Here is a 65,104-nt window from a genome sequence, read left to right as displayed (position 1 = left end):
TTCTCTAGAGAGACAAACCAGAGTGCTAGTAATTATATATAAATATATTTATAAAGATAGATATATAATTCAAGAAAGAAATCGTTAAATTATATACAGATAGATAATACAAGAAATTAACTGTTAAATTATAAAGCAGTGAGACACTAGCAGTCCTTTAAGGCTTGAGAGCCGCCAGGTGCCAGTCCCCTTCTGTAGAGAGAGCTGGGCTATATATACCCAGGCAGCAAACAGCAAGGCAGGTCCCCAACTGTCATTCCCCAGCTCCAGAGATGAACATTCCAATCGTGTGGGCTTAAAGGGACCTCAACTTACAGCGACACAGTCCACAGGCTAGGCATCCCACAGGTAGTGTACCCCTTTAAACTGAGGCACAGAACAACCAAGGTGAGGCTCATCGAGCCATTTATCCCTCTGCCCTTCAGTTAATCCTACTTGTGTTTATCGGCCAGGCTGGCACAATAAACTACAGCAAATAACAAATGCGGAAGGGAGACAATTACAGCGTCAGCTAGGAAAGAGCAATCTGTAATTGGTGGGGAAGCACAGGGGTGTGAAGGGGAGGGAGAAGGGAAAGAAGAGGGGCTGCTACCAAGATGGAAATGAGGAGGCAGCACGTCTGCAGATCTACCTGATAGGATGGATGTGGGGAGTGTCATGAGAACTGTAAGAGCCCCCAGCGGAATGATTTTTTAAAACTCAGGGAAAAATAATAAATTTGATTTCTTAAAAGTTAAAAAAATTACTGGTACAGATAGGAACTGGAAACACAGGGAATGCAGGACAGATGATCCCTTCAGGGGTAGTAGTGAGAGTGGCAATACCAGAGGGTGGAGGGAAGGTGGGGTAGAAAGGGGGAACCAATTACAAGGATCCACATATAACCTCCTCCCTGGGGGACAGACAACAGAAAAGTGGGTGAAGGGAGGCGTCAGACAGTGACAAAATAATTCATGAATTATCAAGGGTTCATGATGGAAGGGACAGAGAGGGAGGGGGAAATGAGCTGATACCAAGGGTTCAAGTAGAAAGCAAATGTTTTGAGAATGATGATGGCAACAAATGTGCAAATGTGCTTGACGCAATGGATGGATGTATGGATTGTGATGAGTTGTATGAGCCCCAATAAAATGATTTTTAAAAAGAATAAGAAAAAAATTTTTTTAAGTTTATCTAGTAGCTACAGTACAAGTAAAAATAAAAAAACCTGGTGAAAGTCATTTGGCAAATTCATTTATTTAACCCAAGATATCTAAAATGTCCCTTCAACTCAAAATCAAAATCATTAGTGATACGCATACTTCTTTTTCCAATAATAGGTCTTTGCATTACTTGTGCCTGTGACATGCACGTTCATTTCTGTTCCGACTGGCCACTTCTCAAGTGTTCAGGAGCCACATGTGGTCAGTGGCCACTACAGGCCACGGCAACTCCCCAGTACGACTCTGGGCGTGAGTGGCTGGGCCGAATGGAAGAGGAGCTTGCGGGAGAAGAGGGTTCCAAAGAAACGAGGTTCAGCAGTCGGGTCACTGACACGCACTTGGTAAAATCTAAGACGCTTAAGACAAGGGTAGGTTGACTCTATTGGTCTCTCCTGCTCTGGAACGAGAGAGTAAGAAGGAAACCCAAGACCAAGAAGAAACTGAAGACCAAGAAGAAACTGAAGACCAAGAAGAAACTGAAGACCAAGAAGAAACTGAAGACCAAGAAGCAGCTGGTCTAGTTTGCAGGACTAGCCGGCAACGTGAGCCGTGGTCTCCTCTTCCTGAGACAGAAGAACTAGATGGGGCCCAGCTACCGCTCCTGGCTGTGCTGGTCAGGGCCCCAGAGATGGATCCTTCTAGAACAGGAGAGAAATGTGAAGCAAGTCGAGGACTCCTCAAGACGATCACAGGACTCAAACTCCCAAGCTCACTGCCATCAACTTGAAGCTGGGACCTGATAGGACCAGGTGAATCCTGTGGATTTCCAAGACTACACATCTCGCAGGGACCAGAAAACCTCCTCCTCCTTCCATGGCGTGGTTGGTGACCATGGGTGAGCCTGGGGAGGAGGGTGGATGGGGCCAGAACCGATCTGACTTTGTGCAGGCTGGAAATACATCAACATAAAAAGTTGGGGGATAGGGGTGGATGCTTTTTTTTTTTTAATGGCAAAATCTATCAAGAAAACTACTGGCAAGAAACCAGAGTTGACCGATGGTGACCACAGGTGAAGGAAGAAGTGCTGTTGGTTAGGGGGCACGGGGTGCCTGCTAATGGTGGTGGCATGTTCGTCTGGGCCGACTAGAGAAATACCCAGAGACACTCGTGTGTGGGCTGTGCGTCACAGAGCAATTGTCTTGACGGAAACAGCCCAGCCCAGGTCACGTCCACAAGTTCAATATTAGCCCATATGTCCAACACCAGTCCATAAATTCCACTTTAGACTCATGGGGCCGCTGGGAACAATGCCGGGTGCAGGAAGATCACAGGGCCGTGGGTGAAGAGTCGTGTGGATCCAGTGGTGGTAGGGGTCTCCACGTGGCTCCTTCAGCTCTCCCAGCGTGGCTTAACAGCAGGAAAGGGAAGCAGAGAGTGGAAGGCTCTTGCGGCAAGTCTACAGGAAGACCAAGGGGGAGGGAGAGAGAGAGGAGTCCCAGAAGCCCCGTGAGAAGGCCATGCTCACAAGGAGGCATCATCTGGCTGTGACCTCATTGACAGGCTGGCCTCCACCCCTTCACACCCGATCCCCTCAGCTTGATAGGAGACGCGGTAACTCCACATAGACTACTTTGAAAAAGAACATCGATGACAGTACAACAGGAGCATAATCAATGGCACGGAATGAGACATGGAGACGTTGTGGAACCGGAGAACGTTTTACTGCGGCCATTGCTGCCACAATTGTTAAAAACAATCCATGAACAACACCAAGCACAGGGCAAAGAACATGTTCCAGAATTGCAGGTGGTGCCGACTGCACACCTCTCCTCAATAGGAGTCGTGGACTTGTATGTCATGAGGATGAAGTGCCAATAAAACTTTTTTTTAAATAAAGGCAAATTCTCTCTTGTGGCAAATGATGCAGAGACATTGCAGCCGTCTCAAACCAAAGGATAGACGAGCCCACCGGGCGACCACAACCTGAGAGGACCCTTCTCCTGGGACCAACCAGCCAAAGTACGGTGGGTGCTCTGAACCCAAACTCAGAGGGCAGGACGGGGCAGGGGGAAGGCAGGTGGGACGGGGCCTCAGGAGGGCGTGGTAGAGGTGCCAGCAATGTTACAAGATGCCTCAGCGGTCGAACCGGAAGTGGATTTGCTTTGTAGCACTTCATCCAGGGGGAACCGAGCCCAGATGGGCATCTACTCCTCCCACGGCAGGGGGTGGGGTGGGGGCACAAACAGCAGAAAAGTGGATGAAGGGAGACAGCGGATGATGTAAGATATGAAAATAACAATTTGTGAGGGCGGGAGAGAAAAAAATGAGCTGATACCAAGGGCTCAAGTAGAAAGAAAATGTTTTGAAAATGGTGATGGCAACAAATGTACAAATGTGCTCAACACCATGGATGGGTGGAGATAAGAGCTGTAAGATTCCCCAATAAAATGTTTTTTTAAAAACCCCAAAACTTCAAAACACAATGAAACGCTATTATTTTTTTAAATTGCTGGGCTCCAAGGGGGCTTCCAGTGATCTGTTTTGGCGAAAGGTGGATGGAGACCCGAGGGCCTCGCAGCTTAACCAGACCCTGGAACCTGGAGGAGTCTTCCAGCCTCCCTAGACAGTGGCTCCCGGGATCCTCCTGGGCCCAGCCTCAGGGACAGGCAGGGAAGCTGCTGGACATAGCATGGGCCTCTGAAGCCCTATACTCCCTTCTCACCCAGCTCACTCACGACCTGGGTCATGCCAGGCAAGGACAGGCAAGGACTTTTCCCTATCAGATCTTTCTTCCCAGGCCCGCCTGGGTGAAGCAGTGCTGGGCACCTGAGTACGTCCCCGGGCTGCCCTCTTAAGATCACGGCCAAGCTCGAAGGCCTTGTGGCAGCTGATGTCTTTGGACAAAGGGAGGCAAGCTCACTGCCCTCAAGTGAATCCTGGCTCACAGTGACCCTATAGGACAGGGCAGAACTGCCCCTGTGGGTGTCCAAGACTGTACCTCTTCACGGGAATAGAGAGCCCCGTCCTCGAGGACTTGTTTTCTGGGCTGCCTTCCAGCTCAGCATGGCCACAATCTGCTACCTAAAGCCACAGCCTGCGTCTGGCTGCACGCCTGCTTCCACCTGCCTGGCTGTCCTGGGAGAACAGCTCCCCACCCCTGTAGGGATTCTGGGGCACCCCACCCCTCACCCACAATTCTGTCACACTCTTCCTGGTTAAACTCTCCCCCACAATTTTATTAGGTTTGTTTTCTGATCCATGAAAAGGGAGGGAGGGAGAGGTGGGTGTTTATCATCCCGGCTACCCCCTGCTCCACCCTCCAACCCCAACCCTATCCTCCCGCTCCCTGACCACTGCCTGCGGAGCACAGGAGGACAAAGAGGCCAGCTGCTTACAAAGCTGTCTTTATTGGTTCCTGGAGCACGGGGTCTCCCCGCCAAGGAACATGGCATCCGAAGAGATAAATACACATGTTGGTCCGCGCCCCCCCCCTCCACTTCAGTAGCCGGGGGAGGTGTAATAAAAATAGCAATATAATTAGCAATAATGACTGTGACCAACAGTAAAATGACCTCTATGATCCCCTAATACAGAGTCGGTAAAGCTTCTAGAAAAAGGTCGCCCCTTTCTGGGAAGGCCAGAATGTAACCTCCTCCCCACTAAGGAGCCTTATAAATACCCCCATCTCCACCCGCCTACCCCGCCCCCCAATCTAGGAGTATCGTCCCCTGGGCTGTTTAGATGACAATGCACTCTTCCCTGGTCCCCACCGCACCTGGGCTCTTCCCAGAACCCCTCCCTCCACCCCTTGCTCATCTCCTCCTTGTCCTCACCTCAACTCCTCCTCTCTTCTCCTCTCTACTCCTCTCTCCCCACACTTGCCCCCCCCCCTTCTCTCTCACCTTCTTCACCTACATCCCTCCACCTCCTCCTGCACCTCCACTCCCAGGAGCAGCTCCTGTCTCTCCCCCACCAACGCCAAGCAGAGCCCAGACCAGCCTCCCTCCAGCCCCCTCGAGAGCCCTGATGACAGCAGACAGGGCCTGAATCCTGCACCACAGCCCAGGGATCCGCTCCCTCCCGCCCGCCCTCTCCCTGACTCTAGGGCTTGGCACTGGACAGGAGAGCTTTGGCACAGTCACCCCCAGAGACCAGGGCCCCCAGGGAAGTGGGGGCTGTGCTATTCCCAGTGACCCACCCTGGCTGGGACAGGACAGGAGAGTCGGCTGAGAGGCTTGGAGACAGGACACACACACCCCACCCCCAGTCGTGGGAACTCAGGCAAACCCCTGCACTACCAGGTCCCGGCCTTCCTGAGTTTGCGCCTCCATGTCCGGACCAGCCGGTACGGCACTTCCCGGGCTCCTGGCTCCCACGCGTCTCTAGTTCTGGAATGGACGGAGTGGGCCCTGCCGGAGGGCATCACTGGTAGCTCTCTGAATCCGGGGCTGGAGGGAGGCTCCTGGGCCGCTCTGAGACCTGGCGATGGGGAACAAGGCAGAGGCATTAGAAATTAGGGCAGGGAGAGATACGGGGGTGGTGTTGGGGGGGTGGCACGTGCTGTCTTCCAGAAGCCCCTAGCAGGGCCTTTGAAGGAAGCCTGAAGTGCGGGGCAACACAGGAAGAAATCGGGGGACTCGCCAACCCTGGAACCCAGCTCGAGGTCCCCTGCAAACACGCTTCACTCTGGGCACCCCCAAGGAGCTCTGGGCCAGGGCACCTACAGTACAGTCCACATCACCAGTAGGACACCCATGGCAGTGCCAGGGGGGCTTTAACCAGGGGGACAGGGAAGGTATTCGGGGCGGAGGGAAGAGTCTGAGAGCACGAGGAATGTGGACGCCCCGAGGGCTCCGAGTGGGTGGTGTGGCTGGCGGGTGTGCATGGGGTGGGGGCCAGGTGGCTCCCCTTGGGCTCTCTGGAGGCCCCTCTGCTCTCGGCCTGGGCCTCTGTGCTTGCTGGCTGCCGCTGCCACCAGTGATTCTGAATCACGGCAGCCTTCCCTTTCAGAAGCAGACGTATTCCCAGGTGCCTTTGGGTGGGTTTGAACTGCCAGCCTTTTGACTTAACCATCTGCACCCCAGGGCCTCCTGCTAGAGGTCCCAGGAGCTCCCCACGGAGCCCAGGGATCATCACCTCAGCACAAAAGGATCATTTTACATTAGAGAAAAGCTCAGGCAGCTGGGTGCCCTTCCCCGGAGACCACACAGTGGACATTGAGACGGAGAGCCACCGGGTGGGGCTCCTGCAGACAGCTGCTCCCTTCTGGCTAGGGCAGGGAGGAGCCCCCCAGCTCACCTGCGTCAGGGAGCCACTAGGGCTCAATGACCCCTGGGGGCAGGACACGGACTCGCTGGACAGGGACGTCCGAGGTTTCCTCTTCACTGTTGCAGGTGTGCGCGCGGGAGGGGACAAAATGCCAACGTCAGAATTTGAGGCACCTGAGAGGGTAGGAGGTGGGGCTGGGTGCGGAGGTAGTGGAGCCCTGGGGCTACCCTTACTGGGGTCCGTGTCTCCAGCGAGGGCATCGCTGCCCATGGAGGCGGGGCGCCGCAAGGCCTCTGAGAAACTGTGGGGCCGCTGCGGGCCGGAGCCGCGGGCACCTCGGCCCTTCTCTTCCGTAGCCTGTTGGGGAAGAGAGTGTGGGTGGAACGGAAGGACAGTCAACACCAAGAGGATGCCCAAGGGGACAAACATGTCCCACTAGGCCAGATGGGGCGGGGCAGGGTGCTCAGAGATCAGCCAGGAGCCACCTGCCAGCCCCAGGTAATTGCAGAGGCCCGTGATTGGCTCAAACTGAGAAGACAGGCCTGCGATTGGTTGGAGCTCACCAGCGAGGCTTGTGATTGGCTCCAGGGCACTCACCCGGGGCAGGTCCTTGGCTCCGGGCTTCCCCTCGGTAGGGCCGACGTGCACCAGGTGGTTAAAGTTGGTGGGCGGCGAGATGAGCTTGGAACGCGCGAAGGGGTCCTTCAGCATCTCCCTGCGGCCGGCAGGAGGGTGGCATGGAGGTGGCGAAGGGCGTGCGGCTGCCCACCTCCGGAGTGGGAGACCCCACCCCGCCAGGTCCCCTCCTCCCGCACGCGCACCTGCGCTGCTGCTGTTGCAGCTGCGCCTCCGACACGCGGAAGAAGAAGCGGCGCTTGCTCTTGGTGCGGAACAGCTGGCGCCGGCTGTTGTCCGTGAGGTCCGGGATGTCGAACTCGTCCTTCACTGTGGAAGGGGCGGAGCTGGGTGGCGCACCAGGGCCCCAAAGCAGACAGACAGACGGACACACACACACACACAACCTGTCCGTCCCCGCCCCCCTCCTGCCCACACACCCTCCTCTCCTTCCCTCCCTCACCTGCCAGCCGGTTCCTGAGGTAGGTCAGGCGGACCTTCTCGGTGCCAAAGAGGAACAGGGAGCCCTCGGGGTTCAGGAGTCGCACCTGGGACAGCGGACACACGGGTCACAGCAGGCCAGCCTTTTGCAAGCAGACCCCAGCCCAGCCCAAGGTCCGGGAGGCCCTCACCTTCTTGAATGGTACTGTCTGGACCCACTCTGCTCTCCTCACGTCAAACACGTCCAGGGAGTTCTCGCTGAACACTGTCAGGTAGGGGGCCGCGTAACCTGGGGGTGGGGGCGGGGGCGGGGCTGTGCTGTGAAGTCTTGGCTAGCCAGGCACCTCTCTGAGCCTGAGTCCTTCTCTGTAACTGCCATACCCTGTGCCGTGGCCGCAGCAGCGACCCCCTCGCGCTCTGGGAGACCATCCCTGGCCGCCCCAGCCGGGGTCCATTCCTGCTCACCCCTCAGCAGGGCTCTGTTTTCTGCACCACTCTGTGTGATGCTCAGCCCCACCCCAGGAAGAACCACAGCTAGGAACTGGCATGCCATCTTCCAGGTCTTGCACCACCGGCTCTGAGTGAATACCAGACCCCTCCTCCGCCCCATTGATTCATTCATTCACTCCCCACACGTCCAGAGCTCCCAGGTGTGCCTGCTCTGCTGAGTCCTGGATGAGAGTGAGGCAAACAGCCTAGCACATGCTGCCGGTCTCAGTGTCCGAAGCCTGTCACAACACTAACGCCACCATCGAGCCAATTCAAACTCATCGTGTCCTCTACCGAGCAGCAGGACACAACCATTCCCGCGTTTCCGGAACAAAATTGCTACAGGAGCACACAGCCTCATATTTCTTCCCAAGTAGCAGCTGGTGGGTTTGAACTGCGACCTTGAGTTTCACAGCCCAACTCCTATTAACCTACAGTGGCCCCAGCAGCCTCCCGCACTGCAGCTGAAAGTGATGAAGTCCAGAGCAGGGGTCCAAACAAAGGGGTGAGGGAACAAAGAAGGGGCACGGCCCAAGAGAGGGGGCAATGACAGTTGGCCTGGACCTCGGGTGTGTGGATGCCGGCCAGCTCAAGGCTGAGCGGACCCTGGAGCTGGACAGGATTCAGTTTTCCAGGCACGGAGAGGAAGGGAGCTCTGGGGGGGCGTGAGCAGCTTCCCGGGGACAATTGGAATCAGGCCGTGGAGGAGCACCGAATCAAGCCCAGGAGTTTGGGAGGCACGCTGCCTCATTCCCCACGGTCGTGGTGTACATAGTCAGTGTCCACAGCCCAGCCCCTCCCGGCCCTCCCCTCCCCAGGCCTTACCCCAGCCCGTCAGGGCGGCAGGCCACAGCAACTCGTGGGCCCGGGACTTCCGGCCGGTACCATCCACGTAGACACCGGCAGTGGTAAAGAGCAGCAGGAACTCGCTGAGACTCAGCTCCACGGCACCCAGGGCTTCACCCAGGCCCCCGCGGGATGGCGGCTCCTCCAACACCAGCCTGGCCCCCAGCACCAAGGGCGTGGCCTCGTTGAGCAGCGGGTAGAGGGTGAAGGTCCCAGCTGCGCCCACGCACAGCCGGTCACCCAGCAGCCCCAGGCTCTGCACGGGCGCTGGCGCCTGCAGCTCCCGGATGCGGTGCTGCCAGGGCCCCGGGCCGGGCCCCAGCTGGTAACAGAGCACCTGGCGCTTGACGGCCACACACAGCACAGGGGTGCGGGCCTGCAGGATGCGCCCTGCGGCCAGCGCCTGGCAGCCCCGAGACTCGGGGATCTTGGTGCCCGAGGCCTCCGAGTTCTCCAGCTCCTCGAGGGCGAAGAGGCGCACGCTGGGGCCGCGGCCACACAGCGCGACCAGCAAGCCGGCGGAGGGGCTCACAGCCAGCTGCTGCACCCGCCGGCACTCGCCCACCTGGAAGATGTCTGCGGGTGGGGTAGGCGGAGAGGGCATCACCAGCTGGTGGGTGAGGGCATGAGTCCCCACCTGCCCACAGGGCCAACCTCACTCGGTCCACCCCGGCCCCCGGGGTGGGGGTGGGGAGGCAGGTACCATTGCTGTGCAGATGGATCACAAACAGCCCCTCCTCAGTTCCCAGGGCAAGCCGGTCCTGGTCTGGGAGAGGGTCAGAGGTCAAAGGTCAGTCTCCCTGCTCATCGGCCTGCCCTTGCCGGGGCTCTGGTTCCCTGAAGGAAACGGGGATGGGGACCCCGACGCCCCTCCCCAACGGCATCTTTCTCTCGCAGCACCTGAGCCAGCTTTGGTGGGGAGAGGGCTGCAGGGGTGGGGGTGGGGGCAGGGTCAGAGGCTTGTCACCTTGAACTCTGGAATTTGGAGTAAGCCAGCCACCCTCCCTGAGCCTCAGTTTCCCCTTGTGTAACAGGACCGTAAAGGTGGTTTAGGCACAGAACTCCTAGGAGGGAGAGGTCGGAAGGGGTGCCAGTTCTGGTCAGCAGAGTCCCCATCTGCAGCTGTCCCTACTCAGCAAGCGCCCTCACCCCTCCAGCTTGACTGGCCAGGGACCAGCAATCTCTCCTGTGGCTGCACCCTGAGTGACCACAGGGAGAGGCTGAGGGCCTTGGTGGGCACTCCTCCCTGTCAGGGAGGCCTGGAAGGGCCACCCGGCTGCCCAGGATCACCAGCACCATCATCGATCGCCCTGTTTGTCTGTGTCCAGAGCCTCTGACCCGTCCTCGGCGTGAGGGTCTCTTTCAGGACACGGAGACACAAGGCCTCCGCCCCTCCTCCCAGGGTTGCTCCCGCAGGAGGAGGGCGTCTCAGTGGACACTCAGAGGGTCTGTCTGCTGTGGCTGCAGGGACCGGGCAGTGATGGCAGGTCCCCGGGGGCTCACCGATGATGGCAGCGCAGAGCGTGTGGGGCAGCAGCGGCAGCCCGTTGTCGTAGGCCTCCTTGAGGGTGTACACGGGCCAGGGCCGGGGCCGCATCTCCTGCAGCAGCCGCTGCAGCTCACCCAGCACCTGCAGCCAGCGCTCGCGCTCTGCCTCGCTCTCGGCCAGCAGCAGCACGGTGCACGTGGTGGGTGGCACTGCGAGCTGGGAGGCCGTCACCTGTGAGCAGCGACCAGGGCTGGGCGCACGGCACTGGGCCCAGGGCCAGCCTCCCCTCCTCACCCCCCCCTCATCCTCCCCCATCTGCACCAGCTGCTTGTGGTGCCCGCCAGGTGCAGGGCTAGGCCAGGTGTGACCGTTTCAGCCTCGTGTGGGCAGGACCACACTAGGAGAGGCTGGGGCATTGTGGGAACACGGGAAGGGCCCCCCACTCAGTTCAAGAGGTGCAGGAAGAGTTGTAGGGACAGGTGGCGTGACTGGGCTGAGTCCAGGTGGGTGAAGGGCTGGGGGTCTCGAGGGGCTGGGGTCCCCAGGGGGTAGGGGGTTATGGGCAGAGGAGACAGAATGTGCCAAGCCAAGCAGTGAGGCCCACAGGGCTCTCTTGGAAGTGAGGAAGCAGGCCACAGTACCAGCAGGGGCAGACTGTGGGCCTAGGGCAGCGGAGAGTCACAGAGGATCTGGGCAGGGCACGGCCAGTCCCGTAGGGAAGGTGGGGCAGCACAGGGAGGCCGCGTTCCCACGGAGGCGAGGGGGAGGATGTCCGAGATCTGGCTCACGCAGGGACTCACCATAAAGATTCGTGGCAGGTCCCTGGTATGGGCGTGGATGACGTCAGAGGCCAGGACGGGGGTGGCTGAGAACTGGGAGTCCCTGGGATGACCATGGAGGGGCAGGTCAGAGGACATGCCTCTGTGGCCGCCCCTGTCCCCCCTACTGGCCTCACCCCACACCCCTGCCCTGCACCCACCTCAAGTCCAGCGCCTGGAGGAGGGCCCCGCTGGCTGGGCTGAGCCGGGGGTCGGGGGCATCGAACAGCAGCAGGCGGGAGTCACTGAGTGCTGCAAAGACGCGCTGCCAGCCGCGGCGAACGCCCGAGGGCCGGGGCACCTGGAGGAAGTCGGGCGTGGTGGTGGGACCCGACAGGCCCTCTTGCCTTTCCCGCCTCCCGCCTCCCTGCCCAGCTCACCGACAAGAAGCCCTCGTAGGCGGTGCCCGTGCCCGTCTCGGGGTGCACTCCCAGGGTCGTGCAGAGCTGCTCTGGGGGCACAGGGCACAGAGGGGCCTGCAGGGCACAGGCGGAGTGGCAGAAGTAGCCACAGGCTGTGGGGAAAGGGGAGCGGGGCTTGTAATCACAGAGGCCCCGGACAACTGGAAACACTTCCCCACCCAGGGAGGGGAGAAACTTAGTAGGGACTTGGAGGCAGCAGCCCCCTGCCCCATCACACTCCCCACTCCACCCCCATGAAGGGAGGGGTGCAGGGTCCTTACCGTCACAGCGGAGGCCCTGGCGGGCCAGGCCCAGCATCAGCGAGGTGCAGCGGAGACACTTAGTGGGAGAGGGGAAGGTCCGGGGACGCAGCACGTGTGAGCCGGGCTAGAGAGAAAGGGCCATCACTCTGAGCCTGGCCATGGCTTCTGGGGCCTCACACCCATCCCTGAGGCTCCTGGGGGCCAGGCTGGGCTGGCTGAGGCCACAGTACTCTGACTCAGTGCCATGGGGACACCCCGACCGACACCCATGTTCTGGCCCTAAGGGAGAAGGGCGGCCACTGACCTTAGCAGGAGGACTTTCCGCAGGGGCTGTGGTGGAAGAAGGTGCCCTGGGGAAGACCGCCTGCGAGGAGTAGGGTGAGCAGAGAGGTGAAGGGTGGGCAGCAGGCGGGTGCCAGGCTCTCCCCGTCCTAGGAACCCCGCTGGCTTACCCCCATGCGCAGGCTGCGACGGCCCTCCGGCCTCAGCTCTGGCTCCGGACATCCCAGCCTCGGGCTTTCTACGGCAATGCCTGAGTCCTTGGCGGACTCCTTCTGGGGATGGTGGGCGGGGTGGGGGGCAAGGTCAGGGCCTTGTGTGGCTCCTGCTATCCCCCACCTCCCCACAGCAGCCACTTCCCAGGACTCACCTCTGAACTCCAGAAGGACAGGAAGGGAAGCAGGGAGCTGGTCGGCTTGGCGTCTGGACAGAGAGGGCAGGGTCACTGGGGGTGGGCTCCCTGGCCCAGTCCTAAGCCCTGCTCCGGAGGAACCAGGGACCCCCAGGGCCTCGGATTACACAGGGGCTACTGGCATGGCCTGCACAGAGCAGGTGCTTAGTGTGGGCTGAGGGCAGGTGGTGGCAGGTTCTAGGCACAAACTCGGGGCCCACCGGCAGCCTCTCCGGTGGCTGAACCCTCCCGGCACCATCCTGGGAAGGTGTGGCTGGCCACTCACCGCCCGGGCCTCGGGCCTGCAGCGCCTCACGCAGTGTGGCCAGCTCCTGCTGCAGGCCCTGCCTCTGCCTCTCGGCCTCCTGCAGGCGCCTGGGGAAGGACCCGAAAGGCTCACCATGGGCTGCTCCACAGGGCCCCGCAGGCCCCCGGACCCCTGCCAGCCTCGTTCACCTCTCAGACCGCAGCTGGGCCTCCTGCACCTGCGTCAGCCGCTCCTGCAGGCTCTGCTTGGCTCGGATCTCGGCTTCCAGGGCCGACTGCAGCTCCAGCCGCGCCGAAGCCTCCATCTTCTGCAGCCGCCGGGCCTTCCACTGGTGGTCCTGGCCGGCCGCGGGGTGCCCAGGTGAGATGCCCACCGGGCGCTCCATGTCCACCCCCTCTGCTATTCCTCCCCCGCCGGGCATTTGCTTACCAGCGGCCGGGCAGGGAGCGTCTGAGTACCCACGTTCCGCAGGGACTCCAGCTCCTCGGCCATCTTAGTGGCTAGGGCCTGCAGGTAGCCCCTGGAGACCTTCTCATCGTTCACCCTGGCGGGAAAGGGCTCAGGGTCAGCGGTCAGGCCCTCAGCTCCAGCCCGAGTTCCACCCAGCACCCCCCACCCCCTCCAGTCCAGGGCATCCACCAGCCCAGGATGTCAGCGATCTGGGCCTCCCAGTTGCTCTCTGTCTCCCGTCGCTGCCCCTCCAGCCGCTGCATGCTCCGCTGCTCCTGCTCCAGCTCAGCCGCTAGCTGTGGGCAGCAGAGAGGTGGGTCACCCACTACAGCTGGCCCACCAGCAAGGGGGTCAGAGCAGGGAGCCAGCCTGCCCCACACCCCTGGCAGCAGCTCCGTCCACCCACCTACCCAGCTGTCTGTCTGTCCATGCTGCCCTCAGCCCCCTGCTCACCCGCTTCTGCGCCTGAATCAGCTGCTGGTTCTCCTCCTGCAGCTTGGCCAAGGCTTCCTCCTTCCCGCTCTGCAGCCTGTAGAGGGTCCGGCAGGTGGAGGGGAGTATGTGAGCCCAGCCCCCAGCTACCCCACCCAAGAGGCCCAGCTACCTGCCCATGCCACCTGGCTCACCCCTGACTGCTGGTCTGGTCTAGCTGCCCCTGCTGGGTGGCCACCTCCTCCTGCAGCTGGACCTCCTGCGGCCAGCCCCTGGGAGGCCCTGTGCCGTTGGTCTCAGGGGCTGTGTGCACGGGCTGGAGGGGCCGAGGCTGCTGCCCTCCCTGAGCTCGTTCCTTCTCCAGGCTCAGCTCCCGCCGCCTCTGTAGCCGGGTCACCTCCTGGCGCAGGGTGGCTGCCTGGGCCTCCAGCTGGGATGGGGTGCGACAGGGGCAGGCAATGCTGACCATGCCCACCCTGGCTCCTCCCCCCACAGGCCTTGCAGCTGACCTTGCAGTCCCACCGCCCTGGCCCCTCCTCAGTCCTCGGTCGACTGCAGGGGAGTGGTGCAGAGAAACATGGAGTCCCTAGCTCCCCAAACTTCCAGCTGCTCCACCCCAACCCCGCCCCACAGCACCCACCTCACTCTGGGCACCCTGCACTTCCTCCAGCTGGGCGCTCAGGGCCTGTTTCTGGCTGGCCGCGGCCGCCTCTCTCTCCTGGGTCTCCTGAAGCAGCTGGAGCAGCTCCTCCTGATGCCCCTGGGCCTGGCACAACTCCTGGGCCAAGACACCGAGCCCGGCCCGTGCCTCAGCCAGCTCCTGTGCTCAGAAGGGGAGGCCAGGCCTGGGTCAGCAACAGACTGGCCAGCACGGACCCATCCACTGCCTTCCGGCTCTCACCTGGCGGAGCTGGTCTCTCTCCCGGCGTAGGTCCTGGCTGAGGCTGCCTTCAGGGGGCCCATCTGTCTGGGACAGGCGGGCTGTGCTGTCCCTCAGCGCCTCTGCGGGGAGCAGTCATGGAAATGACACGTGTGGAACACCCAGCCTAGGCTGGCACCCCACAGACAGTTCCAGGCGCTTCCCTGAGACCACGTGGCTCGCCAGCCTCCAGCCCAGGTTGGACTGGGTGCTCTGGGGGAGGGTGGGGGTGGGGTGGGGGTACCTGACAGTCTCTCCCGTAAGGTCAGCACTTCCTTGCGTAGCGTCTCCAGCTCCTGGGAGTCTGAGGGCAGCTGCTGGGCCTCTGTGAGGGGAGGGGTCACAGTGAGCATCCAGTCTGGCTCCAGGCACCCCCCACCCACAGTGGGTCTGGAACCCCCACGTACCACGGAGCTTCTGAACCAGCTCTGCCTTCTCCTCCTCCCAACACACGAGCTTCCTCTCCAGGGCAGCCAGCCGCTCCAAACTGCCCTCGGGAGCAGGACTAGGGCGGGGAGAGCAGGACCAGGAGGGTTGGCACACACCCACTCCCCAAAGCCCCCTCCTGCGTCTGCTCGTCTGCTCACTCATTCAGCCAAGAACGACCCAGGGTGCACCTATCCCAATACCAGCCCCAAGCCAGCCGGGGAAGGCAAGAGAACCAGAGACTGTGACGGTGCCGTGCCGCCGAGGAGGGGTAGGGTGACGAGGCCCCTTGGGAGGTGGCCAGGCAGCCCCCCATGTTGCAGCCTAAGGCTGTGGCTACAGGGCTCCCAGGGCCCAAGTTCAAGGGCCAGCCTTGGTCCTACGTGACCTTGAACCTGAGGCACATGGGTCTCTGTTTCCTAAGAGGACAAAAGCTGCAACACCAGGGCCTCAAGGACTCTATGATTTGGGCTCACAGCTCCCCGGGCCTCAGAGGCACCAGTGAGGCCCGGGAGCAGGGAGGGCCTTTCAAGCTCCAAGCCCCTGGCTCAGAGACGGGGCGTTCTCAGCTGAGATGGGGTTGTTCTCCTCAGGGCTCAGAGGGCACTTCCTGCGCACCTGGTGCATGCAGGCACAGGCAGTGCCATCCAGCCCCCTTCAGGCCAGGCAGCTGAGCTCCCCACCAGGAGGAGCTCCGCAGAGAGGGAGGGGTAGACTCACCTGGGCGAAGTATAGGTGAAGCCCACGAAGGGCAGGTGGTGACCCGAGAGGGCCCCATGGGAGGGTGGCGGCGGCGGGGTGGCCTGAAAGAGGAAGAGGAGTCCAGGCTGAAGCTGCCCTTGGAAAGGGCAAGCCCACCCCACTCGGCTCACCCCGCTCCGCTCAGGTACAACCTGGGGGAGGGGCTGGGGTAAAACGACTCAAGGCAGGGCTGCAGGGAGCTTTAGCTGTTAGCACCCCATTTGGGGTCAAAGGAAGGTCCTTCACTTGGTAGGACCCCCACCTCATTACAGCCACCCCCCAGGGAGCACAGAACACCCCCGAGTCCCTGGGATCCACAGGCCTCCTCCCCAGTCCGGGCTACTCTGAGGCACACGCGGGGGTCCCTGGGGAATGTCGGTCAGGGTTCAAGCAGCTCTCTCGTGACCGACCACCTACTGAGTGGTTGAGGGTGTCGTCATCCACGTCGAAATTGGAGGTGTCCACGGGCCCTCGTAGCTCGGGGATGTAGGGGGCAGTGCTGGTGGCCAGCCGTTCCCAGTCCACTCCCTCGAAGAAGGGGTGCTTCTGGAAGTCGCCCAGTCCACCGCGGCCCAGGCGCTCTTCCTGACCGCACAGCAGCTGGCGGATTAGGTCGCACGCGCTGGCCGGCACATCGGGCGCATCCTCGGGGAACTGCAGATGGTCCTGCCGGCCGAAAGGGGAGGTGTGTGTGGGGCTGGGGTGCCAGCTGCCTGGGCAGGCGCCTCGGGTCCACCCCTCCCCCGGGGGCCTCCAGAGCCTGACAGCCCACCTCGTGGTTCATGATCTTGCCGTAAGTCTCCACCAGGGACTCAGCATAGAAAGGTGTCTCCCCAAAGAGGAGCTCGTAGGCGCAGACCCCCAGAGACCACCAGTCGCACTGGGGGCCATAGTGGCCCTTGCCCTCTTCCATGGCCTGCAGGATCTCAGGGGAGATGTAGTCCGGCGTCCCCACTGCCACTGAGGAGTCCACCTGCGGGGGGTGGGGGGGCGGGCTGTGAAAGCGCAATGCCGACAGCCTGGGGCGTGGCTGCCCTGCTAGCCCCGCCTCCTGAAACAACGCCTCGCTGGCCCTCTTGATGCCCCCGGACCCCGCCCCCCTGCATGTTGAGGGAACCCTCATTCCAGGGCAGGGGCCTCACCATGCCACTGTTGTTGAGACGCAGGCAGGAGCCGAAGTCGGCCAGGCGGACGTGCCCGTTCATGTCCAGCAGGATGTTGTCCGGCTTGATGTCCCTGAGAAGGGCAGGGGACAGGGGCGGGGCTGACAGGCAGCGTGGGGATGTGCGGGTAGCCACTTGGGTGTGCTCCCACGCGCTCCCGCGTGCACACGTGGGTGAGGAGTGGGCGGAAAGACAGGAGGGGTGGGGCTCATGGACTCAGGGGCAGTGGGAGGGCGCAGGGTTCACAGACCCCAGGTGTAGACCCCACCACAGTCACAGGGCCAGGAGCCAAGCTGATGTTCTCAGCAGGGATGTGGGGGCAATGGTACCCCCATCATCCACACATTTTGGAAAAAGGACTGGTGCAGCAAGGCAGGGTGTGCTTATCTAACTGGGGCCAGGCAGCAGGGGCTGGGGGTGGGGTGGCACCCACCTGTGGACATAGCCAAGCTGGTGCAATGAGTGAATGGCCAACACCATCTCCGCCAGGTAGAACTGGGCCAGCTCTGGTGGGAGGCGGTCCTCGAAGCGGCTCAGCAGGGTGAGGAGGTCCCCCCCGGCATAGTAGTCCATCACCAGGTACTGGGGGGTGGGGGTACGGACAGAGATCAGCTGGGGGCAGGGGGCGCGGGTACCTCAGTGCCCCTGGCCTCTGGGGTCATTTGCCCCACCCTGCCAAGTGGCCTCACCAGGCACTCCTCGTCCTGGAAAGCGTAGTGCAGAGCGGTCACCCAACGGCTGTCCCCCTTCACCAGGACATCACGCTCCTCTCGGAAGCAGGCAGTCTGTAGCAGGTGAGGGGAGAGGTGGGCGGGATCAGGGCCCCAAAGAAAAAGAACACCCCCCCCCCACCCCGTGAGTCCAGGAGGCTGATGGCAGGTCCAGCCGTGCTCTACCCTAGGCAATGGGCCTCCATGTTGTCCTAAAGGGCATGGACCAACCTTACTGGTTTTTAAGAAAGGCTTGTGGCTAAGATTGACCGGGGGGCGGGGAGATGTTGGGGATAGCACCCTCGGCTTGTTTGGCTGCAATGCCCGGTCTCTGTCTGGATGCCCATGGGTGCCCCTGACCATTGGTGGGTCCCAAAACTGACCTCGGCCCGCTTCAGCATGTCCCACTTATGCAGTATTTTCATGGCAAAGATCTGTCCACTGTCCCTCTGCCTCACCACGGCAACCTGTGGCCACGGGGAGGTGGGGTCAGCGAGCTGTTGGGGTGCAAGCAGCATCCTCCCCAGCCCCCCACTCCCTGCCGGCTACTCTGCTCACCTCCCCAAAGGCTCCTCGGCCAATCACCTTCAAGATTTCAAAGTCTTCTCTCTGCAGACGCAGCTCTTTCACCTTCGCGATGAAGGGGCTGGCTGAGGGGGTACAAAGAGGGGTTCAGGGCACTGGGGGGTGGACAGGGATGTCCTCCCAGGGAGGATGGCAAGGAGGAGGCAGCAGCGCAGAGGGGCAGAAGGTGGAGGCGCTGCCTCTGCCCACCACCTAGCCCTCTGACTTCCCTGAATTCAGGGCTCTGGGACCCAGCCCCAGACTTCAGGCTGCCTCTACCCCAGGGTGCTGATGGGACTTGTAGTTCTTTCCTGCCTGGGGTGGGGGCTGACACTGGCTGACCAGGGCATTCTAGGGCTGCTGGTGGCACCACTTTCACACCAACCGCAGTGCTTGGCTCCCAGCAGTGCCAGGCGGAGCCTGTCAGGGGGGACCGGATGGGTGACATTCCTTGTCCCCAGAGAAGCTGGGACTCCTCCAATAGGAGCTGTGGGCCTGGGTCCAGAGACCCTGCAGACACAGCGACATGGGCAGCCCCAGAGGACAGGTAAGACGAGCTGGTCCTGCAGGGCTGGGGGGGAAGGCTGCCTCAGTGGGCCCAGGTTCTCGAGACTCCAAATCCAGGCTGAGGGAAGCTCTCCTGGCTGGTGCGTCCAGTCCACTGGCATCCGAGGGCGTAAGCACGCAAGACCCCTCCCAGCCGGACCAGCCCTGCAACTCTGGGCCTACCTCCTCCAACTGGGGCCCGGTAGGGCCTCCACCTTCCCTTCGACTTGGCTCCCCAGGAGGGGCCCTCCTAGTCCCCCACCCAACCCAGGAGTAGCCCCAGGCCTGGAGGAAGCTCAGGGAAGCCAGGAGTGCCCAGTGGGGATGGGGATAGCTAAGGGCTGGCCCCCTGCCTCAGTTTCTCCCGCCAGGAGGTGAACTCCCTGCTAGCTAGCTGGGCGGGCCTGAGGGGGGGAGTCAGAGAGCAGTTCCACAGGTTCATCTGGAAGAAGCCCCGCAGCGGGGGTGGGGTGGGAGTGCCCAGGTTTTTATTCCCAAGTCTCCGTGGAGAGGCCACAAGTGGCCACAGGCATCCAAGAGGTGGCTACTCACCAGCCAGCTAGGGACCATGTCTAGGACCCTCGCTGAAAGGGTCCTAGTCCAGCTGCTCAGCCCCCTCACCTTCTGGGAGGGGAGGGGGGCACTCTGGGGCAGGAGCAGGGACAAGTTGGGGCAGGAGAGGAGTGAGTCATGGCCCAATGAGTTACCTGGGGAGATGTCAACAGGCCCCCAACACGCTGGGGTCCCAGGCAACAGTGCCAGAGGCAGGTAGGGAGGAGTGCATGAGAGCGAGACAGAGCCAGAGAGAGAGAGAGAGAGAGAGAGAGAGACAGGCTCACAGGGCCTGGTGAGAGCAGAGTCAGACACAGGCATATAGAGAGGAGGCCCAGGACATGGGCAGGCTGGGTCCAAGATCTCCCCGGGGAGGAATGGGCTGAAGCTGTGCCCGGCTTGCCAGCACACTTGGGCAGGAGGCCCCCAACCATGCCAGGCCGGGGCTCTGTGCCTGGCCAGCACTCAGGAGAGCCAGGAACGCTAATCACTTACTGGACAAACACCCGCTCACCCCGCCCGCCAGGCCAGGTGTGACTAGGGAGTCTCTGGGTTGGGCCAGTGCCCCAAGATCCTGGGCTCAGGGTCAGCCGGGGTCAGCCACTCCTGAAGACAGATTCACCAATAAGGAAAAAGCACAGATCCACCTCCAGGTAGGCCCCCATCTCTGCCCAGTGGCAGCTCTCTCGGGTAGCCTGCCAGCAGCTGGCATGGACAAAGGGGCCAAGGCAGGTTGCTGTGTCCAGATGGGGACAGCCTTGTGTAGAGAGGACAGATGTGTGGGGATGTACACAGGTGTCCCCTACCTGTGGTCTGAGAGTGGAAGTGGAGGCGCAGGTGAGCATGTTAGGGTGGTGTGGCTGGGGTGCTCTGTAGGATGAAGCTCCCTGTGTCTCCCCATGAACTCCAGGGTCCAAAGCATGTGTGTTTTGGGTGGGCTTATGCAGAGTAAGCGAATGTGTGTGTGTATGAGGGTTGGTGGGGGGCCAACCAGCAAGGCCACCTCTGCATCCGGTACCTGGATGGGGGCGGGAGGGGGGCTAGGTCTGCGCTAGGGAACATCTTTCTGTGTGTGCTTGTGTGGCCCTGAGTGCTGGGAACGTGTGTGCAGGTGTCACGGACAGGTGGGGAGGTCGGCGACACCCTGTGCGCGGTGGCAGGTGATGGGGAGCACCAGTGCAGGCGGGCCTGCGAGGAGCGCCTGGAGGGTGTGGGCCCCGGTGGGAATGGCGCGTGCGGTGGCCAAGGGTCTAGACGCGCGGTGTCCCTCGGGCCGCCCTCCGCCCCGCCCCCGCCCCCGCCACTCACCCCAGCTCAGGAACTGCGCGACGTGGCGCTCCCGCCGCAGCGGGGCGCTGCTGAGCTCCTGGTGCAGCCCCAGCAGCAGGTCCAGGAGGCCGTCGAGCCCCGGGCCGCCGCCGGCCTCGTCCCGCGCCAGCCGCTCCAGCGCGCGCCGCCGCCGCTCCATGGCTGCGGCCGGAGCCCCGCGCAGGGCTAGAACCGGGCCGCCCGCATGCCGGCACGCCCGTCGGTGCTCCCGGCCGGCCGCGCGCCCTCCCCCCACCCCCCGCCCGCGCGCCCTCCCCGCTGTCACCCTCCTCCGCCGCGGCCGCCGCACCCTCACCTGGCCGCCGCGCCCCGCCCCGGCCACGCCCCCCGACGGACGGGCAGGTGCGCGCCGGCCAATGGGAGCCGCGGCTGGACGGGAAGGTGGGCGGGCGGAGGCGCGCGGGGGCAGGGCCAACTCCCGGCCCAGAAGTGAGGGGGCGGACCCCTAAAGTAACTCCTGCGGGGCGGGACCGGGCCGGGATCCCAGAGGGCCGGGCCGACCAATCGGACACCCCAACCCCCGGGCGGCCCCAGTCTCAACCCTGCCGGTGACCTGGCCGGCCCCCAACCTAGGTGGGGGGTTCCTGGGCTACTGCAGCGCCCCTTGCCCCCTGGACAGTGGCGACTTCTTCTTGGCTCAAGAAGGGCTGAGGGGGTGAGGGGGGGGGCCTCCCGCGGGCCCGGAGCCCGATGGGAATTGTAGTCCGCTCCCTCCCTGGTCAGTTCTGGGCACACCTTTCTGTCTCCCCACTTCCATGCTCTAAACTCGCATGAGCTCGTTTTGACCTCTGTTAATTTGTATACGTCCAGCAGACGTGGGAGACGAATAGGTGGGGCAAAGATGGTTACACCCTTTCAGCAGACGGGTAAACTGAGGCCTGGGAAAGGACGAAGGAAAAATCGAAGGGCTGGGGCGTGGAGACTCAGAAATAGACGGACTCGTACCTCCAACATGGGCTGGAGAAGTCGGGGACGCGGTGGGACTAGCTGTGTCGGGGGGGATACTGATTTCTGTCTACCAGAGCACTATGCCCTCGAGGCGTATTGGTTTCCCGTTGGGCTAGGATCCCCAAGTTCGGCAGTTCAAATTCAGTAGCTGCTCCGCGGGAGAAAGGCTTTGTGACAGTCTAGGACAAAAGGTGTGACAGTCTAGGAGACTCACAGGGGCATTTTCACCCTGTCCGTTAGGGTCACTGTGAATGGGCAGCGAGTTGGGGTTTCTTTGGGCTGTTGTTTTCTGATGTCACTATAGGGCCTTCTGAGCGGGAATCGCCTCCGTGGGGTGATTAGGTTTGGTTTCGGCGTCCCCCCGCCCCCGAACCGTGGGTGTGTCCACAGTGAGAGGTCAGCGGGGTGGTGCATTTCGTGGCTTCCATAACAAAGTCCTTCATTAAAAAAGCATGTTTGAGGGCTGCTTCTCAGGCCGGGCTCAGGTTCCCCACTTGGAAGGAGGGGGCGCCGCGGTGACTTGGTTGAGCTTCAATGCTTCTTCCGGGCGGGGAGTGGGGTTGTCCCTGGATCCACCAAACCTGGGGATCCCGTCACCGCCTCGATTCCCTGGGGGTTTGCACGGCTGGATCCAGCTTGCCAGGTTCTCACCTGAGGCATTCTGGGCCCTGGTCATGGGGGCGGGGCGGGGCCTACGGGAGGGGCGTGGCGAGGTCCTGCCCTCCAGGCCACAGGAGGGCGCCAGAGACCAGAGGAGGGGCTGGGAGTCTGTATAGGAAACTGGGGGTGCAGAGAGGCCCTGGGTGGGGCAGTGTGCTCCCTTCTAGGATGCCCTTCATAGGCAGCCAGGCCTCAGAGGTCAGGCGTCAAGGGCTAGGTCGGCAGGATCACCGCGTGACCTTAGGTAAGTCCCTGCTGAATTCTCAGAAAAGCACATGGCTTGGGCCCATCAGGGGCCCTGGTGCTTCGCTGGTTTAAGCGTTTTGCCATGTGAACCAAGAAGTTGACATCTGAATCCATCTTCAGGCAAAAGGTGAGGCGGCAATGACGCGGGCTCTGTGGCAGTGGGTTTGCTTTTTTTTTAATTGTTGGGGGGCCTCGAGGATCCATCCTACAAAGCACCCAAAAAGCCAACCGCCATCAAGTCGATGCCACCTCATAGTCACCCTGTAGGGCAGGGTAGAGCTGGCCCTGGGCGTTTTCGAGACTGTAACTCTTTACTGGAGCAGAAAGGCCCGCCTTTCTCCCCCCTTATAGTGCAAGATGGGGAAGCTGAGTCCCAGCCAATAAAAACCAGTGCTGGGCCGAGCCTGCCTGGGATTGGCATGTGGGATTTTCTTTTCTTTTTTTTAATAAATTGTTTTATTAGGAGCTCATATAACTTTCATCACAATCCATACATACATCAATTGTGTAAAGCACATTTGTACATTCATTGCCCTCATCATTCTCAAAACATTTGCTCTCCACTTAAGCCCCTGGCATCAGATCCTCATTTTCCCCCTCCCTCAAGAACCCTTGATAATTTATAAATTATTTTGTCATATCTTGCCCTGTCTGACGACTCCCTTCACCCACTTTTCTGTTGTCCGTCCCCCAGGGAGGAGGTCACATGTAGATCCTTGTAATCGGTTCCCCCTTTCCAACCCACCCTCCCTCTACGCTCCCAGTATCCCCACTCACACCACTGATCCTGAAGGTATCATCCACTCTGTATTCCCTGTGTTTCCAGTTGCTATCTGTACCAATGTACATCCTCTGGTCTAGCCAGATTTGCAAGGTAGAACTGGGATCATCATGGCAGGGGGGTTGGGGGAGAGGTGGAGGGAAGAAGCATTTAGGAACTAGAGGAAAGTTGAATGTGCCAGGGGATTTCCAGTGGCCTACAAACGGGCTTTGGGTCTCCACTCTGCACTCCCCCACTCATTTGCTATGGTAAATTTTTTTGTTCTGATGATGCCTGATACCTGATCCCTTTGACACCTCGTGATCACATAAGCTGGTGTGCTTCTTCCATATGGGCTTTGTTGCTTCTGAGCTAGATGGCCACTTGTTTACCTTCAAGCCTTTAAGACCCCAGATGCTATATCTTTTGATAGCCAGGCACCATCAGCTTTCTTCACCACATTTGCTTATTTACCGGCTTTGTCTTCGGTGGTTGTGTCAGGAAGGTGAGCATCATAGAATTCCAATTTAATAGAAGAAAGTATTCTTGCATTGAGGGAGTACTTGAGTGGAGGCCCAATGTCCTTCTGCTACCTTAATACTAAACCTATAAATATAGGCACATAGATCTATTTCCCCATCCTCATACATAAATATATTTGCATATGTACATGTCTTTATCTAGACCTCTATAAATTCCCTTTGCCTCTCAGCTCTTTCCTCTATTTCCCTTGACCTTCCTCCTATCCCACTATCATGCTCGGTCCCCACCTGGGTTTCAGCAATACCTCTTGGTTACATTACCCTTGATCATGCCCTACCAGGCCTTCCACACTCACCTCACCACCAATTTGGATCACTTATTGTTCCCTTGTCCTTGGGTTTGTTAACACCACTTCCTTTTCCCCCTCCCCCTCTCCCATGTCCCCCAGCAAGTGTCAGTCCCATTGTTTTTCCTCCAGATTGTTCATCCAACCTATCTTATTTAGACAGACCTGCAGAGATAATAACATGCACAAAACCAAGACAGAGCAAAACAAAATAACAATATACAACAAAACAACAAACCAATGACAAAAACAAAACACAACAAGAAAAGCTTGTAATTAGTTCAAGGATCGTTTGTTGGCCTTTAGGCGTGTTTTCCAGTCCAGTCTGTTGGGGCACCATGCCTTGGCCCCAAAGTCCACCTTCAGCATTCCCTGGGGACCTCGCCACTCCATGACCTTGCTGTTCTGTTGCACCCCCTTAGTGTTTTGCCTCGGTGTGGCGGGATCAGATCAAGCACCATTCCCACACTATGTCTCCAGTGCTGTCCCCTGCAGGGCCATGGGTCAGTGAGGGGTGTCATGTCTCATAGTGGGGCTGGCCATGTGGTCCTCTCTGTCGACTGGCTGCTCTAATTGGGATCATCGTCCTCAAGGCTAGTGGGCCAGGATGTGGTCCACTCTCTCCTCCTCCCCCTTCACCTGCTCCCGTGTGCTCCGATCAGATATGTTGGCACGTGGGATTTTCAATGTTTCAGTCACACCCCTCACCCCAAGCCTGAGAAGCCCTGGTGGTATGGTGGCTACTCACTGGGTTCCGGTCTGCAAGGTCAGCTGTTCAAAACCACCAGCTGCTCTGTGGTAGAAAGATGGGGCTTTCCACACCCACAAAGAGTTACCATCTCGGTAAACAAGCAGCCATCTGGCTGAGAAGCAACAAAGCCAACATGGAAGAAGCACAGCAGCCTGTGTGATCACGAGGTGTCAAAGGGGTCAGGTATCAGGCATCAAAGAACAAAAAATCCTATCATTGTGAATGAGGGGGAGTGCGGAGTGGGGACCCAAAGTCATTTGTAGGCCACTGGACATCTCCTTACTGAAGGGTCGCGGCAAAGAGACGAGCCAGTCAGGGTGCAACGTAACAACGATGAAACATACAACTTTCCTCTAGATCTTAAATGCTTCCTCCCTGCCACTATCATGATCTCAATTCTACCTTACAAATCTGGCTAGACCAGAGGATGTACACTGGTGCATTTAGGAACTGGAAACACGGGGTTCTGGGACCGATGATCCCATCAGGACCATTGGTGAGAGTGGTGATACTGGGAGGGTGGAGGGAAGGTGGGGTGGAAAGGGAGAACAGATTACAAGGATCTATATATAACCTCCTCCCTGGGGGACAGACAACAGAAAAGTGGGTGAAGGGAAATGTCAGACAGTGTAAGACATGACAAAATAATAATACTTTATAAATTATCAAGGGTTTGTGAGGGGGGCGGCTGGAGAGGGAGGGAAAAAATGAGGAGCTGATACCAAGGGCTCATGTAGAAAGTGAATGTTTTGAGAATGATGATGGCAACAAATGTACAAATGTGCTTGACACAATGGATGGATGGATGGATTATGGTAAGAGTTGTACGAGCCCCCCATAAATTATTTTTTAAAATGATAAATAAAAAATAAACTTTTTTTTTTTTTAAAAAGCGTTACCATCTCAGAAACCTACAGGGGCAGTTTGACCCTGTCCAACAGGGTTGCTGAGTTGGAATCAAATTGTTGGAAGTGAGGTTTTGTTTTTTTCCCCCTGAGCCTCAGTTTCACTTCTGCAAATCTAGGGTCAGAAAGTTCAGTAAGGTCACCTCAGGGGCTAGGATCCCTGTGCCAGTCCCCCCAAAATGCCATCCTCTGCGCTGTTGGGCAGACAGTCCTGGGTGGCCCAGGGCACTCCAGCAGGGCAGGCTCACACTGGCCTGGGGAGATCTGGGCTCCAGGCGGTGTAAGCCAGACCCCCAGGACCACCAGCGGCCTGGCCTGAGCCCTGTGAGGCCTCCCGGGGGCCTGGTCAAGGCTGGACTCAGTGGCACCCAGTAGATGGACAATGACTGAGCATCTGAGCAAGTCTAGGGGAGAGAAAGTATTCCCTCTGAGCTTGGGCCCCCAGCCAGCCGCTTTCCACCGCCAACCCTGGGGACCCATCCTTTGCCGTCCTGACTTCTCGGGCCCACCCAGCCTCTCACTACCACATCCAGCCTGTTACCTCCCTGGTTTATCACCCCTCTCAGCTCGCCACCCCCAGCCTCAGTTTCCCCGTCACCTACAACCCCACCTGCGCTCCCCTCCCGCATCCTCTCACCACCCTTCACCTCCCCTGTAGCCACCTCTCACCGACTCTCACTGTCCACCCGCTCTCTCACCTCCCTCCTTCCCCTTACCGTCCCCTCCTCATCTCCTTTCAGCCCCCAGCACCCAGCAGAGGCAGACCGGTCACCACCCAGCCTGAGGCTGTCACCCTGCATTCCCTTGGTGCTCTCTCACCTGTCCGAGGAGGGAGCTCTGATTACAGAGTCTTGGTGGTACAGTGGTTACAGCATTCCCCTGTGCACTGAAGGGTGGGGTCCGTTGTTGGAACCCCAAAACCTCACGGCCGAGTCCATTCTGATTCATAGTGAGTCTATAAGGACAGGGTGGAAGTGGCCCTGTGAGCATCCGAAACTGTAACTCTGCACAGGAGCACGGAGTAGAAAGCCTTCCTTCTCTCTCAGAGCTGGCACGTGGTCTTGAACTGCTGACCTTGTTGTTTGCAATTCAACGTGTAGCCCTTTACCACACCAGGGCTCCTCTTGTGGGAACCCAGTGGGGAGAGAGCCGTGTCAGCTGTCTGGCTTCCGGAAAGCTGACTGCCTTGGAGAGCCCCTGGGCAGTTCTCCTCTGGGGCTGCTCAGAGCTGGCTGGACTCAGAGGCAGCGGGGCTGGGAGACCGGGAGGCTGAGAGGTGGGAAAGGGGGCCATGCAAGCCTCAGGGCACCAGGTTCAGCACCTGCCTATGGAGCAGGTCAGTTCTTGGGGGCAAAAGGACACAAGGTGGGCCCCTGACACTGGGGGCAGACCTCACTGGACTTGGTGAACTGAACAGCCTTGGGTCATGAGACGAGAGAAAAGAACTATTATTTTAATGACTTGGGACCCAAGCGAAGCAGAAAGAGGAAAGTACAGATCAGAGAAACCCCCCAAAAAGAGGGAAGGGGCCCCAGAGCCCCAGGCAAGCAAGTGAATAGGAACTGGGCCCCCAGAGCTCACCCCCCTGAGGCTGGAAATGGCCTATTGCCTGGTCTTTAGAGCTGAATTAGGCATTCTGGGCCTGGGCTCTGAGAACCCCCCCACACCCACAACTTCTTGGGGTCCAGAGAGTCTGCAGCCCCCCATGGCTGATGGCAGAAGTCTTCTACCTTGGCCTTGCAGGGCTAACAAGAATGGCAGCCACGCCATCCCTGTCCCTGCGTTTGTCTGCCTCAGGGCCTGCCAGTAGAGATGGGTACCCACTCCTGCAGGCAAGGAGGGGCTCGGCCTGGCCACCGCCCGGGGCTAGCACTCCAAGCAGTGTCAGAGTGGCAGTGTTGCTGCCGTAGCTGCTTCCGACCAGAACCCACTGGGACCCCCAGCCTGGGTTGGGGCAGAACCATAGCCAAGGGATTTCCATGGCTGATTTTTCAGGAGATCCTCCGGCCTTTTCCCCAAGGCACGTCTGGGTGTGAGTTCTTTAACCAGTGTGACCACCCAGGGACTCCTCCTGGCAGGAGGAGAGCTCCCCTGTCCCCAAACCCCAGTGCCTGCCCCAAAGCCTCCTGAGCAGCCACGGTTACATAAAAGGCAGCTGTGTGCGGTTCCGTGGCGGCGGCGGCGGCGGCACGGTCACCGGTGTGCAGCTAACGGCAGGGAAACAGCTGTTGGGAGCCACCACCCGCTCCTCGGGAGGAAGATAGGCTTTCTACTGTGGTCACCGTCAGCAGCCTCAGCAACCCACGGGCCAGTGCTGCCCTGTCCTACAGGGTCCCAGGGGCTGGAAGGGTCTCACAGTCTAGAGACAGAGTCGGAAGAACCTGCAAACCAGACCCACTCCCATCAAATCCATTCAGACTCCCGCAGCCTCAGTAGGACAGAGATCTGCCCCTGGGTTTCTTAATGCGAGCAGACAGCCTCGCCTCTCTCCCTCGGAGCCGCTGGTGGTTTTGAACTCTTGACCATGAAGTCAGCACCCCAACTTGTGCCCCACCAGGCCACCCGGGGCCCAGCACACCTACAGCTTTCATTCAAATGTGTATGTCTCCTGGGGAATCTTTGGGGAGGGGCCTGGTGGTGGGGTGGAGGACCTCCCCCCGCCCCCCAGTTTTCCCCAGCCTCTCTGGCCTTTCCCCAGCCTGCCCCAGTACATTAGGGTGTGTCCTTTGAAAAGTTCCGAGCTCCTAGTGGTGGCCATATGGTGGTTTCATCATCCTGCAATTTCTTCCAAAACCCTTCCCTGCGCTGATCCAACCAGCCGCAGGGGCTCCCACGCTCCCCAGTCCCTGGGCTGGCCCCACTGGTTGTTTCAGCCCATGTGTTTTTTTAATTGTCAGTCCCTCAGGGCACAAAGGAAGCCAGGCCCTGAGCCCCCTCCGGCCACCACCCATGGGCCTATGGGCGCCAGGGAGTCTGCAGGCGGCTCCTGGGAGGGTGGGTGTGCCTGCTTTGTTCTGCGAGGTGGACGTGAGGACACTGTGATCCCACATCCCACCTGACAGCCGCCAGACCGGAGCTGTTCCCCGGAGAAGGCCCTCTGCCTGGGCATCCCAGTGAAGGGGGCTGGCTAGGCCTAAGAGGGAGTCAAGTTCAGGGCCATCTGCCCCCAGGCCTTACCCTCGTTCAGCCCAAGCTGGCTCCCTTTCAACACCCTTGATAGGCCATTCCAGCTCTAAACAAGGGCTGGGCCTTGATGGTTACCTGGTCTGTGTTTTAAGGAGAATGTTGGTTCTGAATGCAAGCTTAGGTGGATTCTTAGTATCTGCAACAGGTCATAATGACTGACACACACACACACACACACACACACACACACAATTTGAAGTGGATCTAAGCCCACTTAAACTGGAGACCCGAACCGTCTGATTCTTATGAGAAAAGGCAGGGTGAGGCCTGGGGAGCTGGGGTTTCAGCAGCAGATCCTCAGAGATACAATAACAGCCAATGTAGAGATACAACTTAAACACCTCCGACCATCGAAAGGCTTTATCAACAAAGTAACACTCAACCTACACACCTGAAAGGGGAACAATGTAAACAAGGAGCCGCCTAGCAGATGGGAGGAAGGGGAGGCATTGTGCTCCTGTAGAGTTACGATTCTGGAAACCCTCGGGGCAGTTCTACCCTGGCCCCTAAGGGTCACTGTTGAGTCCGAATCAACTCAATTGGCAGTGAGTTTAGTTTTGAGGGTTTTGTTTGTTTCAATGTAGCAGATAAAAACCCAAACCAAACCGCTATGGTGGAGTGGAGCCTGGCTCACAGCAGCCTCTGGATGTAGATGGTTTCGGGAGCCCAGAGCCTCAGACCAGCAGGAACACCGTGAAACAGCTGCTCCACAGAGCCACCACCGCCCCCTCGGGGCCTGGCCCTCCGAAAACGCCTCTACAGAACGCCGACGAGTTAATCACCAAACCTAACAGGCAAGGAACCCGAACAGACAAATCCAGTCTGCCGGCCAGCAAGTCGACACGGACTCACGGCGGGCGGCCCTCAAGGGCAGCGTAGACCTGCCTCTGGATTTCCGAGACCGGGAGAAAGAGCCTCATCTCGGTCCCACAGAGCAGCGGTGGTTTGGAACTGCTGACCTTGCAGTTAGCAGCCCAACACGGCACCGGGATGCCACCCGGGCCCCTGCCCAATAGCCACCCGGCCCGTGAGAAGAGGCCCCAAGTCCTTAGCCATTGTTCTTGTCGGGCTCCACGGAGGGCCGGCTGGTGTCTGCTGCCCTTGCGTACCTCGGAAGAAAGCCCCGCCGGCGGGGTCCCGGGCCACCCTCACTGTCATTGCGACCACTCTCTGAGGGTCTTCCTCTTTCCCGCCCCAACAGGCATGCGTGGGCGAGCTTTCCGAGAGACCAGACCCCTCACCCATTTCTGGCGGGGATGTAAAACGGTGGAGCCTCAAACATGGAACAGAGTGACCTTCAGAGCCAGCACACCGCACCCGCCCTGGGTCTGTCCCCAGCGAAGGCTGGACTGCAGACAGCAACCTAGACACAGGGCCCTGGAGTGGCCTGCTGCCAAGGCGCACAAGAAACGGTTACTCTGCACGACCGCTTGCCCGGGACGTCCATCTGCAGAACATCCACCGCAGCAGGACTTCTCCCGGGAGTCGCAGGAGAAAGCAACGGGCACGCCCATGCACAGGTGGTGGCTGGGTAAGCAAGCCGGGGTGAACAAACAGCACAACGAACTATTATGCAGCCATGAAAAAGAGGAGTGGCGGCTGGGTGCACGCCACGACCGGGCGGACCTTGCAGACGTCACGGTGAGCAGAAGAAATCGATCACACCAGGGCAAAGCCTGGGTGTTCTCACTGCCGGGAGAAAGGCAGATCGACTGCCCTAGCCACCACAGGGACTAGTGGGGACCTGGATGGGACAGCGCTCTCTCTGGGCGCCCTGAGTTTCTGTGACGGGGGTGGTATGTTTGGAGAGGAAGATAGTGAGTGGTAACAAGAAACTTCAAACCGGTGCCACCGAGCGCTGGTTCTGGGGTGTCTTCATCTGCTTGTCTGCTTGTTCTCAGAGGTGAAGAATCGGTCGGGTAGCTCTTTGGATCCCAGAGCCCCGATGAGAACTCGCGAGACTCGGAAAAATCCCAGACTCGCTGCCATCGAGGATTGAGGTCGATGCTGACTCACGGTGAGCCCCTGTGGGGTTGTGGCTGCTTAAGGGAGGCGTGGGAAGCCCCTTCTTTTTCCCCGTGGAGTCACCCGGGGCTTCAAACTGCCAACCCTGCGAACCAGACCCGGGAGCAAGACGGTGGCTATTTCAGTTTGAAATCAGTCGTGTTGCAGTAGAATCGATTTTGTTCTGCGCGGCAGCTGCTGTGTGTGTTGACTGCTTGCATGTTAATTCCTACTGCAGTCCTGCTCAGAGTCAATTGTTAAGATTGCGAAGGAGCGTCAGCTGGGGCATTCTCCATGTGTTCACACTGCTTTGTGTACCGGGTGCTTGACGACTGTGCGGTCTGGTATAGCCCACTTGTGGGTAATGGACAGCCCTGCTCGTGACGGGTTACGCGTTGGGCCGCCAACCTCCAGGTCAGCAGTCTGAAGCTCCTTCTTGGGAGACGAATGAGGCTTCCTCCTCCCGTGGAGAGGGAACCGTCAGAAACCCGGAGCGCGTCTACCTTGTTCTTGCAGGGTGGCGGTGAGTCGAGAAGAAGCGCGGATGGAGTGCTCCTCACAGGCAGCCATGAGAGACTTGGTCTCACGGACTCGGGGCATGTCAGGAGAGGCCAGTTCCCGGAGAAGGACATCGTGGCTCAGACATAGGAGTCACTGCCATGCGGCACAGGACGGCCGCCTCGTTCTGTTGCCCACAGGACTGCGATGGGTCGGAACCGACTCCTTGGCACCTAGCAACATGGTTAGCCGAATGACTCCCAATGCCACCGGGGCACAGAGGCCGTGCAAGTACTCACCCACCAGCCTCCTGATTGGTGACAGTTCCTCCTTCTCTGCTCCCCTTGGAATGGTTCCTACTAAAGGCTCAGGGCTCCAGGACAAGGACCTGAGATGGCGGCCACCGCTCCCTCCATCTCTCGGAGTCCTCCTCTTGGTTGAGAGGCTGGGGAGAAGCATTTTTCTCTCCTTAAATGCCTTCATGTTGGAAAGATGGCCGAGCCAAAGGGGCCAGGGATGACTCAATCATGAGATTCACTGCCGACCAGGAGGCTGGACTAGCCTCCAGCAGATTCTTCCCCTGGATGGGCTCGGAGAGGGCTTCTGTCCACAGTCCATCAATCACTCATTTTTTTGGTGTGTTTTAAAATGAATTTACTTATTGATTGTGGAAGTAGATCACAAGACCCTTTTTAAAAAAAAAAACTCTAAATTTATTCAAAGCTTTAAAAGGTTTCACTCTCTCCTCCAAAATATTTTACATGTAAATAAGAAAAAAATCAAAACTATTTCCAATGGTCTCGGTTACTGTAGAAGTTCCCCAGTTCTTGGGACCAGCTCCCCAATCCCTGCCCTCCAATCCTCTTTCCCTCCCTTCTCTCCACCCCTTTGATATTTTACAAATCCACCATCCCCCCTCCCCCGTGCCCTGTCCAGCCGGACCTTCCTTCTGTGCTAGGGCCTTTGGCTGCAGCAGGTGAGGCAACTGGAAAGGGTTAGGTAAGCGGGCGGTGCCCAAGGGTTAGGAGAATGCTTGGCTGGTGCTTCTGGGAGAATTTCTGGTTGGCTGTTTTTCCCTCAGTCAAGTGAACAATCATTGTCCTTTCTGCCCCTGGGTACCTGCTCAGAGCCAAGTAGCTGGCTGGGTGCAGCCCATGGTTGGCTAGCTCCACCCCTTCCCCTCCCTCCCAAGCTTGTGACTAGGGCTTTTCATTGTCTGGGGAGCTAACACAGGCACCCCACCATTCCACAGTTAGATCCCATCAAGCCGTGCTGTCCAATCACTTCCGCAATCGGCTCCAAAACATTCTCTTTCCTTCCTGAGCTCCCCTTACCCCCACCTCCCACCCCACTGCACCCCTCAGGATCCCTTATTCACGTTCATCCATCCTGGGGTAAGACGAGTTTTGAGCTGTCTGTGGGCTCAGCCTTGAGGGACTGGTGGCAGCCATGTGGCCGGGGGCCACCCGCTCTCACTGAGCTCCGAGGGTGCGGCCGAATTCTGCTGTGGGTGGTCGGTGCTGACTCGCGGCGCCCCCTGTGGAAGGGAGCGCAGCGCTGCCCGGTCCTGCGCCTCCTCAGGATGCTCGAGGGTCTCTGTAGCTGCTCTATGGAGAATGAAACCCTGGAGTCCGTGGTCCAGGGGGTCAGGGCCGCACGGGGAGGAAGCCCTGAACAGATGTCCCTAAAGGCCTCTCCTGGGAGCTAGGGCCCCCTCTCTTCTGCCCCTCGATGGGCCGTTCAAGAGGGATCCTGGTCAGTTAGAGCAGCGGAGAGGGAGGGTCACTGATCCTGGCCTGGGGAAGACCTCCAATCTGCACAATCCAAACACGCTCGGGCAGCAAGGCAGAGCGATTGGAGGCACTACGCCTCGCTGCGAAGAGGCCAGCAGCAGCCTTCCTGGGACAGTCTCAAGGGGCTCCCACCCATATCTGGGGGGCACTGAGAGCAGGGGAGCTGGGCCAGTGCCTGCAGGAGCCCGCTCAGTGGAGGAGGGTCGGGCTGGGTGGTGGCTGACCTCCATCCCAGGATCACTCATCATCCGCTTCCTCTCATGGCCTAACTGCGGCACAGCGTGATGGCTCTCCCAGGTGACCCCTGGACCCCAAGGGGCTGCCCCCCGTTGGGAGCTACAGCAGTTCATCTCCCCTCACACCCGAGTCTATAGCTGCAGGCAGGGGTGTGAGTAGTGAAGTGGTCGTGGGCTCTTTCCTGTGAAATGGGGACCACATAGACCCCACCTGGCTCTGCAGTTGAGAAAAATCTGCTGCTGGCTCCTGCCTCCCGGGACCCCCCTCCCTACAACAGGAGAGCCAGACAAGCCAGAGCTGCCTGCACAAAGGCTCACATCCCTGGGCACAGCCAGTGGGTGTGTGTCCTTCAGCCCGGTGGTCACTGCTTTGACCCCGGGGCTTACGCTAATTTCAGGCAGTTCACAGCCAGCCTTCCTTCAATTTGCCGAAGTCTGAAAAGCCCTCCCAAAACCTGTGGGCCAGGAAGGAGCAGCCCCTGCTGGGTTTCACAACAAGGGCTACACAGCACAGGGGCCTGGTGTGAGCTAAGCCCTCCCGGGGACAATGAGTGGTCCCCACTTCAGACACTGGCCATCAGACCAGTCCTGTTCCTGCCTGGGCCATGCAACTGGGTCCCAGCCGGCCGCAGGAACCCTGGCCTGGTCCTTGACACCCGCAGGCCCCATTTCTAACCTGCTTCTTTTTGTATCAGTTTTGCCGGAGTTGGCGCCTGGCCCTGAGTACACTCCCTGTGTGTCATTCTCCAGCCCGGCCGGCCCCACCTGTGCCGCCAGGGCATCTTTTGCGCTGACGGATCTGCCTGAGGACAGGCTGCTTTGTCTGGACTCTAGCTGGGACTGAGCAGGCAGCTGCTCGGGCGGGCAGACGGGTAGGTTCAGCACCCGGCAAAGCCTGGTTTACCTCTAGCCCGCTGGGGCGGGGCGGGCAGGTTGAGCCAGGTACAAGGTGCTCACCCAGCACCTGACCCTCCCCCCCCCACCCCAATGACCCACTTTGGCTTTGAGATAAAGGGGTGGTCAGCCCTGGGGGGCTCCTTCGTCCTCCCCACCCATCACAGGGCTGCCTGCTGAACAAGGACGTCCTCACCCCAGCAGGCGTCTTGATGCCCCCAAAGCTTGACCAGCACCCCGGCAACCCCTGCCCCTGGGAAAAAGCAAGCACCAGCGGCCACCTCAGCATAAACTGTTTAATGTGGGAGAGGGGTCTGGAGCGTCCCCCACAGGTGAGTGCGGAGGAGCACCCCAGTGAAGACCAGGTTGCCCATCTGCTGCGCCACGGCACGCCCTCCCCCCCCAACTCGCTGCACTAGAGAGCTGCAGATCTGGTCCTGGGGTTGGAGGGCTGGATTCCCTGAACCCACCTGTGGAGTGTGAGGTGGGGAGGGCCCCGCACAGTGACCGGGGAGGGGGTCCTGCTGACGGGCCAGTGCTGGCAACAAGTTGGCTCCTCAGCCTGGGGGCAGTGCTCAGGACACCCACGTCCCCTGCGCCCCAGGGGCTGGGAGGGGGCGAGAGGGAGTGCTGGGGCAGCCCTGGACCACTCTCACCTCCAGCCAAGACGACCACCCCGCGGCTCAGTTTGGGGGAACCTAGCTAGTTCCAGTAGAGTGGGACCCTGAAGCTGGGCTGGGGGTGGGACCCTACGGATCAACGGGTCGAGGCAGGCGCAGGGAGAGCCCCCTCCCTGGGCAGGAAACACAGCTCTGGGGTCCTGGGCAGGGCAAGGTGGGGGCTCATGTTGGCGGACCGGCTCCCAGGTGGAGAGGGGGGACGGGGCACAGGTGTCACAGCTTCTGAACAAGGGGCCGGGTGTGACTGGACAAGCCCATCAAGTATGAAAGGCATCCCTCATGGGAGCGGCATCTAGCTTATACCTTTTCCTGGAAGACGTCTCCTCACACCCCTCCCAGGAGCCCCAGCGAGGGGGGCTGGGCATTGCTTTTGTGATGTGAATGGGGAGAGGCTCTGGGGGCGGGGCAAGAGAACCGAGGCTGGGGTCTGCGAGCACCCCAGGTTGGGGGGCAAAGGCACAAGTATGAACTTCATCCGGGCCCCAGGGCAAAAGAGGCCACCCTCAGCTCAGGGGGCCTGGACGGCTCCTGTGTGTGGCCTCGGGCCAACCAGGCCCGGGTCTGTGCAGCCAGGCAGGGGACAGGTGGAGGGAGGGGCGTGGGGGGGGCTGCCAGACAGAGGAGGCGGCAAGAGCGAGTATTGCCTCCAACGTTATATATGTCATATATTAAAAATATCCGCAGTTCCCGTGCACAGAGTCCCACCCTCCACTCGAGGTCAGCCTGGCGCCCGGAGCTGGCCGGGGACAGCCTATGACAGAGATGGCGGCGCTGCTGGAGGAGAGCGGAGGCGGCTCAGTCTTTATGGACCTCGGACCCGGCGACCCGCCCGCCCCCCGCTGGCCCCGGGGTGTCACTCGTGCCTCCGCTTGGAGGGCGGGACCAGGTGCGGGGGCAGCTCGGCGGGCAGCTCGTGGCCCTCCAGCTTGACCCTGATGAGGTGGTTGGCGAGCGCGAACTCCTCGTCGTCCAGCAGCCCGTCCTTGTCCACGTCGGCCAGCTTCCAGATCTTGCCCAGCACGGTGTTGGGCAGCTTGGACTTGACCATCTCCTTCTTGGCGTTGGCGCCCGTGATCTTGCCGTTGACGGGCGACAGGGTGTAGAAGATCTCGTCGTAGGTGGGCTTGTCCTTGCCCACCACCCACTCCACGTCGTCGATGCCCTCGCCAGCACCCTCGCCATAGCCGTGCCCGAAGGGCCCGTTCATGGTGCCGTCGAAGGCGCCGCCCTTGACGACCTGCGAGGGCGCCTGGGCCTCCTCCTGGCGCACCATCACCATCAGCCGGGCGATGTCGTTGGCCAGCATGTCGTCCACCGTGTCCAGCAGCTTAGGCTTCAGGGCCTGGAACTTGCTGAAGTCCTGGGTCTGGAGCAGCTCCTGCAGGGGAGGGAAGGGCAAAGGAAGAAGGGCTGGGTGGGGCAGCCCCTCCCTCCAGAACCCCACCCCCAGGCGGGGAAAACCCAGGCCTGCTCCACTGCCCACCCCTGCTGGCAATGGGCCGCCTGGCCTGGGCATCCCTACGGCTCAGGCTACCTGGCAGACTGGGGGAGCGTGATGCTATGGAGTGCCTGGCATGCCCAGCCCTCCCCACACTGGGCATGCGTCACCCATTCCCCTCGGTCCAGTCACTGTGGGTTCCCCTCGGGCGGGGCCCGGAGGACGGACCTGCATCTTGCGGAGGCTGGGGAAGTCTCCCGGGGAGATCTGGTGCTCCCGCTCGATCTTCTGGTAGATCTCACCCAGGTTGTTCACCAGCTCCTTCTTCTTGCTCTCCTTCCCGAAGACGTTGGGCATCTCCTTCTTCAGCGAGCTGATGATGTAGGCGTGCACCTGGGGACAAGGGAACGTCTCAGGCTGCCCCACACCGAGGCGCCATCTTGGACATTTCACAGGGATGGCTCGGCAGCAGGTGCGTCTGCTGACCAGGCGAGGCTGCTTGTTGAGCACCACAGGCGCTCCCAGACACCCAGACCACCCGGCCCTCAACCCGGCAGCCTTCAAGGTTGGAGTCTGTCTGGAAGCGGACCAGTGGATTCAATCCGCCATCCTTCAGGCTTGAGGCTGGGTGCTGTATCGCTGGGCCACCAGGGCTCCAGCTGACCCCAGGCGGACCAGTCACCTTTCACGGGACTCTGCCTGGAGGGCCAGGCCAGGGTGCCGTCTGAAGGCTGAGACCCAGAGAGGGCAGCGACTTGCCCAAGGCACTCGGCTCAGAAGCAGACAAGCCAGGGTCCTAAGGGCCCCTTCTGGCCTGCACTATCCAGAGCCCAGCCCTCTGCCCTGGCGGTCCCGCGGTTCCTGCTCAGGCAGGCACTGGCACTCAGTGGCCTCTGGACTCCCTCAGGGCCCACGGCTCCACGCCTGCTGCTGTGTCACCCACAGCCCTCGGCTCGCTGCCGCCCAGGAAGATCAAGGGTTTCTCAGGGCCTGGTGGTGGGGGGTGGGGGTGGGCACTCACTCTACAAAGAGCAAGCAGGAGGGCAACGTGGGGACCGGGGGCTTTCCAGCCAGTGTGCCAACTCAGCCAGCTGAGGCTGCGAGCGAGCTGGGCGAAGCCCAAGCTCAGGGGCAGCAGCTGCCCTGCCAGGCCTTGCCCGTCTGGGCACACCGGCCTTCTTGGACCCTGGGGGCAGGGTTCAGGTGGAGCCTGAGAACATACTTCAGGCCCCATCTGGGGAGAGGCTGCATGGTCCTCAGGGGTGAAGGGTTGGCTCTCCTACAGGCCACAAGCATCCAAAGGCTACCCACTGGGCCCCAAGACAGCTAGAGGTGCCTGGGCTGGAGCCTGGGTCAGGCCCTGGGGTCCCCGTGCTCCGTCTCTGTCCCCCTAACTATCCTCCACCTCCCGAGACCCCACCCCACCCGTGTTCCTATCACTCGCTCTGCCCAGTGAGCCAACACCCAACCCCCGGTGGAGGTCCCACCTGTGCTGACAGCGTGGCACCTGCAGAAGGGTCGGGCCCATACTGGGTGGTTTCCTGGCTCTTCAGGGTCTAGGTCAAAGGCCACTCCCTGCAGGTCCAACCACCACCACCCCTCCCCATCTGCAAAGGTCCACACTGTGTCCTGGTGGCACCTGTCACCATCACTGAGGCCACCCACCTCCAGGGTCCCCCTCGAGTCCTCAGCCTGGCCCCAAGACAGAAGTCATCGCAAACAGGTGCTGGCACACAATGGGAAGGGCCTCCCAGGCGTCCCCCGAGTATCCCCGCTACACAGCTCCCTCCTGCCCCAGTTCAACCATCTGTCCCCATAGGAGCCACCTCTGGAACCACCCACTGAAGGCAGCTCCCCAGCCCTGCGCTGCAGCCCAGCTTTATTACTGTTGACTGTTCTGTCCTCCTCGCTAAGGCTGACGAACGCCAGGGAGGAGGGGACTTGTGTGTCACCCCCCACGGCTTCCCTAATCTCCAGCCCCGGGCGGGTGCACTCAGGGCCCCACCATCCCTGCAGGCAAAGCTGGGGACGCCGACAACGCCCCGCCTGGCTCCCCGGCCACCGCCTGGCTTCAGGGTAACTTCTGCTTTCTGTTTCCATACTTCAGCACAGGGGAGCCTCTTCCGTGGAAATCACAGAGGGAAGGCGGGCAGGGAGTCCAGGGGGTAGATGCAGTCAAGCGACCACCCCCACAAAGAGCCCAGCCTCTGGCGGTCAAGGCGATGCCGGCCCCCAGTGACCTGCCTACCTTGGCCAGCCGCGCCCGCTTGATGAGGTCGTTGAGCTTGCGCAGGGCGGCGTTGCGGGGCAGGGACTGGATGTCCTTGAAGAGGTCCTGCTCCTCCGCCTCGAAGAGCTTGCGGTTGTCGGCGATGAGCAGCGGCTGGGCCCAGAAGGAGCCGATGTAGACGCGGACTACCTCGGGCGTGTTGATGATCTTGCCCAGGGACCACATGAGGGCCCCGTAGACGCGCATCAGCTGCTGTGTCTCAATCTGGTCGGCCTTGTTCAGCACCACGCGGATCTTGTCCTCGTGGTTCTTCAGCGCCTTGATGACCTCCGAGAACTCGTCAGAGATGTCCAGCTTGTGGGCGTCGAAGAGCAGGATGATGCGGTCCACACGCTCGGCGAACCACTCCAGGACGGCCGCAAAGTCGTACCCTGTGGGGGGCAGGATGGGCCTGGTTGCTCGGGCGTCCACCTTGGCCTCCAGCCCTCTTGTCAACTTCCCCAAGGCACCCAGCTGGCCAGCACCAGGGGCAGGGCCCCCAGGGCAGCACCTTGTCCAGGGAGCACCTGGCAAGCAGGGCGCATGACAGACACCCAGGGCTGAGGAACCACAGCAGCCACCCTTGAGTCCCCGTCCGCCTGCCCCGACGGGGACAAAGCACTGCCCTCTGGTCAGGGCAATCGGATTCCGCATGGGCCTCAGTTACTCTCCACAGCAGGGGCTGGCAGAGCACAGCCTGCGGCCAAACGTGAGCTCAGAAATAAGGGTGGACAGTGGACGGCTCCGTTCGCTCTGTGAGGGCAGCGCCAAGCTGCTGCAGCAGGGACAGTGGCTCCCTCCCTGACCCTGTCCCGACACAGGGTGCACTGTGCACACCCCAGCCCAAGGAGCCCTGCAAACCCCGTCCTTCTCCACGTCGCAAAGACAGCTCTGCCACGGAGTCGCTGGGCGAGACCAATCTAAGCTCCGAACTCCGCTCTGCTGCTTCCCACCAACCGAGGGAGCCCCTTGGGGAGCCCCATCTTCTGGGGCAGAGACCCCGCATCACTCCCTCACTTCAAGAAAGGAGACTCTGGTTTTAGCAGGACTCGTGCCCCACCCCGAGACTGCGTGTCTTTCGTCCTTCCTCCCCTCTGAAGACTGGGATGCGGATCTGACGGCAGGAGCTGAGCTGCTGGTCCAGACGGCCCTGTCTGCCACTGTGTCTGAGTACCAAGTCTGGCAGCAGCCAAGGCGCCCCGTGGCATGCCGCTCCTAGGCTGGGCTGCACGCAAGGCGGGTCTCAGATGCCCACGAGTGCAGTTCTACTCTGTCCTACAGGGTCCTAGGCCGGGTCAGAATGAGCTCGGTGGCAGTGGGAGTTCTCAGAGCAGCCGGGAGGGAGCCAGAGTCCTCGTATCTACAGAGAGCAGCCTGGCCAGCAGGGCCAGTGGCTGACCGACCAACATCAAACCCACTCCCGCTCAGCACCTGCAAAACCCCCTCCACTCCCAACCCCCCCCCCCAGGCTGGGGCAGCAGGCACATGACCTCTGGGGAGCAGAGCAGAGCGGGTGCAGGCACAGCATCGAGGACAAACTGTGACTCTGCTAGCAGGGCTGAGGGCGGGGGGGGGACGGGGGGCTGTCTGGCCGAGGCCTCTGGCCAGATATGTCACGGGCAGCGCAGGCTCTCCAGGCGTGTCCCCTCCGGTGCCCATGGTGTCTGAGACTCTGTGAGTAATGAGCACCCCTCCGTGGGCCCCGCTCCAGGCGCAGGCTGGGTGGGCTCCTGTGACCCCAGGTTCCCATCCTCGCTGCGCGACACGTTCCTACCTGTGGAGGAGGAGGGTGCTGCCAAGTGCCTGTGGGAAAATTCCCTGGGAGCCTCTAATCCCGCAGACTTGGAGCAACTCCCTTGCCCATGTGGAGTCACAGGCCTGCGCCTGACTGGGTTCTATGACCTACACATACCTGCCTCTCATGCCTGAGCACATGTATGTACCTATGTGCACCTGAACACATGAATGTACCTATGTGTACCTGAGCATGTGTATGTACCTGCCTCCCTCACCTGAACACATGTATGTACCTATGTGCACCGAACACGTGTATGTATCTACGTGTACATGAGCGTGTGTATGTACCTGCCTCCCTTGCCTGAGCACATGCATGTACCTATGTTCACCTGAACACATGTATGTACCGATGTGCACATGAGCACACACATGTACCTACGTGTACCTGAGCATGTGTATGTACCTGCCTCCCTCGCCCGAGCACACATATCTACACATGTGTACCTGAACACATGTATGTACACACGTACCTGCCCGTCGCCTGAGCACATGTATGTACACATGTGTACCTGGACACATATATGTACACACATGTACCTGAACATGTGTGCCTCTGTGTACCTGCCTCCCTCGCCTGAGCACGTGTATGTACCTATGTGTACCTGAGCACACGTATGTACCTACGTGTACCTGAGCACACTTTCCACACCCACATGTACCTGTTGGTGTGACCGTGATGCTCATAGAGATAAAGGGACTGGTGACCCTGCCCTGAGTAATGCACTGTCCTGAGGCCAGAGGATGAGACAAGGTGGTGTCAGGTTCCCGGTGTGCCGTCACCAGCCCAGCCCCCACAAGAGCAGCCATGTGATGGCACCCCCTCCTCGTTGCTGCCGTGGAGCTGGCCCCAGCTGGGGGACCCCACGTCTGTCAGAGTAGACCAGGCTTAGGTGACCTCTGGGCAGCAGGCAGCCAGATCTGTCTTCCTGGACCTCTCTGACCCACCAACCTCCAGTCAGCAGCTGCGGCCTCCTCTGTCTGTGCTGCCCGCTGTTGCTTCCCGTCCCACCACTCTCCTCAGGGACTGGAACCTGCACTCAGCCCGGCCACGGCCCGGCCAGCAGCCTACTCCTGGGCCGGTGCCAGCAAGCACGGCAGCTGCCCGCTCCCAAACACAGGGCCACCAGGGACACTGGAGGAGGGGTCCTGCGGGAGGGTCACGGGTCACGGGGAGGAGGGGTAGGGGAGGGGCGGACTCTCCCAAGGCCCGGCTGTGGCCTTTTAAGGCGGCTCTGAGAAAGCATGACTCAGGGACAAAGCAGTCCTCGCGCAGCAGAAAGAACGGGCTCAGCTTCCCCTCGGCAGAGCTGGCTGGACCTCTGCCACCACGAGTCCAGAGGCTCCTCGGTGCAGGGACTCCTGAGGGGCTGAGCCCAGCGGATGTACGCTTTGGCCTGGGAACTGGGACATCGCATGGGGCGCCCGGGCCAGCCTCCTAAGCCCACCGCTGGGCCTCCCAGCCCCCGACGGCGAGGGCAAGGCAAGGGCGACTGAAAGGGGGCACCCTGAGTAGGCCTGAACTATGGCCGCCTGGGCCCCAGACGCTCACTCCCACCAGCTTCTGGCAAAGGCCTTAAAGTGCCATCAGCAAGTCCCTTTGTCTGCCGGGCAATGAAATGAGCTGTTAGCTTTCCCATTATGAAAACCACAAGTTGGCAGGAAAGACAGGTGACAGCAAGTACACCACAGGTCACACCTCTCGCCCGCCCTGTGCCACCTCGGGTGTGGGCCTCCTGCAGCCTCAGAGGAGCCAGGTTTCCGCAGGCTCTGAGGGCTGGGCCCCCAGCAGTCCCGGGGGGCAGGCAATGACATGCTCAGCCACGCTGGCCTGAGGCTTGGCCTGGAGCTCGGCGCAGGTGACAAGGACAAGGGGGAGCCTGCCAACATCGCCAGGTCCAAACAGCCCCAGCAACGTGTCTTCCACCTCCCCCATGCTCACCCCCACCTCAGTGAGCTTTCAGATGTCAGGTCAGGCCACACTGGAAGGCGAGTGGGGGCAGAAAGACGTGGCTGGCAGAACTGGGTCCGAAGCCCCCAGCGCACAGCAATTCCACACCTGAAGTCGGGGCAGGGGAGACTGACAACTGCGTGCCCCGAGGCCACAGGCCGGCCCTGGGGGGAGCCCTCCGTCCAGGTCAAGTCCCGAGTCCTGGACCGGTGGGGACAGATAGAGGGAAAGAAAACAGCTCCCCAAGGAGGCCGGGCCACACCAGCTGTGTCCCACCCGCCCAGGGCAGTGTTTGCACAGGCTTTCTGGCTCAGCCACCTCTCGTCTTGGCTCTGCTCCCAAGCCGCCTCCTGCAGTTCCTCCGCTGGGAGCCGGCGGCGCCTCACTCTCTCCAGGTGCCGGCAGACCCCCTGCCTCACTGCCTTCCTGACAGGGGTCGGCCGGTCTCCCGCGAAGCACCAAGCAGGCGCGGGAGCTGTTTGCACGGGTCCTCTGGGGCACGGAAGGTTCCAGTGACTGCCTCACACATTCCCAAAGCTTCCGGAACACGGACAATCGTGGAATTGCCTCCAGGCCACTGTGCTTCCTGCCATGTGGGTTTCGAGGGCCTGGGAGTTTCTCGAGGCCCAGGAGGGCGGCAGGCAGCGACTGAGCCCGACACGAGGGCAGTCAAAGGGGGGCCTTCACACAGTGCGGGACCTAGAAGCCTCCCCGGCTGCATTCACAACTGCCCACACTGGACACAGCCACGTGCCCTTCAGCGGGGGTGGACACATCATCTTACGCCAGCCACACACACTAGTGACACCCAGGAACACGTGGGCGGTGGACCACACCAGCATGACATCCTGTACCCGCAGGAAGACAGAAGGTGGCACTGGGGTGACCCTGTCCACATGGCATCCTGGAAAAGGCAGGGCTTCAGGGTGAGGGGCGCTTCAGGTAGAGATGGAAACAACCCTCGGCTGGCTGCGCATGTCAGCCCTCAGGGAGATGGTCACGGGCTGCGCCGCCCTCTGCGTGCTGGGAGCTAGCGGTGACCCAGGCGTCCACAGTGACCAGCACTCCTGTGCATGGAGGCCAGGCCTTTCCTCTGAGGCGCCTTGGGCCCCCTGTGGTGGCCGAGCACACTCACAGCTCCCACCACCAAGGGCACCAGGCACAACGTAGCCCCGTCCTGGAGCGGAGCTTCCCCACGGGCTTCTAAGCCTGGACAGCTTTACGGGAACAGCTAAGGGGTTCACAGGGCTGACCGTCCAGTCATCAGCAGGGCACTTCAACCTTAGCACCCCCAGGAACCCGACCTACAGATAAGAAACAGAGAGGAGGAGGAGAGAGGAGGGACTCTGGACCCAGGTCCGCCCTGGTGGCCAGAACCTTCTCTTCAGCTCCACATCAGCCCTGGGCCTCTGTCCTCTTGTCCCAGGGCCGGGGAGGGCCAGGCAGGAAGCACTTCAAGAATGCCTGCCTGAGTACTGATTCACAGCGGTGTGTCTGGGGCCCGCGGGTGCAGGTGGGGGCGTAGGCATGGCCTGCTTGCTCCACAGAAAGGGCCTCGGGCCCCGGGAGAACACAGCATCTGTGGCACTCAGCCAGCTGCCACCCAGGCCACCAACGTGCTCACAGCTGGTGGAACAGGTGCTGTGGAGGCGCTGCAGCCACCACCAGCCGCCTCACAGCCCACGCCCCCCGAGGACCCGCGGGCACGGGGCAGGGCTGCAGAGGGAGTTTCTGAGAGGGCGGGTAGGGAGCTGCAGCCGGGGAGCCCCAGCAAGAAGGTCCTGGAATTGGAAGGGAAACCCCGGCTGAGTCAACACTTCCTCTCAGCATACTCCTCAGGATGGGAGGGGCTGCTGCTCAGAACAAGGTCTCCCTCCCAGTGGGGGTGGGGTGGGTGCTGGAGGAGGGAGGCTTCTCTTTTTCAGCATCTTCTTTCCAACTCACGGGGCTGCACCTGGAGGCCCCCCAAAGGCTCTGCACAAGCAAGTGAGGACGAGAGCCCGGAGGAGGAGGGGCGTCCCTCTGGGGCGCTCCTGCCTGACCACACGGGGCGTGTGCACTGGTGCCGACTCAGCAGCAGCCCACGGGCCTCGCAACGCACCTTGCTGAGGGCAGGGACCTGCACGGCCAGTGAGCCTCGGGCAGCCGAGGGCCTGGGGGCTTCGGAGCGTGCCTCCTGCTTTACAGTGTGGCTCCGAGCCAGGCTGGGACAGTGACTCTGTCTGTCTGTCTCTCTCTGTAGGGGACGTCGGGTCGAGCCTGGGCCCAAGCTTTCGGGCATCCTCCTGGAGCTCTAGGTGAGGCGCCAGGGGCACAAGGAACATCTCCTGCGGCGATAAGGCCCGGGTGGACAGAGGGGAAGACTGTCCACAACAGAAAGAGCCCACCTCTGGGTCAGTGGGCAGGAGGGGCCTCCTTTCCTAACTCCCAAATACCAATGCTCCCAGGGACAGCAATGGGGCAGGAGGGGGTCCTGGGGAGTGGACCCTTCAGCAGGCACCGGTGTGGCTCCACAGAGCACATGGAGGGCAAATGTCGGCATGGAGGTGGCCAGCGGGGTGGGGGGGCCCAGCTTGGGACGGCCACAGTGTCATCTGGGGCTAATGACAGCCTTTCCTAAGGCCATTTCCGCATCTGCTGAGTCGTAGCTTCCTGGCAGCTGTGCAGATTACGGAGAGCTCTTCATGGGGCCTCGGCCAACCGTCAGAGGCCTGGGCTGGGCACCTGATCGCAGCCCCGAGGGCCAAGGCCACCTGCCCAGCTGGGACCCGATGCCCTTTGGAATGCCCCTTATCAGTCACAGGCAGCATAGTGCAAGAGAAGCTGTCCCCAAAAGTCATTGTCCTCTGCAGACATGGAACACCTTATCTTTGCAAGCTGCTCAGAGGAGCCGAGCCCCCTGTACCCGAAAAGCCAAGCTGCTTTTGTCTAGTTTTTCAATTCCACCTCATCGTGACCCCACAGGACAGAGCAGAGCGGCCCCTGGCAGTCTCCCGAGGTCCCGGGACCGACTTGAGGGCTATGCGTTTGCCTGTATAAGTCTCGGCAGAGCAGGCTGCCCCATCTTTCCCGGGAGCATTTCCTACACACCTCAGGGGCCTCCGGGGAGAAGGGAACAAAAAGCTGGGCGGGCCCTCCGGGGTGGATGTCATGTCCACTGAAGGCAGACGGGCCTGCAGAGAGGCAGCCGCCTGCCTGGGGCCTTGCTGCCCACTGGTCCCATCGCTCTGGGAGGGAAACACCTGCTTTCCACTTCGTCAGTCGGCGGGGAGCCTGGAACCACAGCCTGACTGTGGACTTCCTGTCGTGTGTGTGTGTGTGCGTGCGCGCGCGCGCGCTGGGGGCGGTCAGGTCAAGAGGGTGGGGTCCCAGGGTGAAGCAGCACATTCTTGTCCTGTTCACTCAGCGGTCACCACCCATGTGTCCACATCCAGAACATCTGAGAGGTGGCTCGTGATGATGTCTCCAAAACATGGACACCCACTGTCCCCAGGCAATTCTGTCTGGTGTTCCTAGTACAGAGACGTAAGCCCAGGTCTTGAAGGGGAAGGCGCCTACCCGTGACTGCCCCGTGGGAAGCCCTCCGCCAACCAGCAAGGAGGAGCATGTCTGACTAGTGTCTCCGTCCGCAAACAGGGTGTGCGCACACGAGCACACACACGTACACTCACGTCTTTGGAAACGGGGCAAGCTGGCTCCTCGGGGATTCAGAAGGCCAGGGACCCTACAGCCCTGCCCCACCTCCTCCCACTTCCTCGCCTGCAGAGCTGAAGGGATGAGCGAGAGCCCAGGTATGCCACACAGCAAGACCGGAGCTCCAAATCAGTCAAGCCTGAGAAGCTCGGGACTGGAGGCTGGAAGCCCAGTGGGGGCCCCTGCACCACATGGACAACAGCCGTTTCTTCAGGCCACACGGGCCACCTAACCCTAGACGCCCAATCTCAAATACCTCCCTGCTCTGAGGGCCAGCGGCATGCTGGGAAGAAAGTCCACCTCCCTCTGTGGACTGCTGTCTCGAATGCCAAGCTGTGGGCTCGCCTGTGCTTCCCGGCTGGTCTGGGGTGAGCACTGATGCCATCAAAGGCGAGCACCTTCCTGGGGCCCAAAGCCCCTAGGGCAGGAGGAAAACACAAGCTTGCTGTGCTTACATAAGCACCTCCAACTGTTTGCTGCAGACAAGCCAGCCCAGGCTGCCCTGGCCCATGGGGGGACCGCCACTGACCAGCCGGCCGGGGGCCCACCCTGCGAAAGGCCCCCCAAGCTGGTGTCTACCTGCTGGCATCAGTAGTGCCCAAGGCAACGCCACAGAGCAGAGGCTCTCACCCTGGGGGTCACCCGATTCACAACAGTAGCAAAATGACAGCTATGCAGTAACGACAAAGATACATGTCATGGTTGAAGGGGTGTCACCAGCACACGAGGAAGGTTGAGAACCACTGTCTCTGCGGTTCTTTCTCAGGCCGGGGCCATGCCGACTCATAGCGGCCACGCATCTGTACGAGACCCGGCTGCCCGTCCTCACTGCAAGCGGCTGGCAGGTCTGAAGCGCGAAACTCACGGTTAGGGGGCTGGGACTCGTGGTTCAACCCTGCACACCCAACGGCAGGACCATTGCTTAATCAGGTGTCTTCTTGAAGCCAGGCAGGGTGGGGCAAGGGTCCCAGACCTGCCCCTTCCGCTCCCAGGAAGGGGTGGAGCGAGCCTAGACTTGGGGCTGACTGCTGCTACCCCGGGATTCCACCGCAGAGGCTAGACCACTCCCGACCTCGGACTGCCGGCTCTGACCGCACAGCTGGGCCCTGCTGGGGGTCCAGAGGAAACTTGCAAGCAAGATAAACAGGCCTGGACACTGCCCGCCACCTATTTCATTCCCACGTTGGCAGGGCGGGCGCACTGGTTCCACCACTATCCAGCTTCCCCGGCACACGACATCCTCCTATCCAGTTCCGGCCCCTCCTGAACCAGCTGCATGGCACGGCCCGGCCCGGCATGCCCACTCCTGCAGTGGGCCCCAGCACCCCGCCGCTGGTGGCTACCATGGGGTCATGCCACACATGGAGACCCCATGTGTGCAAGCGGGACCCCCCCGCTGGGTTTTCCAGGCTGTAGCCTTGTGGAAGGAAAGAGACCCCCAGGCCTTTCTCCCAAGGCCCTCTGGGTGAGCTTAAGCCTCCAGCCTGGCAGCTGCCAGCCTCACATGCACCCCTTGAGCACCCGGGCCCCGTGGAAAGCCTGCATCGTACACAGCACCAAGGCCTCCGTGGCCACCACATAGCACGTGTCCCCCGGCTGCCCAACCTCAAACAGAGGTCTGGCTCTGCCAGGGGCTCAGGCTGGCTCCCAGCCACATGCACAGCTCCGGAGCGTGACTTACAAGCAGTGCCCCCCCCCCCCCCCCAGCCAAGCTTGCCACTGCCCTTGCCAGCGTGTCCTGGGGGCTAGGAGATTGGCAGTGGTCTCATCCCAACCGCACTTGTGAGCTCAGCCCAGGGAGCCCAGCAGGAAGGCAGCTCCTGCCCTCTGTGTCCACGTGGGCAGAAGAAAAAAGCAAGAGCCCGAGGGCAGAAACTTCAGGTCAGCATCCTGGAACCCCCCCACCCCAGGGTGCGAGCGTTTACCTCTGCTGATGCGCTGCTTCTCGCCGGAGAGGATGCCGGGCGTGTCAATGATGCTGATGCTGTCCAGGACCGGGTTGGGCAGCTGGGCACACATGAACCTGCAGGAGTGAGAGCCCAGGCGGCAGTGTCAAGGTCACGTTATTACTACCCGAGAGGGGACCACCGGGCGTGTGACGCCCGCTTCTATCGCCCCCTTCCTTTCTGGAATCTCGAAGCTCAGGGGCTGTTATCATTGCCGTGGGGGCCAAGGCGGCCAGGCCATGGGCAGATGCTCCGCACTGGGAACCCAACCAAGACACTGAAGGGACCCGCATCAGCACTTCCCTCCTCGCTTTCCCCACAGAGGTCGAGGGGGCAGCTTCCAACTGCTGACTAGTTAGTGACGACGCCACGCCCTCGGTCACCGCTCAATTCGGAGGGGAAACAGCAGTGTGACACGGGGACCTTGGTATTCCATCCTGGAATCCTCAACATTTGGCCATGTTCCCAAGTATGGACACACCCAGGAGCAATGGTCCCTTCCTGTGGCTTCCGGGGCCCAGTCCCAGGCTCCCTGTCACTCAGCAGCTGGGGTGAAGGGCCAACAGCAGGCGCGGGGGGTGGGGGTGGGGTGGTGCACAGGGGACAGGGGAACAAGCTGGGCCTGTATCAGCAGGGGGGATGGAAGCAGACACACAGTGCTCGGAAAGCCAAAACTGGCTGGAGCAAGAGCAAAGGCTCAGGGAGGCCGGCGTCTCAGTGGGGGTGGGGTGGGGCGAGCTACATTGCGCGTCCCTGTGTCCCAGACCAAGCTCGGAACCGTCCAGACCAATGGCTGGGGTTCTTTGCGGGCCGCAGGCTTGGTGGGGCCTGGCCACCAGTGGGGAGGAAGGGAAACGAATTCGTGCAGCCCGCTGGCCCCATCCCCCAAGTGACCAGTGGCCCACAGGCTGGGAGCGCTGGGCAGGGTGAGAGGTGCTGTCTGCAAGGGCCAGTCAAGCAAAACCAGCTGACCTGTGCCCGGGGTGAGTGAACGTTGGACCTTCCCCTCTCTGGCAGCCGCCAGCGGCCACTATGAGACAGAAGTAAGGACACCAGGGGAGATGGCACAACAGAGGGAGCTGCAGGCCAACTGCCTCCGGCCACCCACTGCCGTCAAAAGGCTCCCCACAGAGCCTGGCGGGCAAGTCCACACCGGGACGGCTCTGAGGGGCTCGGGCACTGCCAGCAAACAGGAGTGAACCATGGGGACCAGTCCCAGCTCATCTTCTCACTAAGGGCGCTAGGGCGGCACCACCTGTGCAATGAGCAGTGTTCCCAAGAGGCTCTTGGGGCACCCTGTTCACGGCCTTCCCAGGGCCAGCCCCAGCTGATGCTCTTCTGAGAGCTGCCGCCTGGAGTTAAAGGCTGGAAAGCCAAGTTTGTGATTCAATGGGTCCCTTTAAGACTCTGGGAGCGGCTGTGTCAGCTGGAGAAAAGCCCCCTTTGTCGGCTCTCCCTCCCTCCCTGGTGGCATCAGGCACCCCACATCCTGACACAAGATAGGCGGGAGATAGGTCCCCCAAAACCCTGGGCTAAGAAGGGGGGCTTTGGGCCATGAGGGACCCACTGGAGATAAGCAGAGATAGGAAGGGAGGGTAACGGGGTCTGTGGTCATCTAGGAGGCTATCCTGGGCCAAGCCCCCTGCCGCCGCCCCCCCCCCCCGCCCACCCCCTCCTTTTCATGTGGAAGCAGCCGTGGGTAGTAACTGGCCACTTTCAAGCCTGATCTCTGGGGCTGCAGGGACTCCTCATGACACCTCCACCATCCACCAGGGTCTGGAGCCTCAGAGTCAACTGAGGGGGGAGAGGGGCGGCTGCCTAGCTGACATCCAAGATCACCAGATTCAGAAACGGGGCCTGGCGCCCTGCCTCTCTCCCTCCCCACAAGGCCTGCGCCGAAAACACTCAGAGGTGAAGCAGGGAGACAGCTTTGGAGCTGGAGCTCCCAGGCCCAAAGTTCGCCTTGGAAATAGACACCCTGACTAGGGATTCTCAGGGCAGCCAAAGGCACCATCAACTGGAAATGAACACCGGAGCCAGCAACAGCATCAGGGGCTCCAACTGCCTCGCTCTGCAGGGAGCTGGTTGTTAAAACCAAGCCACTAAACCTGGCTGGCTGGCTGGCCACACACCACCCAGGCAGGCCACGCACGTCTGGATGGGGCAGAGGCAGGGAGAAGCCTCCCCGCCGTGGACTCTGGGAGAGGTCAGCTGGACGCCCAGGGGAGGCCTGGCCGCCTCCTTGCTCAGGGCCTGGAGCACTTCGAGAAAGGAATGTGCTCATAGAGGGTGGAGACCTGGCTGCCAGGATTCAAGGATTCAAGACTCTTGCCCAGACTGAATGGGGGTGGGAGAGAGGGCAGGGGCTCTGGTCATGGGTGTGTGTGTGTGTGTGTAAGCTGGGGGTGGGGGAGTGGCCTGGCTAGCAACTCTGAGTTCCTTTAGAGAAAGGTGGCCAGAGCACCCTTCCTTCCACCCATGGCCAGAGCACCCAGATCAGGGTGAGGATCTTGGAGGATTTCCCCCATCCTGAGGAGGGAGGCTACACCCCTTCAGACCTGTAGGCAGGGCCCTCCTGAGGTGTCCACAGAGGAGCTCAGGGCCTGCACTCGTGGGAGAAGGGTCTGCAGGCAGCAGGAACACGGCAGCAAGAAGCTGACCCCTGAAGGCAGTCAGGCGGGGGATGGGGAGAGATTTGAAAGGACTGGGTGCAGTCTGGCCCTAGAAGGGGAGATAATCAAGACTGGGTGTGCGTCGGAAGACAAAAATCTGTCATCTTCCCAATGGGGGCGGTCGCTGACCCCAAGGGAAAGGTGACTTGGGGCTGGGCGATGGGGAGCGGGGTTGGGAGGTTAAACTGGTGACCTGGACGAGCCTAAGGGTGGAAGAAGCTGTAGGCGACCCCCACGCCCAGACCCCAGTCACGGGCCTTCTGGGAGACACGGTGGGGTCCCCGTGCCGGGCAGTGGTGGCCCAGGGTCCGGCCGGGGGGCTTCGGAGACAAAGGGCAGTGGGGGCGGCGGCCGCGGGGCGGGTCCGGCCGGGCTCCCTGCGCGCACCCTTCGCCCCAGGACAAGCAGGGTGTACCTGTTGAGGAAGGCGTTGCCGAAGGCGTTGAGCTTGCGGAAGGGGCGCCGCGGGTCCACGACGAGCGCGTTGCCAGGCACCACGCCCTCGGTGGGTCCGTGCATGACGGCGATGAAGGAGTCGGTGGTGGGCTCGGGCCCGATGCGCATCCCCGGGAAGTCCTGCTCGATCAGGTGCCGGATGAAGGTGGTCTTGCCCGTGCTGTACTGGCCCACGAGCAGCACCATGGGCTTGTTGTCGAAGTCCGCGTCCTCCAGCGCGGGCGAGTGGAACTCGTGGAAGCGGTAGTGCTCCTCCAGGGGCAGCAGCTTCTGCGCGTACAGCTGCCGCAGCCCCTCGGCCACCGTCTGGAAGAGCTCCGGCTCCTTCTTGCGGCGGGCATCTTTGCTGACCCAGCTGAACATGCTTCCGGACGCGGGGCTGGCTGCTGCGGGCAGACCGGCGGCTGAGAGCGGGCCGAGGGCGGGCGCCGAGGCGGGGCCGGCTGGCCGGCGGGGGGCGGCGGCGGCGGGGCCGGGGCGGGAGCGGCCCTCACTGCGCAGGCGCACGGCACAGCCCGCGGAGGCACCCTCGGCGGAGTGGAGCGCGCGCCGCCCCGCGCGCCCTTTATAAAGCCCGGCCCCGCGTGCCGGAGCGCGCGCCCCCGCCGCGCGACCTGGGGCGGAGGGGGCGGAGGGGGCGGGGCCCTCCTTGGCTCCGCCCACGGGCTCGCGCCACGTCCTCCCCCTCCCGCGCCGCTGATTGGCCAGCTCCAAATCTCGCGAGGCCCGCCTGCTCCGCCCAGCCCCGCGCCCGGCCGCCATGTCTGGTACCGTGGCAACCGCACCTGTTCCTCGCCCCGCCCCTGATGGGGTAGCTCGCGGAAGCCGTGCGGTTGGACAGGGGGAATTTGGGGGTCCCGCGGGAGGCAGTCACGAGCGCTGCCCGTACCGCCCTCCACCTCGCCGCACGGCGCCGGGAAACACTGCTAAGCACCCCGGGGCTCTGAATTCACACCCCATCCCCAGTTTGACCCCAATTTGACCCTTCCTTCCAAAGGAAGACTCCGAAATGTCAAAGGCCGCAGGGCGGCCCCTCCTTTCCTGCACGGCCCTTTCTTGCTTCCTCATCTGGTCTTGCTTCCCTGACACGCACTCCCCTTCACTTTTTATGTTTGGGGGGGAAGGGCGAACCAGAAAGGAGGCACCCAGGAAGTGGAATGGCGGGTCCCTGGCAGGTGGCAACGGTTGGAAGGCCTCCTAGCGAGCGCCCCAGCGTGCAACAGAAGGATCCAAACTTGGGGGTCGGGCAGGCCGCCCGACAACTCGAGGCCTGAGCTTCCCCCTCTGGACAACAGGGCTGGGCCCCGGGAAGACCGTGGGCAGCAGCAGGGACCTGCGAGCCGGACCCCTGGCGCAGGAGGCCGAGGCTGGGCTCCCTGAAGCGGCTGCCCCCGCAGGAGGGGGAGAGAGGAAGCGGAGGTCTTCTGGCCGCTTGAGGGTCAAGGAAGTGAAATCGGAAATTCCCTCAGGGGAAATGGGGGCCAACCATGAAATCTTGTGGGAACTTCGGGGAATTTGAAAACCCAACTACTTCCCTTCCTCTCAGGGTCGCCATGGTGACTACCTTTTACTCAGATCTGACTGTGGCGGTGGCTGTGCCCGTGGCCACCCGCTTACCACTTCCTGGCTGACCCATTAGGCTTGTCCCTCCATCATGCCTGGCCACACCTAGTTCCCCTTGGCTGCCTGGGCTGATGAGAATTTTCAGGGGGTGATGTCAGAGCCTTGGGGCCTGTGATTGTTATGTAACCAGTATGTGGGCAACCCCCCCCCCCAACACACACACAGAGCGTGGGTGGTGGTGAAGGGAATCTCTTGGACAGATCCAAATGAACCTTCCTGGAGGCATGGAAGCCTGCCCAACTGGGTACCTCTATCCAGGAACAAAGCAGGGTGGGCCCCAGGCTACTGGGGCGGGGTGTGGGTGGGGCAGCAAAACTAAAGCACAGTAGATTCGGGGAGAGGAGAGGTTGTCACCTGTCTCTTCTGCTTGTAGTGGGATCAGGTAGGTGCTGCTGAGGAAAGAGGGAGGGTCCTCCATGGGGCTGTTTCCCTCTCCATCCTCAGCCTGCCTCTCAGCCTGCTTCTTCCCTCCTCTCAGTTGTTTGAAGGAAGAGCCCCACTTCCTGCAGCCTGCCCCTGGGGGCTGCATGATTGATACCCACGAGAAAGGGATGGACATTTGAGGGGCTGTGCACGCAGGGGAGGCTGGGAGAACAGGCTCCCCCCAACGTTATCCTTAGATCAGGAGACAGCAGACCAGTAAAATCACTCCAAAGGTCCCCTGGAGTTAAGGAGTAAATGAGAGGACTCTGGGGAGAAGCGGGGGACCTCACTGAGAAGAGTGGGTGGGGTGGGCTGCAGTGTGAAAGGCTGGTGTCCTGGCTAAAGAGGTAAAGATGCGGGCCCAAACAGGGAGCTGGACCAGCCAAGGCGGGAGGGAGCAAGAAGCAAGATGTGGTTGGTGGGCCGAAGAAAGGCAAGCTGGATTTGTGCGGAAGGGATCAGAGGCCCTCAGTGTGGGCCTGGAGGGTGGGCACATGGCATTGGGGAATGGGACTGGACATGGTTCCCACGTGGTCCTGTGTTTCACTCGGTGCCCCTAACGGGCTCTCCCTTCTCCCCAAGAGAGGACTGGCAGTCCCTTGCTCCAAACTAGCCTCTTGTCTCTGTCGCCACCCTGCTGGGGTGGCTGGAAGGGCTTTCTGCAGAGAACCTGCCTGGTGCCTTTCAGCTCCTGGGACCGGCTGCTCCTGCCATTGTTCTCTCTCTGAATCTGCCCCTTCACAGGAGGATGTGTGTCCAGTGCAGCTGCCTCTCCCGGAGGCCCAGCAGCCTCCTGGGTGGGGCCTTGCCCAGGCCCTGGCATGCGCCCATCCAGGGCCCATTCACCCCTGTCCTAGGAGCACAGGCTCTGGGGAGCCCCCGCCTCATCTCTTCTCCCAGAATCACCCTCCTGGTGTCTGCAAAGAGCAAGTCTTTTTGCTCTGCGGAGGGGAAACAGCGGCACATTCATGCTAGTCCCCATCGCTTGCACTCACTGGCGGGGAGGCTCTAAGTCATCTTGGAAAAGCTGTCATCGAGTCGATTCTGACTCATAGCGACCCCACGGGACAAGGTAGGACTGCCCCTTTGGGGGAAGCAGACCGCCTCATCTTTCTCCCGTGGTGCGGCTGGTGGTTTCGAACTGTTGACCTTGTGGCAAGCCACTCAGCTCGTATGTAGCCCAGTGCTCTGCCAGGGCTCCTTAGACACCATGTATGGATCAATACCTGAGGGAGAGCATTTGTTATTTCAGTCGATGGCAATGAGCTGCCCACCTGGCGGTGGGACCCATTACAGCCTGGGCATTCCTTCCAGACTCTGCCTTCTCTGCTCTCACCCCAAGGCCCTCGCCACATGAAGAACATCCCAGAATAAACAAAACGTGGTATCTCGCTCTCGCCCTTAGCTCCCAGGTGCTGCTGTAACAAATGTCACAAGGGGGTGACTAGCAAACAGAAATGCATTTCCTCCTTGTTGAGGAGGGCACCACCATGTCTCCTCTCAGCTTGTGCTTCTTGGTTCCTCTGGGACCTGCAGGGGATGGAGCTCCATCTCTGTCCTCTCTGTGCCGCCTCTTTCTGCGCCGCTCCGAGCCCTCCAAGGTGGCTGGCCGAAAACACCCTCCACGAGTATGAATCTCTCATTCTCTCACCACCATGCAGTCAATGCTGACTCACAGGGTCCCTGTAGGACAGGGTAGAACAGCCCCTTGGGGTTTCTGAAAGCCTCATCTTTCTCCCGTGGAGCGGCTGGTGGTTTCGAACTGCTGACCTTGCGGTTAGCAGCCCAACGCGTAACCACTGCACCACTATGCCCCTCTACAGGAATACGCTCCCATTACCATGATAATAAAGGGAACCAGTTCCCAAGTGGAATTATATCCACAGGCACACGGCCAACGTGTCCATTCTGACTCACAGTGGCCCCGCCACTGGACGGAGTAGAACTGGCCCCATGAGTTTCCAAGATTCACTCTTTTTTTTTTTTAATCATTTTATTGGAGGCTCGTGCAACTCTTTTTTTAAAAAACATTTTATTAGGGGCTCATACAACTCTTATCACAATCCATACACATACAAACATCAATTGTATAAAGCACATCTGTACATTCTTTGCCCTCATAATTTTCAAAGCATTTGCTCTCCATTTAAGCCCTTTGCATCAAGTCCTCTTTCCCCCCCCTCTCCGCTCCCCCTCCCTCATGAGCCCTTGATAATTTATAAATTATTATTTTGTCATATCTTGCCCTGTCCGACGTCTCCCTTCACCCCTTTTTCTGTTGTCCTTCCCCCAGGGAGGAGGTCACATGTAGATCCTTGCAATCAGTTCCCCCTTTCCAACCCAATCACCCTCTACCCTCCCAGTATCACCCCTCACACCCCTGGTCCTGAAGGTATCATCCGCCCTGGATTCCCTGTGCCTCCAGCTCCTATCTGTACCAGTGTACATCCTCTGCTCTATCCAGTCTTGCAAGGTAGAATTTGGATCATGGTAGTTGGCGGGGGGGGGGTGGGGGTGGGGGGGAGGAATCATTTAGGAACTGGAGGAAAGCTGTATTCTTCATCGGTGCTACATCGCACCCTGACTAACTCATCTGCTCCCCTAGACCCCTCTGTGAGGGGATCTCCAGTGGCCGAACTAAATGGGCTTTGGGTCTCCACTCTGCACTTCCCCCCTCATTCACTATGGTAAGATTTTTTTTTTCTGATGATGCCTTATACCTGATCCCTTCGACACCTCATGATCGCACAGGCTGGTGTGCTTCTTCCATGTGGGCTTTGTTGCTTCTGAGCTAGATGGCTGCTTGTTTATCTTCAAGCCTTTAAGACCCCAGATGCTATGTCTTTTGATAGCCGGGCACCATCAGCTTTCTTCGCCACATTTGCTTATGCACACGTTTACCGAGACTCACTCTTGACGGAGTAAGAAAGCGCATCTTTCTCCTGCACGGTTCCTGGGGGCCTCGCAGGTGGCAGTCCATCATATAGCCCATGTAGCTCACGGCTACTATCTTCCACAGATTTGGGGTGAGGGGTGGATATCACAACATCCTGGGTGGACTCTTCCGTAACCAGAGACGATGTCCAGATGCCTGCGGGGCACGGATGGGCCTTGAAGACATTTTGTTGAGCTCAACAAGTCGGCCACAAGAAGACAAGTACTGTATGGCCTCACACACATGCGAGAAGCAGAGAAACGGAAGTGAGATTATTATGGGGTTACCAGGGCAGGGAGGGAAGGGGCAAGGGAGAGTTGTGTTGGTTAGAGCTAGTGAGTTTATGTGAATGGTGATGGAACATTTGGGATAAGGACAGAGACGGAGGAGGTACCACCTGAAAAACGTCACCAGTGTCATTGGTGTATAGCCGTGCTGTGACATGTCTTTTGGCGTCCCGTGTTTTCATCATGCTGATTGGATACATGTGGCCGTTGCTAGGTGCTGTGTGAACGAAACCGGGTTCTCTAGAGAAGCCAACCCAGTGGCGCTTGCCAGAGGGTGTCCCTAGCAACAGACTGATATTGAGAAATGGCTCATCCAGTTAGAAGCGGGCTAAGGTCAGTCCAGTTCAAGTCCTTGGGTCAGAACGTCAGCTGCAGGCTTCTCCCAGCTCCTGCAGCTGCAGGCTTCTCCCAGCTCCTGCAGCTGCAGGGGCTGATGAAAAGGATGCAGGAAGATGAAGCTGGAAGATCACAGGCTGTGGTGGAGGCTGCACTGAATGAATCCAAGGCTGGGAGTCCCGGTGATGGCGCTATTGCAGGAGGCCAGCTAGCCGGCCACAGGATCCAAATCCGGCAGTAGAAGTGGGCCCACGTCCACACACCGGCAGCCAGACGCTCCGTGACAGCTCCCTCAAAAAGTGGCTTCGCTGCGGCAGATTAAGGAGGTGGTCCCGAATCTTGGAAAAGGGAAGACTTCGGAAGAATCGATGCGTGGGAATGATGGTGGCGCTGGAGGAGAATACAGACGGCATGAGGGACGGCCAAAAGGAGCAGCAGCCTCGTCTTGGAAGAATACAGCCCGGAGGCGCCGCAGAGGCAAAGGTAGAGAGGCTTGGCCCCACGTCCTTTGGCCATGTCGTCAGGAGAGGCCAGTCCCCGGGCAAGGACGGCGTTGGGTAAGTGGAGCGGTGTCGAAATAGAGGAAGGCCCTCGGCCGGATGGATTGACTCACACAGCAGCCGGCAGCAGCGCCTCCAGCCACGCCGGGGAGGCCGGCCGGACCGGGCAGTGTTTCCCTGCTGGGCGTAGGGCAGGGTGAGGAGGAACCAGACTGAGGCCATCTGACAACCACTCTGCCCTAGTCTCCCCACACTGCTTGACTGTGTCCTAGAAGATGCCCTCCTGGAGGGGACCGCACCATGCATAGCACGAGAGACTCCTGGTCCACCCAAGGGACGTAAAAGCTAACTCCTAGGTGCTGTTGAATCCATCCCCCGCACAGTGACTCTGTGTGCGGCAGGCTAGGGTGACATACAGTCACTCCATCGTGACTTCCAGCTTGTAGGGATGCTGTGTGCAGCAGGACACAGCACGGCCGGGTCCCTGCCAGCCCCGCAGCGGTGGTTTGAGCCCATGGTTGCAGCCACTGCATCCGTCTGCTCCCCGCCCCCCCCCCAACTTGAGGGTCTCTCTGCCAAGCATGAAGTCCTTCTCCGGGGCCTCTCACCAGGAGTCAGAATGGACTGGAGGGGAGGGGTGCCCACAGTGGGTTCTCTGGGCCTTTGCCCTGGCCGGTCCTTTGGCTGCTGTGGTCTCCCTCGAAGACCGTCGCGGGCGCCCTGCCTTGTTCCATTCAGATCTGTCCTCTGGCCCCTTGACAATGGAAGAGAGGAGCCGCCCTGCCCACAGAGGCCGGAGTAGACTGGCACACGGGACAAACACTATGTAATGTGCGTGCACCGCCTCCCCTCCCCCCCCCAGCCTGAGTCCTTCCCATCCTGCCCGCGACCTCAGCACCCCCACCCCACCCCACCCCCCACCGCCTTTCTGCTTGTGGCTGCTATTCCCTTGGCATTCTTCCATCAGACGACTCTGTGTGTGTGTGTGTGTGTGTGTGTGTACACGCTCTGTCCTCAAAAGAGGACATTCAGCCTCCTGGACACAACTGTTACCTGGGCCACAGCCAGCTGGTGACCAGGGGCCTCGGGTGGGTGGGCCCAGGCTAAGCTTCCTGGGTTTGTCTCCCTCCAGCGTAACGGGGTGCGCTGTGCGGGGTCCGCCCCGGACATGCACTTTCTGGGTGGGTACCGAGAAGGGCCGGGGGGCCCAGGATTCTTGAATGAGGGGGTTGTTCCGTGGCCTGCATGAGGCCGAGACAACCCCAGAGGCCCTGGCATGGTCCTATGGCCCTGGTCACGTCTCCCCAGAGCCTGATGTGCTGGGAAAACCCAGCCCCGCAGCTCTGAAAACAAGAAAATGTTCCCAAGTTATTTATAAATGACACCCGGGCGGCGGTCCCATGGGTGGGTGCCTGACCTTACCGGAGGAACTCAGTGGTCGGGAAGGGGGCAGGGGCTGCCCTCACACTCGGGGACGTTCAGGAGTAAGCCCCTCTCAGTCTCTGGGGCTGGCTTGCTTGGGCCGGGCAGCTTCCTGGCCACCTAACACCCCCCACATTGTGGCTGCTGCTGCCTTTCCTTCATGTCTCCTGGGGGGAGGGGGGGCTTTCCGTTCCGTGGGAACGCTTTCTAACACGTGAGAAGAGACCATTCTTTTTCACTTTTGCTTTCTGCTCCGTTTCACTTTCCAGCTGTCTGTCTGGGCCCAGAGCAAGAGACAGAGAGAGAGTTTCAGAATCTTTCTTTGATCTCAGCGTCGGCGCCCCTCCCCCCCCTCCCCCTTGGCGTCCTCTGCAGACCCACAAACACACCCACCACCACACCAGCCCTGAGTCCGTGCAGGAAAAGGTCTCTTCTGATCCCTTCCCTGAGAGGGACTCAGCTCAGTCCCGTGGTGGTCTTTTCCGGAGACAGCACTAGACCCTCCCTGGATGGGACCAACAGTCAATGACCTTGGCTGCCAACGAGTCCTTCCAGGCCTCCAGAGGCACCTTGCAGGAAAGGCCTGGTGATCCCTTGTGAGAAAGCAGCCACGGGAAGCCCTTGGGTGCCCTGGTGCCCTAGTGGCTCCTCCCAAGGCTGCGACCCACAAGGTCAGTAGTTTGAAACCACGGGCTGCCCTGAGGGGGAAAGCCGGGCTTTCCACTTTCATTGAGAGCCACAGCCCTGGACACTCGGGTCAGTCCCACCCTCCGTGTCCAGTAGGCCACTCACTGTGAGTCGGCTTCGACTGGGTGGCAGTGAGTTTGGATCCGGGTTTTGGAAGCTCTTGGAGCTCAGTGCCCCGGGGACACGGGCGGGGTCACCGTGGATCCGGTCAGCATGTGTGTTTTTTTGCTTCTTCTAAGAAGTGTCTACAAGGCCCCAAAAGACAACTCAGGGGGAAAAAAGGAGTCTTTCCCCTCCAAATATGGCAGAAGAGTGGAGCTGAGGAAAGCCAAAGGACATAGGCTTGTTCCCCACGCAGCTCACTCTTTCCACTGAGGAAGTTCCGCTGCTGCCGTCGGCCGCCGCCCCGAGTCGTGTGGGACTCAATGACCCCGCAGCACACAGGGGTGTTCTCCACGGCGGAGTAGGGTCACGGTCTTGGGGAAAGAAGCAGCCCTCAGCTCCCGTAAAGACTGACAGCCTCCGACCCCACGGGGACAGTTCTACTCTAGCCTAGGGGTCAAGGCCAAACCGGGGGCCGTGAGTGTGCGTCCTTGGTCTGGCTGTTTCGTGTTCTGTGTTTGTGTCTGATTCTCCGGTCACTAGCGCCTGCTACCAGGGACGCGCCACGACAGCGTGCTGGCGGTCTGTCGGGGAGCCATGGCCGCAGCCCCGGTGGCGTCGTGCGTGACGCATCGGGCTGCTAATGAGGAGGTCAGCTCTTTGGGACCACCAGCAGCATCCCAGGCGGCCACCACGGCTCCGGCCTGGAAGGGTCGATGGGTGGCTCAGGGTGTGCATGGCATCCTTTTGTCTGGACGGGGTCCTGTGGGTCAGAGCCGACTCCCCGGCACCAACTGGGACTCCGAGGTGTGCACCTGGCTCCTTCGTTTGTTCTAATACGTGCACTTGTGAGGAGGAGATTTGGGGTTCCCCAGCCAGGTTTGCCCAGACCAGGTGAAGTGCCCACTGGCCCCGTTTTCTCCAGAGGGCCTGGGGCTGCGGGCAGCCTCCAAGGGACAGGGGAAGCACCTCCATGTGCTCTTTGGGTGCCCCCACCCACCCTCTTGGGAGAAGCAGTGAACAGAGCCCTGTGAGCTTGGGCTCTGGGGAGCGGGCCTGAATTCTCGAGGTCCCCGCTAAGTCCCGGGTGTACAGAGAATGAGCAAGCTCATATGAAGCACAGAGCCCACTCGACAACAGCTAGTGTGCTGGGGACCTGGGCAAGTGTCCGGTGACTGGGGACCCAGCTGGGAGGGGACCAGGTGCTGGGGCTCAGGGGCTCAACAAGCCACCACGCAGAGTCCATTCCAGTTCATCACCTTCATCACTGTAGCCCTGGAGGACAGGGTGGGCCATCCCTGGGGAAGGTTTCCAGAGGCTGTAATGTGTACAAACCCAAACTGCCAGGTCAACCCCAGCGAGGACCAGGAGGGCCGAGTCACCTGAAGGAGAAGCTGCCCCCCCCACGCCCCGCCCGGAAGCTGACACTGCGTTAAGCTCTGATGTCGGGACGGAGTTTAACGCAGCGTCAGCCTCCGGGCGGGGGCAGGTGGGGCAGCTTCTCCTTCAGGTTAAGCTCCGTCTCACCAACCACCAGGCCAGGCTGTGGGCGAGCAGAACAGAACACGCCACCTCACGGCCACAGAGCCGGTACCGACTCAAGGCGACCCGACATTGGATTTCCCAGATGGTGCATCTGTGGGGAGACAGCTTTGGGTGGGTTTGAACCGCTGACCTTGGGGCTCCCAGCCCGGTGCCTCACCCACACCGCCACCAGGGCTCCTTTAGCAATTGAAGAGTGGCCCCTGCTGATGGATTCAGTCGCCCCGCTGGACCCCTACCCGTCAGGTCACCCGCCACCCTGCAGAGAAAGATGAGGCTCCTTCAGGAGCGAGAGCCCTGGGAACCCCACAGGGATATTTCTCCTCTGCCCTCTAAGGTCACTGAGAGTCGGAGCAGGCTCCATGTCAGTGAGTTTCTGCTCTGTTTCCTAGGATGAGTTGTGTGCAGTGTGTTTTATGAGTTAGGCGCCCTTGGTGGAGGTGGTGAATAGGCGTTGGACTGGGCAGTTCAAACCCACCAGCCGTCATGTGGAAGGAAGCGAGGCCCTCTGTGGCGGAGGAGAGTTGCACAGCCTTGAGGCGCCGCAGAGGGCCGCTCGGTGGGTCGGAATGGGCTCCCCGCAGTGGGTGGGGCTGGGCGTTGAAGATGAATTGTTATTAGTGGGAGGCGCCCAGAGCGGTGACCATCCGTGCTCTGCTGTAAGGGAAGGGTTGGCGGGTTGAACCCAGCGTGCTTCCGGAAATTGGTTTCCGTGGAGGCCACTCAGCTCCGTTCAGCTGCTGCCACTGGACGCACGGAGACCCTGCAGGACGGGGCAGAGCAGCGCCCCGGGGTTGCTCGTGGGCAAACAGGAGAGGGCCCCGGGCTCGGGCTGGCAGACCATGTATGTGTGTGTAGTATGTGTGACATGTATGTGTGTGCTCGTCCCTCCCTCACCCTGCATTATTCGACATGGTCGGGGTAACCCTGCAAAGCAAGGTGTCAGGGAACCCAGCCTCCCTGTCTAACTTGACCAGAGGGGCGGAAGTCAGGCACGCCTCCTCTCACCAGCTGCCCGCCCTCCCTCCCTCCGCAGCCTCTCCTGGGTCCCATCTGTGGCGTGGCCATGGCAATGGGCACAATGACCTTCACTAAGGGAGCACCAGGTTACAGCTCGGGGTGAGGAATGCTCGGGGTGCACTTCTTCAGGCAGGCCAGCCTCCTCTTGGGGGTACCCTCAGCCTTTTGGCCTGACCCCTGGCCTGCTCCAGCTCCGCTGACAGCAGCTCCACCAGGGAGCCTCCAGGCCCAAGCCCGCCTCTGCGACTGTGGGTGAGCCCGTCTGCTGCAGCTGCCTGCTCCGAGGGCTTCCTCAGGCTGATGCTCCGGCCCCCTGTCTCTCTGTCTCTACCACTGCTCCTCGCCGTCTCTGCTCTTGCAATTCTCCCTGTCTCTGAGGTCTGGAAGGTTCTCAAGGCAGGGGTCCTGGGACCAAAGGAGGCGCTGCTCTCCTGGCTCTTCGTTCTGGGCTCTGTCGTTGACCCTCTCGAAGCCGAGCAGGAGGCAAGACTGAGTCACCTTCCTCCTCCAGGCTCCAGGCACCTTATTTGTATTGATAGCAAGCCGTCTGTGTTAGCCCGGGAAACGAGAGAAACAAATCCAGAGAGACTCGTGCGTGTGTAAGAACGAGCTTTATATCAAAGAGTAACTGTACTTTAAGAAAACATCCCAGTCCAATCCAGATCAAGTCCTTATGTCCGATATTCGCCCATAGGTCTAGGACCAGTCTGCAAATTCCTCTTCAGACTCACGCAACGCATGCCATGGCACTGAGTGCAAGAAGATCACAGGCCAGTGGGTGGAGTCTTGTGGATCCAGTGGTGGTGGAAGCATCTCAGCGCTGGCAGGGTCTCCACGTGGCTCCTCCAGCTCCTGGGCTCTGGCTCTATCAGTGTGGCTCCATGTGGCTTGTCAACAGGAATATGTCACAGAGAGAGTGAGTGGGTGGGGGAGGAAGGCAGGAGTTCCCAGAATCCTCAGGAGAAAGCCACACCCACACAGAGGCCTCATTGGTTGTGACCTGATTGGCAGGCTAGACTCCGCCTCTTTGCTCAAGTTGACAGGAGATGATGTAACTGCCACCCTGTCTAATCCCTTTGGTGGGCCATTGGCACCTTCTTCACATGGTTGCCGGCAGGTGAGGTGCCATCGAGTGGCTTCCAACCCTGGGCCGCCGTGCACCACAGAGCCAAACGCCGCCCGGTCCTGCGCCTTCCTCACAGCCGTTCCTGTGTTTGTCACCATGAGTCCATCCATCTCGTCAAGGGCCTTCCTCTTCCTCACTGCCCGCTGCTCGACCAAGCAGGATGCCCTTCTGCAGGGACTGGTCTCCTGACGACATGCCCAAAGTGCATGGGACGAGGTCTTGCCACCCTCACCTGGAAGGAGCACTCGGGTCGAGCTTGCTTGGTGTCGCCCAATCATCTCGTGGGGGCAGCAGGGCCTCGGTGATGCAGCGGAATGCAAGAAGTTCCTCCAACTACACATCAGATGTGCCTCTGTCACCGCAGCTCGAGAGAGCCACTCAGGAGCCTGGACCTCGCCGCCTGCACCAGCACGACCGACCCCCGCTGCCACCTAGGACTGGGCCTCCTTCCGGTGTTGAAGAAAGCCCGTCTGACTCCAGCCAGGGCATCTCTGCTTAACTGTGATTGGCACTTAATCCACACACCACACATTCAGTCGTTCGATCATGTCAGGAAGATTTGTACAGTCCTCACCACAATCAGTTTTATAACACTCCCCCCCCCCCCGTGGTTAAATCACTTTTTAAATGAGTGATATCATCACTATCCATTCTAGTGCTCCCTCCCCCTCCCACATACATTGTTTGCTCCCCCCACCACCACCCCTCACCCTCCCTATCTCCCACCCCTCTCCCCTGCCTCCCCTGTAAACCTCCACATCAGTTCTTATCTCTGTGCCTCCACTTCCTCCGTGCATCACACACCGAAACAAAATGAAGTGATGAGGATAAGATGCCACAGAGCCGAGGAGGCGGCTGCTGGCCGCAGGAGCAGCAACACTAAGAAAAAGAAAAAAGTTATAATAAAAAAAAACAGCCCAGGAAGATTAAAACGGACATTCCTTGGTGCTCCCCCACCCTCTCCATTCAAAACAAAACAAACACGGGACAACATCGACAAGGGAGAAAAATAATACGAAGATAAGAATACAAGTGGGGAGTTGGAAAGAAAAGTTCACCGCGGATCCTCAAGTGACCAGGGAAGCATGTTTGTCAAGTCATGGAATCTCCAGTCGCCTCATTGGCATGCGAAAGTTGAACCCCACACGAGGAAGACCCAGAAGGAGTGACGCGTGTGAATTGCAGCGTTGGCCAAAAGAAATGAAGGCTCCAGGGACTGCAGAAGAGCAAACAAACAAACAAACAAATATACAAACAAACCCGTCTGAAGACATTACAGTCAGACGGCCCCTTAGAAGCGAGGATGGTGAGACTTCATCTCAAAACCCGTGGGCGCGTTCGTGGGCGCGTTCTCCTGGGAGAAGGACTTCGTGTGCAGCCAGGCGGAGGGGCTGCACCCAAGGGGGAGCCTCCCCTGGGGGTGGTGGAGGCACGCAGTGCTGCAACCGGAACAAGGGGTGGTGGGGGCCCGGGACCAGGGGTGTGCTTCACTCCTGTACACAAGGACCAACGGCGCTTAACAACACGTCCCCTGCAGGCGTTTGGGGGCCGCGGGGGGCCGTATCTCCATGCATGAGGGTGGGTCTGCCCACGGCCTCTTCCCTGGCTGCCCGTCCTTCACTGTGACCTCTCCCACTGGATGCCCAACATCTGGGGGCGGGATGGCGATTCTGTCCCCAGCTGCCACACCTGTCCACCAGGGTTCAGCGTCGATGTCCTCTTCAGTGAGCCAGCTCCTTTGCCCTGCTGTGAGCACCCACCCGCCCACGAGAGGCCAGGCATTGCTCCCATCAGGCCCCTCCACAGACAGAGCTCCGCCCCATTCTGAGGCCAAACGGAGGTTCCAGACTCGTTGCTTTGTGCTGGGCTGTCTGTGCCATGGCTCAGCCGCTCTGCCGACAGTGGTCCCTCCCTCCCTCCCTTGAGGCCCAGCTAGAGCTTCCCACGGAC

At 60.4% G+C, this 65,104-nt stretch overlaps 2 protein-coding genes across 2 annotated transcripts; both read right to left on the bottom strand.

Annotated features, from left to right (window-relative positions):
• Positions 1-5,243: 5,243 nt before the first annotated feature.
• Positions 5,244-20,719, bottom strand: CDC42BPG (CDC42 binding protein kinase gamma). Its single transcript, XM_075548015.1, has 36 exons — positions 20,522-20,719; positions 18,110-18,201; positions 17,935-18,018; positions 17,531-17,626; positions 17,275-17,423; positions 16,821-16,914; positions 16,451-16,651; positions 16,096-16,344; positions 15,658-15,740; positions 14,919-15,016; positions 14,756-14,836; positions 14,494-14,594; positions 14,233-14,412; positions 13,787-14,022; positions 13,614-13,689; positions 13,350-13,456; positions 13,140-13,254; positions 12,899-13,047; positions 12,729-12,817; positions 12,422-12,474; positions 12,225-12,326; positions 12,077-12,136; positions 11,791-11,896; positions 11,489-11,622; positions 11,270-11,409; positions 11,091-11,172; positions 10,305-10,521; positions 9,505-9,567; positions 8,781-9,377; positions 7,658-7,755; positions 7,489-7,573; positions 7,232-7,355; positions 7,008-7,125; positions 6,644-6,767; positions 6,441-6,526; positions 5,244-5,621 (listed from the first exon to the last, which is right to left on the bottom strand). Exons 1-36 carry the CDS (start codon positions 20,679-20,681, stop codon positions 5,565-5,567), a joined length of 4,686 nt encoding a protein of 1,561 aa, XP_075404130.1. The 5' UTR covers positions 20,682-20,719; the 3' UTR covers positions 5,244-5,564.
• Positions 20,720-34,528: 13,809 nt separating this feature from the next.
• Positions 34,529-51,677, bottom strand: EHD1 (EH domain containing 1). The gene is made up of 5 exons (XM_075545461.1): positions 51,111-51,677; positions 48,003-48,100; positions 38,619-39,031; positions 36,599-36,763; positions 34,529-36,310 (listed from the first exon to the last, which is right to left on the bottom strand). The coding sequence occupies exons 1-5, from the start codon at positions 51,512-51,514 to the stop codon at positions 35,786-35,788; spliced, it is 1,605 nt and encodes a 534-aa protein (XP_075401576.1). The 5' UTR covers positions 51,515-51,677; the 3' UTR covers positions 34,529-35,785.
• Between the last annotated feature and the right edge of the window lie 13,427 nt (positions 51,678-65,104).

This window comes from Tenrec ecaudatus, chromosome 4, assembly GCF_050624435.1.
Source record: "Tenrec ecaudatus isolate mTenEca1 chromosome 4, mTenEca1.hap1, whole genome shotgun sequence".
Classification (NCBI taxonomy): domain Eukaryota; kingdom Metazoa; phylum Chordata; class Mammalia; order Afrosoricida; family Tenrecidae; genus Tenrec; species Tenrec ecaudatus.
Note: the sequence above shows the minus strand (reverse complement) of the source record. Positions and strands in the feature narration are given on the sequence as shown.

What these genes read in the sequence shown, in the direction of transcription:
- CDC42BPG (XM_075548015.1), bottom strand. Translation starts at nt 20,681, where the DNA reads ATGGAGCGGCGGCGGCGCGCGCTGGAGCGGCTGGCGCGGGACGAGGCC. An exon ending in TGCAGGGTGCCCAGAGTGAG is followed by an intron (nt 14,023 to 14,232) that starts GTGGGTGCTGTG and finishes ACCCCATCCCAG; the next exon opens with CTGGAGGCCCAGGCAGCCAC. An exon ending in CCAGGGCCTCCGCTGTGACG is followed by an intron (nt 11,623 to 11,790) that starts GTAAGGACCCTG and finishes CTTTCCCCACAG; the next exon opens with CCTGTGGCTACTTCTGCCAC.
- EHD1 (XM_075545461.1), bottom strand. Translation starts at nt 51,514, where the DNA reads ATGTTCAGCTGGGTCAGCAAAGATGCCCGCCGCAAGAAGGAGCCGGAG. An exon ending in GGCAACGCCTTCCTCAACAG is followed by an intron (nt 48,101 to 51,110) that starts GTACACCCTGCT and finishes TCACTCCTGCAG; the next exon opens with GTTCATGTGTGCCCAGCTGC. An exon ending in GAAGCAGCGCATCAGCAGAG is followed by an intron (nt 39,032 to 48,002) that starts GTAAACGCTCGC and finishes TGCCCCCCACAG; the next exon opens with GGTACGACTTTGCGGCCGTC.